Raw genomic sequence first — 63480 nt, forward strand, 5'->3', positions numbered from 1 at the left:
ATTTTCTTACCCTTGTAACCATTCAAGAATGTAAGAAAGCATTGTCAGTTATATTCGCCAAAAATCAAAGATACATACGTCATCAATGCTGTAGTCGACATACATTCGCGTATCTTAAGACAAACTAGCCACCGTCGTTAGGCAGTTTTACATAGCAGACATGTCATATTCTGTATAGATTTGTTACGTCAATTATAATAAAGATAACACAATTAGCATGGAAATTTAAAGCAAACGCCATGACTGTCAAAGTGACGTCAGATTAGGCTGGCGTAGGGCGAAGGGCCGACACGGTATTACTCTTAACAAATATTTCAACGTCAAAAACAGGTGTAATCATAAGGTCACACTAGCTTTAGGAAGCCAATGAATGTCATTATACAAACAAACAAACATTAACAAATATGTGAAAATAGTTTTGTGTAAAATACCACTCAGTGTATTTGTTTTCTGGTTAGACATATATCACAACTGGTAATGAAGTACCTAAAAATAGAAACTTTTAAGAGTTCTTGTGTCGTTACTTTAACTGTAATATGTAACTCGGATCTCATTCCATGGTAGTGTAAGGAGGTGATTTAGGTGTTCCCCGCATTCTTTGTTCGGAAATGTGGAAATTGCATCTGAATACGACCTTGACATAATAAGTTGATTTATATGTGGGATTTGACCTTCATTAAAGTCATTCATTATTGCGCTAGAGTTATGATGCAAATATTCATCATTACAATTCGTTGAAAACACTACTTTAATCGTAAAGACAATAAAATACAACAAGTGTAATCAAAATCGAAAGATTTGATCATTCAAGATTACCATGTGAAAGAGTACGTTTACCATAAACGAAGAAACCAAATAACGGGAGGAAACATGATTAGAAAAAAACACTCCACTAGGAAACCACTAAAATAAGGTAACTAGGGATAAGGGTTGGTTTACAAAAACATTTTGGTAAAAAGAAGCAAAAAAATTGGAAACACTCACATGACGAGACAAAAGTCTTCATTGCAAACCGAATCAGTTATAGTTAGTACTAGGTAAAATAGTAGGTTTTTAGTAACGATTTGGTAAAAAAAATACTATGGGGAACACTCACATGGCCGTTGTCATCCATTAAATTGTTTGTCAACTTTAATTTGTCAAACGACACAATTTGTTTCATCCACTGCGCGCCCTTGGCTGGAGAATCTGGATGCACGTGGATCCTCCCAGGCATGTGTGGGTCTGCCTTCCCTGCCACCACCCAACTGGAACTGTGGAAGGAGTAACGATACCGCTTGTCATCACAAGGAACAAAGTCCATCATCACCATGTACTCAGCCATGGGGTCAAGGCCGTACATCCTAACCTGGAAGGTGGGGAACATTCGCCTGGAAAAAACAATCAACGATGGTGTAATATAACAAAGAAATACATATATCAGTGTCGTAATTACCGAATAATGTGGCACGCACAAACTGCACACTGGATACACTTTCCATTTCCATTATTTACTTACAATAAAGATTACCGCCAGCTTGATCCCAGGAATGCCGTACGAAATCTTATTCATAATTTATATATTGACATTCCAAATTCGTCATAATGGTGTCATATGACAACACATATACTCATAGTAAACCGTTTCGTTCCTTTTTTTATAAAAAAAGTTACACCGTTATCTCAGCCAATCAGAAGCGACGTTACAAACAGCGACGTCATTGTTTTCCTTTATGAGGTGATAAAATAATTTTAAGCCAATGAAAATGATTGTTATAGGCAAAATCGAATTATGAAAACAAAATAAAATTAGTTATCGAGAAATTGAGTAAAGGGACTTGGTAACTGCAATTTTTTATCGTTGTTTGCTTAAAAAAATATGAAATTCAGCTATATATATACATGTATTAAAGGCATACTTTTTATATTCGTTTGTATGTTATTCCATCAACAGTTCTTTATATACATTGTTGTATTTGGACGAAAATTAAGTAAAATGAATACACCTAAATTGTATGATTAGGCAAACACAAAACTCTTTACAAGGCCGAAGTCTGATCCCAATGTAACCCATGTAAACATATTCTTCTAGTAACTTTTTTCTGTATTTCCCAACATTTAAACGTGGTTAGAAAACAAACATGACCTGCTGGTGACCCTTTGCCCTGTGACGATTGAGATGCTATAGTAATCTACAATGCCCAAGACAAGAAGACTTCACTGATCTACCAGTATCTGGACTCTAGATCGCACCTGCAATTGACTTGAATATTTATCAATCCGCTGGCAAAGCACAATGCCAGCGGTATGAACAATTACATGAGCCTATTACTGTATAACGAGTTTTATTACTTAGAATACTAAAAGTTATTGGTGTATCGTTATTGCTACACTTGTCATACATTCATAAACGTTTTTAAAAGACAAATATTAAATTGTCAATTTCCATAGCGCGGGTTATATTTTTCTGTTATCTTTCTACAACAGTTGCCTACAACTACGCCACGGGGCAAAACAGCGAAATAAACCTTCATTATCAACATACACTAAACAGGTAATCTTGCAGTTTGTGGTGCTGTTACTTTATCTCAGGTCCATGTTGATCATATATACAAGTGTTGGTGATATTCTTTGTTTTGTTTCGGAAATGAAGAGGCCTTTAATTGTACAAGTCTGTTTCATTAGAGGTATGTTTTATTGGTAAAGAACACAGTGACACGTGACATCATCTGTAATTCATCAGGATAAAGTACACAAAAACACTTATCTTTACATTATCATTTTAATATGATTTCTTTTATACTCAAAAGATTTTCATTATATTCTATTGACCGTATGACAAAAGCGAATTTTGCAGTTATAGTCTCTATGATAGTTATTCAGTTTTATCTACCCACCAGCAATAGCAATACATGCAGTAGGTTTTAATTACGTTCATTATTTTTGATAATACCTCATATGATTAAACTCGCATTGTTTAATAATATCACCCGAAAAACGAATAAAGAGAGTCTAATATTCAACCCGATTATTATTGATATAAATAACATCACATGTAAACGCTGTTAATGCATGAAAACATATATATTTAGATATACCATATATTAACATTATTACGTCGTTACAATGAATATCACTGTAATGAAATAACTAGGCATTATGCAAAATGATTTTTTCATAATATAAGCTATATCACCGAAAAATGTATCATTACTCAATCAAACATAACTGTAACTCTTAAATAATATCCATTGTGTCATTGTGTTGTCTATCGGAATTTGAAAAAAAATTATTTGGTCTTAATGTTTAGAAATAAAGAAAAAAGGAAAGACAATACACCAATGAACATTGAAAAATATTGCATAGGTTTAGTAAGAAACCCGACTCTGTTCAAATCTACATTAAATTAATATTTATCCTTGGGTGTGTTAAGCTTGGATCTGGTAAAATACATTCCATATAATCGATATGTTTAAAAAAAAGGTATTAGTGCACATAACCCGATGTAACATAAAGCCAACAGCAATCTTTGTGTTATGTTGTGTAGTGTATTGATACCAGATTTCAATATAGAAACATAAAAAACATCTATGACTTTGTTCTCAACACGTCATTTAAATAATATTCAATTCAATTCAATTCAACTTCATTGTTTCCTTATATCCATACAAAAGGTATCTATAGCAAAACATACATGTACATAACATACAGTAGATAAAAACAACAACTTAAAACATTTATCAAGTCAGCTTTCCTCAGTTCAAATAACTTTTAAACAAAGAGTTCTAAATCCTGTAGACGTTTTAGATCATTAGAAGGCAAGAGTCGTATCAAATTTTCAAAATATAATAGATGGACAGTGCTTTATTACATCTTTATGACTATTAAAGAAAATTGTTCTCAATGTAGAGTTAACGGAACACTTAGAAATTAAGTGGATTTCATCCTCAATTTCTTTACAAAATTTGCATAACCGCAGAGGACGGGGAATCTTTTTTACCCTACCCGCCTCGATTTCTAAACTGTGGTTGCTAATTCGGAGTTTTGCAGTTTTGCGAGCTTTCATAGTTTGAAATACACAAAATAACTGGATTATGATTTTTATACAAATGATTCCTATTCGCCTAGTTTGTTTTGTCGAATTACCACAAAATTGTCTAAATGTATTTCTATTTGATAATGTGATACAACCGTTCTGAACGAACTTGTATAACGCTTTAATTTCCGCTATTAAAAAGGAGGCAGGGAAAAATAAATAAATCCGATAAAATGAATGAAGCCAGACTTTTTTGGTAATTTGATAGTAAGTAAGCCATAGAAGAAAAAAACACTAATATTTTTTAAACTTTCAAAGAAGAATGGAGTCTAGTTCCTGTTTATATAAAAACATGGTATATATCAATTGAAAACATACAATAAATGGGAAACCTAAATCACGATGTGTGGACTCCCCTAGACACCACGACACCACTTTTATATACTGAAGTCATAGATTTACGTCTGGCATGTACAATTAGCTACAAAGAACAAGTTAAACGACTATTAAACCTTGCAATAGTAGTATAAATTGGATTGCGGGATGACGTATTGGACGGTTTGACACCTCCACCACCCGTCTTATCGAACCCGTCACGTCCAAGTGTCATCCAGACGTCCGTCTAATGACCATTAATGATACAATTAGTGCGAATTAGCCGACCTGTCGTCTGCGGGGACCCGAGGAGTCACAGAACAGACTCGTTCTTTTATGGTGATGTATCTACATGGTTTATATGCAGGTGCCGAGAAATTGATAAATTGTTGTAAACCAGTTACACTCAGCAGGAAACGCACATTTAGCTTAAATTTCGATTAGATAAATAGGCAATTTGTTGTTTGTTAATCGTAGACACGGCCAAACAAGCGCCCATGACTGAAGGGATATACCAGAAACACAGTCGCCAAGTAGATGTATCATTTAGACTAGTATAATGCACGTGTAGTTAGTGTTATACAAAGTGCTATAATAACTAACCGGGTAGATATATAGTTCGACTTGTATAATGTAGTTAGTGTTATACAAAGTACTATAATAACTGACCGGGTAGACATATATTTAGACTGGTATAATGTAGTTAGTATTATACAAAGTACTATAATAACTGACCGGGTAGACATATATTTAGACTGGTATAATGTAGTTAGTGTTATACAAAGTACTATAATAACTGACTGGGTAGACATATATTTAGACTAGTACTAGTATAATGTAGTTAATGTTATACAAAGTACTATAATAACTGACTGGGTAGACATATATTTAGACTGGTATAATGTAGTTAGTGTTATACAAAGTACTATAATAACTGACTGGGTAGACATATATTTAGACTGGTATAATGTAGTTAGTGTTATACAAAGTACTATAATAACTGACTGGGTAGACATATATTTAAACTGGTATAATGTAGTTAGTATTATACAAAGTACTATAATAACTGACCGGGTAGACATATATTTAGACTGGTGTTGGAATTGATGGCTATGCGGCGTGTAAGTACTGTAACAACGGAAGTATCATCCCATTTGTTTACACCCTGAAAACCACATCACGTTCACTCTACTACGACCCAGGAAGATACAAGTACGGAATTGATTAAACTCATATTCAGTCTCAGAAATACAGCTTAACAAATAAAAAAAAATAATGTAGTTAGTATTATACAAAGTACTATAATAACTGACCGGGTAGACATATATTTAGACTGGTGTTGGAATTGATGGCTATGCGGCGTGTAAGTACTGTAACAACGGAAGTATCATTTCATTTGTTTACACCCTGAAAACCACATCACGTTCACTCTACTACGACCCAGGAAGATACAAGTACGGAATTGATTAAACTCATATTCAGTCTCAGAAAAACAGCTTAACAAATAAAAATATCAGAAGTAGAAGTGGCGATTAATTGAAAGATTAAAATACAAATATATATGCTAAAGATGCTCCACCGCTGACAGAGCATAAATAATATTCATTATTTGAACAAAAAATGATGTTTAATCGTGTATATATTTGTCTTATTAACACAAAAAAATATACAAAATAATTTATTTTGCCTTTGGTACATGAGCAATCAGTACTTCATTCCAAATAGGATATAGTGCCAAGGATTTTTTTTCGGGATGCAATTAATTATTTTTCATATTTTTACCTTGAAGAAAAAATTAGAAGCTCAAGCTTTTCTGTGGTGGTAATGGTGTAAAGTAAGTAACTTTTGTAACTGAAGAAAAATACTAAATCGTCTGTTCTTAGTTTTGATAGTGAAAAAAAAAACATTTGTTGAATTATCAATAAACATTTCATAACATAATCTTGTGTGTTCAATAAATAGTGATAATCATAAGGGTTTCTAGTAAAGAATATAAACATTACACTTTGTTTATGTGTTAATTGTGTTCATAATTACGAAAATTCTATTATGTCAAGATTCAAATCATTTGAATAGACCCGTTTCAAAGTACAAGAATAATTTAGGAATTCATGTTTATGAACCATTATCATTATATCTTACAAGATAATTAAATGTCAAAATTAGTTTTTCTTTCAGTAGGAGAAATATTTCTCAGTATCAATAATGTAGGTTTCGTTATAAAACTCTTTAGACTCTCTTTGTCGACGAAGTTGATAATCATTAACTCAAAAATGTGAGTAAGTGTTCTTAACTCAAAAATGTGAGTAAGTGTTCTGAACATGTATTATAATTTGGGAAGGGTGTTATATGATATTAATGAAGCTAGATTGAACATTAGGCGACTGAGATATCAATTGAAGCATTAAGTGAGATATAAGTAACTCCTTTTATACATACGTTCTTACAATCAAAGTAATAAATCTTATATGTCACGTAGTGGGAGAGAGTTAAGTAGCCTCTGAAGTATTCATTCTCCGTCTGGATTCCCAATCAAGCTTTATCAATAAGCTTCAGTTGAAATGTAACTCCCCGAGGACTGGCCGGTGAGCGAGTAGTGAGGGGATAAAACAAACACATACAGCAGGCCTGTTGGCCTTTAATTGACCATAATGCTCAGATGACACCCAAACCAACAAGTTCCCTTCAGGGACGCAGGGCGTAATACCATAAAGGATGCCCATCGGTGTCATAAATAGCACGTTCATACACACCTACCGAGAGATAAGTTTTTATATTAGACAAGTTGGTTATAATTGTATTTGTTTTTCTCTGATGTCTAGTGTTAGTTATATTATTCCAGTCTGATCCCTATGCGATATCTACCTTTAGCTGTTTTGTTTTTATTTTGATATCTAGGATTTTGTTATGGAATAATATAATGTATATAATTATGAAATTGATGTATATATTTAACAAATATCTAGCATGTTCATTTTTAAACAAAGCCTTTATCACCTTAATGCATACTCATATTTATTTAATTCCCAAATACGTGGATTATGCTGAAACATGATATAAGATGAATTGGTTTGAGTCCTGTGTATTTACATAATATCTAGTTCTATTTATGTATACAATGATAGTCGTAAAATAAACGTAATGTGAATTTATACAATAATATGTGTATAAATAATTTGAAATATCATCAAAACAATACCGTGTATAACACCGGCACGAGAGCAGAACGGGTGTAGGTCATGCTTTTATTGTCTGAACGAACACAATAGACAGAGATGATAATGGAACAATGATAATATTCAACAGGTTCACATTTAAACACTGGGAGAGAAAGCGTAAAACATGTGTCTACTTTCAAATCGATAGTATTATCAGGCACTGAAAGGAAGCATATTATGTCATGACACGGTGAGCATGCACATAGCTCCTTGCTATACGTCCTGAAATGTTCATATATTAGAGCACACATTCCCGTTTTCTTGAGTATAGAATTGACGAATTGAAATATATGTAAATATAACAATGGAAATCTGTGATCTGTATTTCTTCAAACGGAAATTCGTATTTGGAAAAACGTTAGTGCGACTCACAATTTAATGATTTTTTTTCGTGTAAATTTGAAAAAATACGACGCTCTATTATGCCTCATTATACAAATGAATTATCACAAAATTATTAGATATTAAAACTACTAAGTCGATTGATTACATTTTTGCAATATAATATCTAAAACAAAATATCATTGTACTTTCTATCAATTTACGATCTATTTTTTGACAAACCTAAGGATAATAACAAACCAATTTTAGTTTTCATACTAAAAAAGTATTACCTACCTGCCGGCTTTAGTGACAATCATTTCCGTGCCGAGTTCGTCAAATTCGTCCCACAGAGATTTCATCTCTAAATGAGCGGTAACGTTTAACAGTTTGGCATGGAGTGGTTTTTTGGGTGTGTCTGATTTATCCTCGATTCCGGAGTTTTCTGTGTCACAATTGTCTTTTACACATGTCCTATTCTCATCGCAACTCATAGTGGGGCTATTTTTCTCACACACGCCCTCATTGATTCCAGTTGTCCCGGGGGGTCGGGCGGAACTGTCTGGATAGGTGTCAATTCTTGAGGAGTCATAGTAAGGTCTTCCAGTTCCAGCATTTAAAATACATGCTATAAAATAGAAATAAAACCAAATATCATTCACGACTTAGAATAGTTATATGAAATAGTCAGCAGATTAAAATTCAAATTCAAATTAAAGAAACTTTATTTTATCTAATTCTCTTTTTGATATCGAAATCCAATATAACGTTAAAATATGGATCGTAAAAACCACGCATATGTATATTATGCTAATTTACATGTCTGAAGTTGAATTTTGTACGAAAACGAAGACGACGATATATATATAATTCAACGTTGAAGCAGGAATCTGATGCAATAATTCAAATTTCCAACAACTTAATGTATACTTTTTATTTGAAAAGACATTGATTCATTCACTACGTATACATAAAATGTCCATGAATTCAATTTATTTGCGGGAAAAAGGATGTAGAAGTTTGATAAGGAGAAATCTTGGCCATGGCAAAGGAGATTTAATTTAGTTAAATTTCTTTTAAAGTTGAAAAAACACCTTCATGAACCTAAAAAAGGATAAATCAACATTACTACATGATTATTGTTTTAAGGACAGAATCTGGAATTTTCTGCTGAAAATCAAGAAGAAAAATGGCATCCGGCGTAAGAACAAACATTTCTCGGTCGAACTAAAATACCAGCTACATCTGTAAACAGCGGTCCAGATCTGTTGCGCCGGGTTCGGTTTGACAGTTAACACGTTGAAATGATCAAATTCGACGTGTTACATTTCGTTTGTAGTGAGTAGGCGACCTATGGGAAGTCTATCATTAACACCTTAAAGTGTGAAATATTTTAGCACGTGCATATGATACGGATCACGCGCATGTCACCGACGACGTGCACGGTTGACCGCGTGTAGTGAAAATACTAGACTGTTTGTAGAGATGGTCTTATCGGAATGTAAAAATACTTGTCATCGAATTATCCGTGAGTCTTGAATTACTAATGATCATCAAAATATCAAGACTGCGCACTTGTTTTTTCTCAAAGTGTTATAACACTCAATGAAAGCAAGACCGAATAGTTAAATGCCCCCTTCGTATATTCATTTAATAACACACTACTTTCCAAACATTTGCTTTGTTTTTAAAAGACCTTAATATTTTGGTTGTTTTTTAAAACAGACACGAGATGGCATATTTGACTATTTCCAAATATTCGAGTCGAGTCATTGTTAATTTAAGAAACAAAATATCATGATATTTTCACTATATAATGTAGATCAATGCACATATCAATATCAATTGATTAATATCTCGCACTAAAAATTAAATGTTGCCGCTAATGTTTTTGTTAGTAAAATTACATTTGAAAGAAAATTTATAAGTTTCTGTTGATCTCCATGGACCTGGTCCACACTTTGATCTAGAAGTTACGACATATTGTGTAAGGGTACAATGGGTTTTATAATTCAAACAGTCATCAAAGAACAATTTATAATCCATAAATCTAAATGTATGTAGGATAAACATACCAAATAAATTGGAAACAAAAGAGCACAAATTTTTACCATGAAGGACAATGGAAAGATAACTAGAACATAATATATCAACAATAAAACAATCGCTATATTGATTGGAAAAACAAGAAACGCAGATTTGTCATGCATTTAAAAATGCATCGATGTATTCAATTTAAAATGAAAAATTAAAAAAAAAATGCATATATTTTTGAGAAATTCCTCTCGCGCGTAGTATTTGAAAAAAAACCACTTGATATAATACCGTGTATGGGTATTTTAGTAAGTAATCTGTTATCTTTTCACTGTATTCAAGTAAATCTTTTAAGTTCCAATTTTCAGTTGCCTTAATAATAGGGAAACAGATAAACATTCTACACTAATAGTTGGTCTCGTAACGGGTTAAAATTATACAAAATCTCAAATTTACATATAATCAAATCAGACAATAACAATGTAACAAATATCCCAAGTAAACATAGCATAATAATATCCTAACTTCGAATTATTAAGAATCTATTACAAGTAAGATAGAGAAATATTTATCGATAAAGGTTTTTCGATTGGGATTCAAAGACCAGATGATTCAGTAAAACTCGTTATTAGTTTTGACAGGGCACTATATCACAGTAAGGAGTACTTACAGATTCGATTTTATCACGAAACATTAAACATAATGCTTCAGAACCTCTAACAACATTTAATGATAAAAGACGTATAGCAAAAATGTGATATTCTTGTTTATCGACGCAAGCGGCGAGATCGATGGTCAGAATATTTGTAGTTTGTCGGGGGAGCCTCGCCAGACCTCACGCATATCACTGTACAGCCGTTAAAAAGGCATTGCATGGTTCCTTGTAAAGTAGTTAACAAGGATCAAACCTACATTAACTTCTCTAACAGTGACGGCAGGCAGTGCTAAACAACAACTTCGCCAGAAATATTTTTGTTTTTTCGTTTGAAAAGAAATGTTAAAACTGTTGATTGGAATAGCAGAGATTTGACAGGTAGTGTAAATATAAATGAGTTGTATTCTGGTAATTATAAGTGGTTCAACAAGTGATACGTTTAATAAAATAACGTGTTTAAGACAACATAGCAAATGTCAAAAATAATTTTTGTGTTGGAAAAAAACGTTGCATCGAGTTTTGTATCCTAACAATTACAGTCGGTTTTAACAGGCGGGACTAAAAAGGCTGATTTAATATTATCTAAAACTGTCGAATTTAAGTTACAATGTGTTAAGTTATTTGTATTTATTCTGTTTTTAAAGCAATTTTAAAACATCTATTGTTAATATATTTCATAATGCGGTCAACTTGTGCGTTACTTTTGAAATAAACTAATTTCGTACATGCTTTTACTATGATGGCCAATGAAAATGATATCCATTTAGTTGTTAAAAGCAGTTAGATAGCTATCACACAGGGGTAAAAATAATCAAATTAATTATTAATTCTTAATCTAAAAATATTTTATTTTGAATAATTAATATTTTTATTATTCTTAATTTTGATCTTTGCATATTGTTCACGTCAACGCAAGCATATTTTATAAGTATTTACGTATTCGTCACCGCAAGCATATTTTATCAGTATCAAATATGTGTTTTTATTTCTAATCGTGTATTGCGTTTTTTCGTAAAGATATAAATATATCAATGTTCTTGTTACTATTGTGTGTAATCAGTCAATTAAATATAATACACACAATATATATTGTCGGACGTTTCCCCTTTATGTATGTATTGATTTGCTTTTAAATATGTAATGTATCTATATGTTATCATTTGAACAGTGAACAAACCGCACTGTCCATTTAAGTAGCGTTGGTCACATACAACACTTCCAAAGTACGAATTCAACACTAAAAATTGATAATAATGTTTTAGCGTTGCATTTATCTAAATATTATCATATATCAAGTGTCCGTAGACCAGGAGGTGAAAAATGGGATAAATAGTACTGACAAATTGTTCTCCTAATTTTCATGTTAAAGAATATAAAACAGCAAATGAAGTACGAAGATACAAAATAGAGACATGCTATTAATATTGAAATTTAAAAGAAATATAGAAATAAAGTCACAGTAAAAATTACGACTTGAATATATCATGTTATACAGAATTTTGTAGGTAAATTCTTATATGACGTCATTATATTTTAAATTAATCAACAAGTTCCCTTTACCTTCCATTCCTTTGATCCCTACACCGTATCCTCCATTTTGTCCCCATTCGAAGAGACAATCTGTGCTTCTCTGAGGGGGCACCTGCTGGTACCCAAAGGCTCCTCCTAGGGACCCTAGAAAGGAGTCGGCAAACGGACCCGACATAAGCGATGTGATGCTGAAAGCATTAGCTCGGGCCGACAGTGGCCCGTTTATATCCATGGGTCTGCTCGTACTAATGAACGTCACAAGTACCCAATATATAAGTTTTTTACTTACTTTCTACAACAGTGATAAAGCGACAATAAATAAGACGAATGCGATTTTTGCCCGAAGCCAAGCCCCCATATGATATGTCCTTAAGACCTGCTGAGTCCTGATTGGACGATTAAGCGTATAATTGTCTGCCTCTCCCCCAGCACGCTCTGCTATATATCATTAGCTGCTACTCTCCCTCCCCTCAGACACTGTAGCGATATACATCCCTGATGTTTGGTATACATTTCGTACCTTTCTAGAGATTACAAGTGTCCATCGTGTTTATAATTGCCAAACAATATTACACCGTTCCGCTTTCCTCAGAGACAATAATTCCAATAAGCTCCGGGAAGCTGCAGATTCTGGTTAGACTCTCTATTTAGTCGGTTGTATGGTAACTTTGTGAGGAATTCGCGGTACAGGTTTGTGAAGGCATGTATACAGTTTGTGTTAGGGCATATCTAACATTCATTAATCATTGGGAGAGTGTCAGATTCGACAGCCAACAGTGACCATCCTTCTCCTCACCAACAGCACGCGCGATAGTACTGCTCAGTACCCCCAAGTACGCCTAATTACCCTCTCCTTAACTCCATCCTATTTCCACTCATGGATTTCTCACATTTTTATCTCCTTTTTTATCTCAAAATATTCCATCCAATCAGATACTTAGTTGACAGATTTAGTTTGAACCAGATATCCAGAATTTTATACATGCCTGCTGCCTATGTATATCATAATCATTATTGATATCATGATTGTTACTAGTATATATTAATAAAAATTATCTGGAACCACAATGGTAAGTGAAGCAGTTAAAACACGGTGATGCTATGAATATTGTTTACATATTATGTTTAAACATGATAGAATATTAATTTATAGGAAGTATCTAAAACATTTTAGATATGACGAAGACAAATACTACAATAAAGATTACAATTTGATACGTGTATATACCGCATGTAAGAAAGAATGTAAATGTGGTAACAAAGTGTTTGTCAAATTTCTAATTCATTGTACAGGATGATAAGGAAAATCTTTAAACATGAATTATATTAGTCCTTTCTACGTTTTGAGCACAGACACATTTAGACAAAGGTTACCGTATTTTAGGTACTGGATATGAATAAAGATAAAACATGCCTCGCCATCTTCGCTTACATTAGAGTTATAACAATTCATAAGGAGAAATTGGATTCATTTTTCGCTGAAAATATAATATATTATTATATAATATTTCCGTATAAAATTGTTTCTCGAAAAAATATATGATGCCTATAATTTGTCAATTAAAAAAATCCACAAGTACTCTGTTCATGTAACAAACCGCAACACTTGAACTACTTCAGCATATCTTCTGTTGAACTGTTATAATATACACAATATAAAATTCGTTTGCATTTCATTCCATACATATATTTTTAATAAAAAAGGAATTAAAATGAATTAAATTAAATAATTTTGATGAACTGATATGAAATGTGAAAGTACTGCATTTTACATAACCTTGGTGAATTATTGACCTGCATTAATTTCTACCCGCTGATAGTGCATGTCAGATTCACTGTTTTGTTGGTGTGAACCTTTGTTCCAGTGTGGATTTGTCTATTGTTAATAAAATGAATGTATTACACTTTCATGTATTGTAATATTTTGTAATTTCACATAATCCGACATTTGATCAGCGAATTCGCTGATTTTTTACACGTATCACTAGTGTAAAATAATCTGGGAAACTTCCCTTAATTTGTGGTGTGCATTGCGATGTTTGAACCGAAAATGTCAGGACTAAAAGATGGAGTTACAGGATAGATGGATTTCTAGAAAAATAGTAACAAATAACGTAGTCAATATATAACATGTTCCGATTGTAAAATTATCTGTGTAAAAATGTATTTAACCTGTGTATATATCTTAACATGACCTTTGATATGCTTGTTGAGGATCTTAACATAAAATGTATCATAGACTTTTATACCACCTCGTATAAAATAAATGTTCATTTCTATAAATATTATATTTATGCCTTCGTATTGTTTTTTAACATGTTAACGGAATATAAATTCAATAACTTATGAAGAATATAAGTGAGAGTTGCAGTGGGAAGGTTCAATATAGTACACAATTATTGGTCGTATTTTCTTTCCTAAATCTTTAAAGTTTTTCATGAATATATTATGGTGCTATGAAAATATGCAACGAAACGTTTATTTTCAGTAAAATTTGATATCGTTTTTATTTATTCATTTATGTAAATTTCGGATTTACAAAAACTGAATCGTCACAAACAAATTGCCAAATCGCCGTGGTGATAAATAAACACATGTGATGAGAGAGCAGTGTGAAGTGAGAACAATGGCGACTCACCGACAACATGACGGGGTCAGTGTGCAATCTACATTAACACGTAGGACACAGTTTATTTATTCTAAACATTTATTTACCGGAGTGACATTTCCATCAAACACGTAAAAAATAATCTGTATTTCGCACGAATGCCACACATGTCCAATCACCTTTAAATAAGACTTAAATGTTTATCCAAAATAAATCATACATAAACTGCATCTAGATAAAATATGAAGATGTCGAAATCTTGCACTTGTCTTTCCTTCGATGCGGATGGCATCAGTACAGTTTGTCTATAAAACAAAGCAGTGTTAAAATACACACATTTTTGACTGTCTCGAAGTAAATTTTCAAAATAAATTGATCTCAATTACACCTTTCCAGCCTATTTGTCTAAGAAATGTGTTTTAGTTATAAACATTTAGCATTATAAAAAAATAATTTTGAAGGAAAGACGTTTTTGATATTATTTTATTTGGAATCGTGTATGTTATCTGAAGTTTCTGGGGTTAAAAGATGAATGAAGAATGGCCATTGTTGGGGTTGATAAAGTCTTGAACGTAAATGTTGCCAAGATTTGACGATAATTTCAAATATAATAAACACAATTAAGAGCTTATGAATGTGATTTAAGCAGTAAAACCGTATTTGTATATTCCTCGCTTTATTTATTTGTTTAGTCCTTCCATGGATCCGACAATGAAATTGAGAGTGAATAAAATATATTATGATTTATATCACAATACTGAAGGTACAGATGTGCATGATTATTTTCATTTTGTACTACTGTGGGATAAAATATCATTAAAATATTTAATTATGAGAATGCTTATACTTTATGGAAATAGACAAAGGAATATTGCATAAATTCAAAGTTCCAAAAAATGCAAAACCAAACAATGATTAGCAATATTTTTAATGTTGTTTATTGGTCATATTCAAAATATCTTTCTTGGAATTATGACCATCGACCAAATATTGTATCTTAACTATGAGTGGATCTTCTACGTGTTTATGAAAAAGAATGTCCGTCCGTTGTATGATTTCATAAACCCAAAATATATTGAGAATAACGCTTATAATTTAATTTCGATAACCGATCCTGTACTGATTAGGGATAAATTTCATGATTTTACTTACTTTTACAATAAAACAAATAGAGTTGTGGCGCATTGATATCTTATCCAATAGTTTCAGCAATGACTGTGCCGCTTTTAGATATGACGTTCTAATATTTGACGTACAATTTTTCGGTTTATGGAAAAAATAACGTCAAACATCTAACCAATAAAAAATTAACGTAGCATATGAAATTAAATAATGAAATGATACACGACACCATTTTTTTTTTTTCATTTTACGTATGCCATTGTTAGCATAAAGTTTATTTTTGAAAAGTCTTGATTTTCCTCCTGTATCAAGAAGCTAGGAATATCCAGTCAAATCCCTTATGTACAATGGGAAATATTTGAATCAGACAATTATAGAAGAAATGTTTTCTCACGGGAAGAAAACTTTCGCTAATGGTAAGAGAAAATCGTTTTTGCCTATAATGTAACTTTGAATGTGAACCCATTTATACGCGATGTGACACATACAATTCTGCACGTAATCCCAGGAAAATAAGGCTTATTTGACATGAAGTCCTTTTCCTCACCTCGAATTGAAATGGAAATGTTTGGCTAATTTTGTCTTATCGGTGTGATTATTGGTAGTGTCAGTGTTGTGAGTGTTTGTATGGTGGTGTGTTTATATTCTGTGTAAGTATTATATATAAATATATCAGCTTCTCCGAAGCCTGAGTTAATGACGTGATAGGGGTACGTGATTTTTCTTCGGCACAATATAAAATAGGGCACGGACCAGGGCAAACGACACGGGTCAACCAAAAGGGGCACAGACCAAGGCAAAAGGGGAATGGACTATGACAAAAGGGGCACGAACCAGGGTAAAAGGGGCACGGACCAGGGCAAAAGGGGCACGGACCAGGGAAAACACGAACGGACGGACCAAGACAAAAGGTGCACGGACCAGGGCAAAAGACGTACGGAGGGCAAAAGACGTAGGCAAAGGCAAAAGGGGCACGGACCAGGGCAAAAGTGGCACGGACAAAGGCAAAAGGGGCACGGACCATGAAAAAAGGGCACGGACCAGGGCAAAAGGGGCACGGACCATAGCAAAAGGGGCAGTGAAAGGGTGTATAAATAATTATGGAATACTTTTAGATATCGAAAATGTCAGGTAAACTAAACTAACTTGTGTGCTTGACTTTTAAGTATTTTATAAACGATATAAATATATGGTTATGATACTTTGTATTGTGAAACAAAACCACTTTATTTGGTTACAGAGCTCAAAGGCGAATTCAAATATTTTCGCATATAATTGTAGAAATATAAATTATATTTTTTTGTCAGTAAGATAAATATTAATATGTTGAAACTAGCGGAGACGCGAAATATTGTATACGCGACAGTAAAAGTGGTTTACAACATATGGTAATACACTGTTTTACATATCATAGTAGAAAACAACTTAGATATTTAAGAGTACCTTATTATATCTATAATAAGTGAATAAACCACAAAATAAATCAAGAATGGTTTATTTAATTTATTTCATTTTCATATATTTTCCATTCAATTGCACCAATATTCATGAGTAGAACTGCAATGAATTAATCTAAACAATGCAATCCAGCCCATAAAATATAGTTTATTGCTTTGCAATTTCCTTTGTTCAAACGATTTATTGACCTGGAAATATTGTATCGGTAATGATATTGGTCAGAATCAGTATAATAGTGAAAGGAACGGTTAGTCTATGTATTCCTCAATGCCTCCAAGGAAAGTGCATGACAAGGATGAAATCTAGCGTCATTAAAAAGTAACTAGATCTACCGACAGCGGTTTGAGTGGAGATAAAAATGACGGGCACTTCGACGGGAACATCACTATTAATTCACGGGACTCCCATGTAACCAGTGAAATATTCGGACAGGGAAATATTAATCAAAGTATGTAAAAAAAACTTGTGTTTTCATAAATAATGATCGCAATCTTATAGAATGGTAAACGGCAATGTTATCGACTAAAGGGGAACTTGTGTTTCTCTCCCAGATAGGCTTACTCGTTACTGGTGGTGAAAATGGGGAAAAAATATGTATGGTTTTAATGATCGCGAGTAAATATATGAATAATATGTGTATGTATTAATATACGATGTATATATACATGTATATATGACGAAATTTTAATACATGTAATAATTATCCTAAATAAACAATCTCTCAATCCCTGTGTTGTTTATAGAAAATTGATTATGAAACAAATACAGATTTTTCAAACTTATTTTTTCTAATCAGCTACATAAAATTATAGCAAATTTGAATATTTGCATGTGTGTATTAAAACTATCATTTTCGTAGAAACATTACTATATAACCTTACCAGTTGGCAGTCTTCAGATCATTACTACAGGGATTTCAATTTGCAGTTATGAGACGATGAATAACAAATAAATAATGACAGCGGAATACGTTTCTGGGCTAACATTAACATTATTATTCTCAACTTTTAAAATGGAATACATGACTAGGAGAAGGTTTTCTTTCTAAAGGAATTTTATGTATCTGAGGTAACATTTAAGAAATCAATGAAAAACCCAATACTGGTAAACAAGTAGATAAGCATGTCAGAAATATGAAAACCCTAAATAAGAGTGCCGATGGTGAAAGATACAACAAAATATAACAAAAGTTTCTAAATAACATATTTTTTACTCCGAAAGTCGAATAACTTTTGTCATTATTATTTTTTCGTTATCGTTATAGCACGATATTTTTTTCAGCTTTTATTCTCTACGTGATACAATTCAGTTTTACTCAACAGTTGTATATTTTTATTCGTTTGTTGTATGATTTCCCCAAAATACTCCCGTTTGGCTATTTCATAAATGACAAAAAAATATTCAAATAGCAGTAACCCACCAGTAGACAAAGACAACATTGGAATGTGAGCGGTCAGCTGATAGTAAATGATTGGGACCTAATTATCATTACAATCTGTTGTGCGCTGTCTAGCGGTATACTACAATTAAACAGCATGATGAAATGGGCAAGATTTTTTGTACTGCAAAAAGGAACGCCGCGAATATACCACAGCCTCCCAAAATAAGGCCTACAACATTGCATACAGGGGAGACCTTCCTAACATAAACCAACCAAGCTGTTTATAAAGTGTCTTTTATCATTACACTGTATGTGATTCTACTGATCCACTATCAATCTTAAGTCAATCAATTATTTTATTTGAATAAGAAAACAACATAAACAACAACCCAACAAACATAATCCACTTGTTTTCATTTTAAAGCACAGAAACAACAACCCAACAAACATAATCCACTTGTTTTCTTTTTAAAGCACAGAAACAACAACCCAACAAACATAATCCACTTGTTTTCTTTTTAAAGCACAGAAACAACAAAGTATTCTCACATTTTTTATGATAATGTATTATTGAAAAGAAAATATGAAAATATATATGGACATTATTGAAATGTGCGGTGTATAATATAATATCTCATAAATTGCCAAATTTAATGCGCATTGTAATTATTCAACTTCAATTAAAAGAGTGTCATCATTAATTAGGTTTCAAAACAAATAACGCAAATTACTACAAACCAGGACACAAATTACAACACATACAACATAATTATAACAAACGTAATTTAAACTTCCTTTATTAAACAATTGCAAAGTCTGCACATATAGTAAGTAAACTATGTATAAACTGTAAAAGGTACCGGTAGAGTAGAGACAGCTAGGTGTTTGAATTACCTTCGTATGATATGGGCACCAAATCTAAACAATACAACTTGACTTTTCCACAACACCGGTCATCAGACTCTAAATTGTTTACAGATTAATTATAATGATTGAATTATTGTGTGAATCTTGTGATCGGACATGTCGTAGAGAAAACATATCGAGCCACTTTTTAGTGATAAATTGAATATTCTTGAGATTGTGAACTATCTACTTACTACCAAAGACTGACTGATAAATGAGAAACGAGTATTAGCTATAAGGCAAAGACATCAATTCATCAATGTTTATATGTCTATTGCCAATTATATATACATGATACATAACATACATAACACAGATAAATATAAAGGGAAGTTTTCATTAACAGTTTCGTAGGTCTGTGGCTATAAGGAGGACGTTAATACGGTAATACCTTGGAAGACAAAATAATACAATTAGTATTACAAATTCATTTTATCCTGATTCCAAAACTGTTGTTAAAATTATATGTGCCGTAACTGGGCGATAATTTTACATGTTATTTTGTCTGCAGATTGAAAACTACCAGCTTCGATGAATTAAGCTATGAAAAGCATTCAAATGTACTACAGACAGACACATTTATGTTCAATATTATAACATTAGTTACAATAACAGAATTTATGTATTGTAAAATTCTTGTTTTTATGCCATATGTATGTTTAAATGGAAACATAAGTTCATATGTAACTTTGCGACTACTGATGTCACTGTAAAATGTAAAATAGAATTGTAGACCACAACTTGGATTCATGTTCTGAACTGTGCGGCCAGTACTGCAAAAACAAGTAAAACCTATGCACTGTAAGTATTGTAATTCTCAAAATGTTGTAAGGTAAGTTATTAAAAGCGCAAAAAAAACCAATGCCTAATGATATGTGACGTATGATTAAACTGTTAAACACACGTCATAAAAGGTCGGGTAAGCGAGACAGCATGTGTCAGTGGTACGGCTAATCAATTGTCAACGATGGTAACAAGAAACGAAATGCCATTTCTACTTCAACGAGGTTGTCGGCAAATCCAGACTCTACCGACTGAGAGACACGCTCATCGCCCTTCTCATCTCGCTTCAGATCGGTGATAGGTGCGATGGGTGGACGATGATGGGACAATGAAAGCAGGGAAACGAGATAGCTTCAACGTCGTATAGATATGTAAATAAATCCGTGAATATACCAAACTAAATATTGTTCTTCACGTATTGTGTTGTTGATGGGCGGTGAGTCGATGATATGATATCGCTCTGTATGATAGGAGATTGTGCATGGCGATATCAAATAAATACATCTAAATCAATTCGAATAACTAATTATTACACAAGTTACTTGCCATGAAAGTACAATTTTCATGAACCATTCAAGTGGAATATGCCTTGCCTTGCTTTGAAACACTGATTCTTTCGAAGGATTTTAATCACAAGAGTTCCGCTATCACTAGATAACAAAATCGACTATAATTCTAACGAAGGAGCATTTAGGATCATTTGTACATCATATTACACATCTTTCAGTGGTAAAAATATACATTGTTTATACAAGAAATTAAAAATAAATAATAATCCTATTTCTCCATATATTTAACCTAGATTCAGTGTATGTCGTTTTTCACACATTTTTGTATTTTCCTTTCACACAAAACGATGCTATAGCTAATGAATGAATCAAGGAAAACAAAGAATGCATCTTTCAACGAATACGAAACTTTTAGCTAGCGGAAAAACAAAAATGGTAAAACGTATTTCTTTTTTTCTGGAAAGAAATCACTTTTGCATGCATATTTCCCATTCGAATCGCACGCTTAGTTCGTGTAGTATTTATAATAGGGGGCCGAAAACCTCAGTAATTATACGGCTAAAATTTCCCGATAGCAACCACGCGTTGTGCGCATGTCCAGAGGTGCGTTCGATTGGAGCAGCACGCGAACTGTTGACAGATTCACGCTCTCCTGGAACCATTATGAATATAAGAAGTCTAGGAGAGCAATTTTAAGGAGAATTTCACATTTCAAACCGTCACGCTAAATTTCCTAATTACACCCACCTTTCATTTGAACAGGAAACAGACATGTTTAGACCAGAATATTTGTCAAGCCGAAACATAACAAGTCTCACTTTGATGTAGGCAAATGTCACCAAGAACGCAGGGACAGCATGCAAAACGTAGACGCATTATCCAAAATAGTTAAATTACAAGAGAAAAAAAAATAAGGGGAAAATTACGACGACCCCTCCACAAACACAATTCTAACGTGATCGGGTTCATCTTGGTAGTTTGTATGTAACACAACTCGTTTGTAACGTATTAATAAGGTATTATGTAATGTCGGAAAACAAATGGCGGTCACGCATCCCCGGAAAAGGTAATTGGCTGATGTCGACATATTAGCATGACGGTATCTTTATTTACATTGGGATACCATAAGTTAAGTGTAAACAAGATAATCAACGCTGTATATACATTAACGGGATTCGTCTTCTGCTGTTATTTTTTCTGGTGTTTGATTTACACTTTTATATTTAATTGTCATATTAAACATGTTCTTCCTATCACATACTAAGTTAGAACGATTTGAGTTCTTTTTTCACATATCTAAATATAATTTACAAACGTTATTATATTATCTTTCATGTATATGAATCCATGCTTGCTTCATTCAGAAATTAGGAAATGTCGCATGTTATAAAAAAACCCATTTCTGTCGAGATAATTTGCTTTTATAATTTATGTTTGAGTTAATACTAGCTGATAGACATCGTTCACAAGTAAACCTCCATGGCTTCTTTCTCTTTTTTATAAATTTACATACGAGATTTGCCCCACCAAACCTACTGCTTTCATCCTATTTATTATTGTGGTCAGATGATCTCATATTTTCGACAGAATACTTTTGAATATATTAGTCGCTTTTTACACATCTAGTAACTATAATCACAATACAGTAATTATAATAAAACTTTGAAAAAAAGCTTAAATAAGTATTTTAATCTTGTTGAATAAATGATAGCACCTGATTTGTATATCCCCAATTATATGTTATCCTAATATTACAATATTAAGTTTTAGTTTCAGTTAGCTGTGGTACTTGGTTTGATTTTTTTCAAGGTACCGGACCAGAACTAAATGTTTTGCGTTGAAATGCATATCTTTAATTGTTGAAGCCTATGTAAATGACAGACATTGAGCAGAGAATGGCTTAATTTGATTTTAATAAAGTACATGAAATCTCATTATTAGCAAGGGTTATTAGAATAATACTTATGTATTATACTTATGCTATATTATACCTGTGTTATATTATACTTATGTTATATTATGCATGTACTTATGTTATATAAAACTCATATTATATTATACTTGTGTTATATTATACTTATGAGTAACTGATGATAAAACTAAATTTAAAAAATGTCTTATGAGATCGCTAGTTTAATGTAATGTTGTGGAAATGTTGTGAGAATATTTTGGTGAGAGAATTTAAAAACCAATTGTAAATACTATATACACTGTTGCTCATCTCTTGTGAATTGATAAGTGATAATTACTATACATTGTTTTTTAAAACTTATATGCTTTATTGTATTTGGTAAAAAGTACCATGAGATATCCCTCTACACTACGTATGGTGTGAGTGTATTGTTTGTGTACTATTATTATTTCCTGCTTTCTCTATATATCTATATCTTGTACCACTGATGACCCATGTGGTTCCAAGTAATATAAAACTGAACCGAAGTGTCTTACATTTAAACTGTGATATTAGATGATCATTTTATTTCAAATTTAGGTCAGGTCAAAGAATATATTTCCAATGAAGAAGGGCCTTATGGAGAGTAAAACGTATTATTTCAAGTTAAAATTATGCACATGGCGAAAAGTAGATATCGATGACTTCGAGAATGTTTACAGTATGTATCGGAATGTAAATGACTCCGAGATTTTTTTAACTTAAAATTCTTGTTAGAAATATTATTCGATCATCAAATCACATTTTCAGAAATAAATTGCAGTTAAAAAAAACCAAATGAAATCAAGGCAGTGACAGTGGAGTCTTTTATAAGAACATTCTGAACATCTAAAACTTCGATGCACTGTGAATGAAATTTATTGAAATGAGAAATATAAAGAATATATACCCATGCTGATAACTCTTTGCAAAGATAATCAGATAAGTTTCGCCCCTGACATATACTGGCACCAGTAATATATATTTTTCTCGAGGTTGCGTAGTATTCTCTTTTGGTTTTGTCTTTTTACGCAATTTGTAGCTTTGTTGGTTAAATTGGAAACGATCAATCACATATGAACCGTAATGAACGCCATAACACCAACCAACTACATATATCTAAAACTATATCCTAAAAAAAAGGAAATGTATAAATGTTTTTGTGTTTGACGACACAGAGTATAAACATCTTAATATCAATGTCCTTTAAAATGTGTTGTTGTTTTCACATCGATATATTATTTTCAGTTTCGGTGGTCTTATGGCCCTCTACGTACACCTTCTTACACTCAAAATAGACACCGACTGAACCTTGATTTCTTATCAAATTATGGCCATCAAACCTCAATATTTATAAACAATTATACAATACAATATAATACATTTTATTTGCATTTTTACATCCATATACAAGGGTTGATAGCAAATTAGAATTAGATAAAACTTGATGGTAGGCAAAAGGCACCAACAAAATTTCAACACTCATACATGTAAACGACCAATGTTTCCCACATTCAGTTATATTTAATTGATATTCCCGGGAGAATTATATCAAAATACTATTCAAAAATATATCAGGGATATCATTATCAAATTATGGATTGAATCGAGGTTATGAACAGATAAGGATGAATTGGATACTGTTAATAGATTGAGAGATATGGACACGTGACTGGACGAGTCGGAGGAGTCCCGTTGTAATTTACAGTACTATAACTGACATTTGCCCATACATAAACTACTCCCTCCCCAAACCCTCCCTGGAATATCATTATAACGTGGCCATTGAGGCATTCTTCGCGGTACTGGCATCCCTGGGGTAAAGAACTGCGGCCTATTTACTATTACTTATACCGTAAACCTCGGGCTACCTGTCAGCACGTCACATGGTCTCCCCACCCTCGTGTCCGACCTCTTGTGGAGGGTTTCATGTTTTATCCTAAATTCGGATATTTACGCACTGTGTAAACCATGAGCAGACATACGTACTTTCACGTTCACTGGAATCAAATAATAATAGTTATCAAGTAAAACCATTGTAATCACATTTTCTTTTTGTATTTTGTTTGTTTTTTCCTCTTTTTTTCTATCTAATCTATTTTATAGAATATAGATATCGAATATAATGAAGCAAGCATGTGTCTTATGCTGAATACTATCTTCATATACATGAGTCTATGTGTGTGACTTCAAAATTGATATTAAAGAGTAATAAAAAATGAGTGGCAGAAAGCATTCATAGAACTAAGATAAAGTAAGATAATGTAAGTGGATTGCACTATTAAATAAGTACTAAAAGCAAAGTAAGTAACAACGACTGAGAAATAAACAGAAATGGTAGCTCTTACCTGAAAATTTCGAATCTATATAACTTTTTCTGTGGAGAAGGAGAATGATTAGAAATGTCGTCATTTGTGAAGAAATTTAAAGTTAATCAAGTTTGTTTTCCATATTTGTGAATAATTGACGACTTGAGAAGAGAAAATTTAAGTGATAGTTTAATAATATTATAAAAAGTCATAATTATATGATTTTAAAGAAGGGATGGGTGGTCTCAGTTACATCATTTCCCGAAAGCAAAAAATCGGGTATAAACATGATGGAATTTATATGCAAATTAAATACACAAAGAGAAATATATATATAATGAATTTTTCTATTGTAATTTCTATGCTGCAAATTCCTCACAAAAGAATTCGGTCTATTTTCCATGCAGTCTCATTTTATAATTGTCAACTTGTCGTTTAAGCATGCGGCGCGGTGCCTGATGGGATAGTGACGACTGATACTCCTGGTACCGTTGCTATGAAACTGACATCTCACATGACCTCTGACCTCTCTCGCGCAATCACTTCGGTATCAGTTTACCGCAATTCATCAATGGCGTGACCTCGTGGAGAGGGGTCACTTGTCTCCCTATCAGCGAATTACACGCGTGTTATTACGTAACTTACACGACTCAGTATTTAGAGAGGTCGACGTGAACCTCATATAAATTACCTCCACGGAAAAAATAGCTAATCTAATATCATGTATTTATGTTATAATTTCTCAAAACGTCACTTAGCAAACCTAGAATTGACAGAATGTTTATGGTAAAATTTGAATGATTAAAGTGCCACCTAAGGGTCAAAGAGGTTTTTAACAAATGGCATGTAAAATATGTGTCCAAATTTTATTAATTTAGGTCATATGGCACGTGAAACGATGAACGCTGTTGTAATATCAAATATTTTTTATATATATTATATTTGTTCTACCTTACTCAAGATACCAATGACCGCGAATAATGTAACAGGGCTTTATTATATGTTTCGCTGTCGATCTTGTATCTGTAGTACATTAAAGGAGATCGATAGACATTCAATGATGAGTCGAGTTAGTCAGTGGTTTAGCTTAAGGTTTTCAGCTTATTCTTCATATTGATTTGAATTGTGGCACGGATAGGAATAAAGTGTAAAATATACTGAACGTTCGCATTGATCAAATTTGAATTGTTTTGTTGTTTTAAGGTAATATTTTTATCTATTTCAGATCTTACAAACTGAAGTATACCTGATTCCATGCTGATATGGCTTAGAATAACACATAAAATGCTGTATAGTTTATCTTATCTTATAGATTTATTGTTATTATTATTATTTTATTGATATTTGTTTTTACTTTTGTGAATTTATTTGATTTATTTCATGTTTAGTCTGCAAACCAAATCTTAGCAGCGATATCCGGGTTGTCATCTCTAAATCTTCCTACAAAATTCAGACTCCGCCATGAAGATGAAGATCTACTTCTTCTTGTAGAAGTTTTTTCTTAAATATAATATGAATAGAGTTTTGTCTTCTAATTGCGAGTGATTTAACTATGTAATAGTAATTTTGATTAAATGTGCTTAACAAGCCAAAATGTATGTGCATATAATCCAATGATCAATGTTGCTTTATTTTTCTAATTAAATGTTGATGTATCTATTTGTACAGTAACAATCGTGTGTCTTTCTGAAAGAGCATTATATCGTGTTTTTGGTATACATATATTAAATATATTCGTTTTATTTAAGTATTATCATACAATTCCATTTCAGTAATTACCAGTATAGTTAAAGTTCAGATGACAAACAACTAATATAGCAATAAAACTTTTTAGTTTACATATATTTTCTATTATCCTTTCATGTACTTATTTCTTACCTTAATCTGTCTAGTGCTTGGTAGTTATCTGTGAACCAATTTTATTACGAAAGAAAAGCGGAACTATAATAAAGATGTTATAATGCAATGAAAAGTTGTGTAATGTAAATGTAAATCCTTGATATGATCTTCATTTTCCAACTATATATCTGTCTCTCTATATTTCCTTTTTATCATATCAAGAAGGTCTATCAAAAGCAAGTTTCTTGCCTTACTCCTGTTATAAGATGACAAAATAAATTAGGAATGCCGTCTAGAAAACGTGTGTAGGATGAGAAGCTTCTGTTGCTGTGATTGCTGGCTGTTAAAAGATTAAGTGACCAACTCAATGGGAAAATGAAATAATAAATTAACACAAATGTTCCGGGGTATTTACGGCGATGTGTTGAAAGCCATGCAACACCAACAACGGTGTTAGAGGAAATTATAGCTCCTGTCGTACTGCCACCATCATTTGAAGTCGTTTCTACAAAAATAAGTCTCTTTCAAATAAGGACGCCTGAAGTTTGGTTTAAGGAGAGTTAGTATTCTTAGTAGTATAATTAGAAAATTGTGGTCAACACTAATTATGCTTAAGTTTACTGTGTATGACTTCATTGTTTTTATTCTATTCCGACAGGATAATTAAAAATTCAATTTCATCTATTTTGGAGTATTGTATTACTTAGTTTGATCGTATGTCCGTATAATGTAATATAACACGTCATCTTGGCAATAGTATGATATGTAAAGAAATGCCAAAATAAGGTGAAATTTGAACTGTAATTTTTATTTTTGATCATTCACAAGAATGATTTGATCATTCACAAGAATGATCACCAACAAAATATAGTATTTCTTTATATTTGTTAATTTTTTACGATTATGTATTCAAAAAGAAATTTCGTCAATAATATATTGATGTTTGTGAGCGCAGCAAAATACACAAAGGGAGTATATAGGGTACATTGTATAAGTTCATCACTAGGTTTGATGAATTAATCTGTGAAATTCATTCAAATGGATAAACATACATGTGAGATGCCCTTTAAACGTTAGTTACAACACGAGATTTATGCTCTGTACAAATCCTGTTTTATACCATATGTATATTTAGATGGAGTATAGTATTGTAGACTAGACCTTGGCTTCATGGTCTGACCTATTTGGCCATTTCACTGCATTGTAGATGTAATTATAATTTTCAGTGCTGTTATTTTATTATATACATAAATACAGGCATAAAATAAATGCATATTTAATATCAAATTGGTTTGCGTACTTTATTTTTTTTAATTAAATGTTATGAAAGTAAGAAGGTCCCGTAAATGAGCTACGTTACAGGATAAATGACTTTGAAAATAAGACGAGCTTGAAAATAGGCCGCTCCTGAAAATAGGTCCTGGAAATAGGCCGCTCCTGAAAATAGGTCCTGAAAATAGGCCGCTTCTGAAAATAAGCCTTTGATTTCCTACCAAAAAAAAAGAATATAAGCCGCGGCGTATTATCGAGATTTTAGGGTACATACAAATTTTAAACTGCTAAGTAAAACAGTGTATTAGTAAGTTACAAAACTACCATAGCCTGTTCTGAAAGAAAAGGTATCTTCCCTCTTTCCAATAGATGATTTTTTTAATCTTTCTTCTGACACCTGCTCAATCAAAAAACATTTTTACATATTAACTATTTCACGCATAAGAAAATATAGAATACCATTTATTGTGTACATAATCTATAGTGTATATCATTCCTTTATCATTCAGAGTTTAAAAAAGCGTATCTATCATAAATTTGTTTTCAACAAACTCATCAACAAATGTAGTTTTATTAGAGCTTAATGTAAGAGAATGCGAAGTGCGATTTTAACAAAACCTTCATCATATCTTTAATTTTCCAGAAAATAGTCTATTTGACTAATGTTCAGATGTCACTGACTGACAAGTTTGGCGTGACCCATAGAAAAGCAGCAGGGTGCCCTATGGGACAGGCGTCGTACCAAGGCGATAAATAGCTGTTCGGACCAGTAAAGTCTAACCGCTCTTTCCTTTGCCGAGGCAGAGCGGCAGTTTTCTTTATTCGAAATTGCACGCCTCACTGCACTCAAGTTAATCTCAATGTTCCAGAACTTGTCAGAGCTTGTAGATTTCGTAGATAAACCGCAAGTTTTTCTGCTAACTTTGCATAACATGGATTTTTTAATAATTCAAAAAATATAATTAGAAAACCACCGAGTGATATTTGGTATTTTAATGAGTTCCTTTCCTGGTGATGTAGAAAAATTGTGTTTATAAAAGCTAGATTTTTTGGCTTTGGAAAAAAGTTTGTTTGGAAATTCTCATGAGAAACACTGTTTCTGTAAACAAATGACATTCACAAACATGTGTTTACAAAATAAAAAAAAAGTATTTACTTTGAAAAAAATCCGTCAGAAAGTCTCCTAAACCTGAGAATAATCATATGTTAGGTCATGTGTTGGCTGTCATTTCATTAGACTTTCACACAGTCTGTAACAATATATACAAAATATCTTATTCTAATTGTAGCTTTAATTTAATCCAATAGGCTTAAAAATAACTAATGATTGGTAATTAATGATTATTTTATTTAGTGAATATTTTATATCTTTCTCGAGAAGGCGTAAGACGAGTTGCTACGCTCAACATGCAGTCATTAATTTAAGTCAATTCTTGTTATTATAACTTGTTGTTTAAGATAATAGTTTGAGCAATACCTGAACTGTTGGCGGCGTAATTATTAATCATATGAATATTTCTCCACTATCACATTCAGGATATCACAAAACTGTTTGTTCCTTTACTATTTTACTCAATTTCTTCATTAATTTATTTACCTGTTTGAATATTCATTAATTATTCTATTTTGAAAAATTTAAAATAACGATATTTCCTTAAATGAAAAAAAAATGATAAATTTAGTTGCAATTAGGATACTGTGATTTAATTCAAATGCATGCTCAATTCAAGTACAGAGAAATTAAAATTACTCAAATGACAAACAAAATTTCGATAACGTAAATTTCCAATGCCACTTTTTGTCCTTTTATCTTAATCTATCTAATCTGATCAATTTGAATGCGTTAACAATTTTCTATTTGAGGTTTGTATACCAAATGTAGATTAATAGGATCTTCCCCAACCTAACCCGAGGGTTAGACTGTAATGAGCCTCATCCCAGTTAAAATCAACAAATACGCGATTAAAAAAAGAATAATCAATAAATCAACATGGAGATTGCCATTTTACTTTGTCAAAAACTTTGTTAAATCTTGACAAACAAGAATCTAAATGATTTTGAAATATTCACAACCAAACAAAATCTTATAAGACTTTTTCATATGTGGATAAGAAGGATAGGGATATTCTACACGAGGGTCATAAAATGTTTCAACATTTTGTGATACCAAGGGTAGAATATCCCTATCCTTCATATCCACTTATGAAAGAATATTTTTCTTTCAAATCTCGACGTTTTATTGCAAATTTACAACAAAAATATCCGACATTTTTAAATAGATTCTAATAAAACAAGGACTGCAAGACGATTTTCCATAAATGCAAAATGACATGAAATTTTTAACACCAATCCTGGTAATTACATCTTTTATAGTAATACTAGTCAAGTTTGTTTTTCGTATAGCTAACTGACATTACTGGCCAACATTGTCGCTTGCTGCTTATGTCCTAATTGTTTTCTTGTGTGTGTGTGTATGTATGTTATTGTTATTTTTTCTTTGTTTATTTATTTATTTATTTATTTATTTTGTTCTCCCATGTATGTATGTTTGTTTTTCAAATATTATCTGTTTGTCATAGAGGTATATACAGATATACTGTGCTTGTTTAGATTGCCATTGATATAATATCTCACATAAATGCATTTAAAACATGGCTGTGATGTCATATATTGTTATAGCTTGTGGTATAGTCGGAGCAAAGTCTATTATTATCACCTAATACTGTGGAATAGTTACCTTTTGCTGTGGAATAGTTTGTGAACTATTCCACGGGAAAAGTTAACTATTCCACAGTTGAAGGTGAATATAGTGACTTTTTATTTGCATATGACGTTTTATAACTTCCAGTTTATCACGCGAATATGTTCTATTCGTGCAAGCATTTGCACTGGGTAAGACAGAGAAATCCTACTCCACAGCGGAAGTTCAGATATCTCTGTCCGATGGGGTAGAATATATCTTTTTCTTTGGATGAATGTCCAGGACACTGTTATTCCGTCTTAGAATATTAAAATGTTCCCTCCCTTACGGGTAGGTATTCATTGTGACGTCATCATTTTGTGAAAAGGGTGCCACAAGTACACAAAAAAGTCAAAGTATACGAGTTGTCTTGACATAAAAGCATATATCTAAAACAATACAACTTAAAACATATGGGATGTGCCATAAAACCGGTATCAAAGCATATTATAACTTTTAAAATATTACCATTTTATAATGTTTTGATTTAACATTTAGGGAACGTTACCAATGAATAATTGGCTATTGGCACTTTCCAAAGAACTCATAGTAAAATAACAATATGGTCGCTGTCTTACTTAAAATTGATAATCAGAACGATTTAAAGAGAGACAACTCGAGTTGTTATCAATGTCAATGTACATTTTAAACGCAAAACGACAGAAATAAGGATTTTATCGAAGCGCTAAATATTTAATAGCTTTTTTCAATGAAATGTTGTCAAATGTTATTTTTCGTTGTATTGTTATAAAAAAAGTATCGTCTGGTACCATATTAATGTAATCGTATTGTAAACATCAAAAGCCGAATAGTTCCACGTAATAGATTTTTTTTAATGATTTTTTCTCGCAATTAAGTATTATACGATAGTTTTCTCGTATTTACGACATCATTCTGTCATAATTTTGAAATGGTTATCTCGTAATTATGAGGGTAAAAATTCAGTTCTTATTTTTTACGTTATAAAATTCGAATTTCCTACATGCAGTAAACACATTACAGTGTATAGCAAATAAGAAGAAAGAAAACAAGGCTAGTTAACCCCTTCATTCTGCTCCAAAGAAGTTCATCATGAGCTAATTTTAAAGTAAAAGTCACCACGAGGTCATCGCACCCGAAAACATACACTATAAACATATAGTCGATAATACAGGAGTCATTTCACGGACGTCAGAGGTTTGCGTAAAGGATCAAGCTAAAGTGGTAGGATGTAGAGTGTTGACAAAACAATTCTTTTGAACCTAGTGTGTCATAAGTGAACTTGTAGACATTTCTGATTTGTAGTTAGACAGATCAAATACACAGACTATTTATTCTCTTAAATGCTCAGCACCGAAGAGATATTTTGTATTTTAAATTGTTAATAGAACGCTATAGCGTCATTGAAGATTATAATTTTACAAAGGTATGTTGTGGTCGAATGTTTCTACTTATACATGTACTAAGTTAACCTCCAGAAATGATCATATTCTCCTATATTTACACTTGCTAGGCTTGGTCACTTTACGCTAATACTAGCCGATTTTGTTTACCATAACTGCATGGTAACATTGAACTTTGAACTTGCGTAAGGAAATGTTCTGTGCAACGTAAAAGGACTACTTTTAAAAAAAAAAGAAACACATGGCTTTGTTTACATTTTGACGCAACATTACGTGTATATTGTTGTTTTTCATAGAATTTTGGAAAAATGTAAACAATATATACATGTTTTATATTTATATATGATTCAAACAATTTTTAAATTAACAATTGAATAAAGAAATGGAAAAATATCCCGACCGGGGCGACGTGCTTTCATTTTTGTTAATAATGATGGGTGTCAAATGTAAACATTACCTCTGTGCCTATGTTCGTCCTACGATCGAGCCTTTGGGTTGGACGGGTGTGAGACCCTCTGATAGAGGTCAGTTATAAATATATCCTCTTGTCTTTGTTCTTTGAGTATTTAATCATGTGTATTATAAAACATGCACCGCTAATAATCCACTTGTTGACAGTTCCGCGTCACCACAAATACATTGTATCCATCGAACACAAGTGAATTTGTTTCATCTATCGATGGTGATATGGATCTAAGCGTAGATAATATAATCACATGGCTCCCAAGGATGTAATATCGTCAAGTCAGACGACATCTCAAACACATTGAGCTACTTGAAAATCGGTGCTTTAACAACTTCGTCAAACTAAAGTGTGTAAGCGTGCGTCAGCTTCGTCTCGCTGCACAATAACGGTCACCGAGTTCGCACATGTGGCCGTGTACAAATTCTTTATGTTATTACGCTATATATTAACTTTTAGCAAAATTGAATATATATTTAAAGTTCTGATCTGATTAAATAAAATTATCTCTGAAATTTACTTTGTTTGTCATGTTTATTTTACACTAAAATATTAAACTTTTTTTGTCGTCGCGGATGAATAATTCTACCTTACGTGAAGCGTCATCATTCGCTGTTCAATTGAGTAAGCTCCTCCCACTTTTGACCGACTTTTATTGAATAATTACGTCACTTTCAAATGACGATTTTATTGCATAAAATATAAATAAAAAGTCGTGTGAGTGTAAATATAGGGATTGGATTTCGTTTTTATGTTAACCATGCTTGTATGGAGCAATTCCTCTAAGAATATATTCAATATGGGGCGCTAACGCGCCCCATAGAATATATTCTTAGAGGAATTGCTCCATACAAGCATGGTTAACATAAAAACGAAATCCAATCCCTATGTGAGTGTAGTATGTGGATTTCAGTATGGCAATGTAAAACTGAACAATACCTGTAGATTAGAACAAACTAAACAATGACCTCCTATATGGAACACGTTCCACTATTCCATTGTTTTAAACGCTGAGTGGTGCGAGAAATAGTGTGGTGGCTGATTTGTGCCATTTTCGCTTTTTCGCTTTTTGGCGTTGGGAAAAAACATAAAAAAAGCAAAAAAGCAAAAAAAAAACACGAAAAAGCGACGGAATGGATTTTCGCTTTATCGCCTTTTCTTTTTTCGTTTTTTGGCTTTTTCGCTTTGCTAATTTTTGCTTTTTCGCGTTTGAAAAAGTGTGAAAAAGCACAAAGTAACGTCGGATTTTCACTTTTTCGCGATTTTACCAACGAGAAAAAGCGCAAATGGCACAAATCAGCAATCATAGAAGGGCTGTCATTGACAAATGGTAATTGCAAAATTAAGTTCGAATTGAGCAGAGAATATCGAATCTAAGATTTCTTTATATAGTTATTTAAATTCGGTAATGCGTAAATATATCGCCTTTTTAAACGGAAACATTATTGCAATTCTTTGTATATGACATTACAGGTAATCTTATTTTTAAATAAAATTATCTTTTTTAACCTTTAAACATAATGTCCTTGGGTTAAATGGTTACAATACTAGCCATACACTTGCCATTCCTCCCTGATTTGGCGTTATAAACCTTCACACAATATTTGTATTGGCAGATAAATACTGAAAATAATAGCTTTTATTCTCAATAAACTTAAGAGAACTATTATTTTAAATGTTTTGAAATTAGATAATTATTTTCATGGTTAGCTGTGATTACGAGAATTCCGTATGTTTAAGTACATTTCGTATCGAGGGGATTTAATCCCTACCCACCTGTCCGAGCTCTAAAACCTTACACCAATAAATCGGTTAGGCCTGCATGTCTTCTAGGTCTCTAGTACCAAATAGATATTTCCATAATCAGATGTACTACTGAAACTTCAAAGAATGGTAACCTATTATAAGTCAGTGTTAGAAAAAGGAAATTACAATTATCATATATCAATGAATTATCAAATGTTAAAGTTATATGTGCCTAAAGTGGGTGAAAATTGTTACATGTAAATTTTCTTCAATACTCTATATAATTCCATCATGTATGAAATTCATTCAAATGGGCAGAAAAACATGTATGATGCCTTATAAACATTAGGTACAACATAGAATCAGAATTTATGCCCTGTAAAATCCTGTTTTATGCCTTTTGCATGCTTACATGCAGTAAACACTTCACAATTACAAATAACTCTGTAAATATGTGTATTGAAATTGTAGACCACAACTTGGCTTTATTGTATGACCGTATGTACTCATTTAATGTGCTGTATATGTACATATAACAACTTGGCAGTACTGTGATAAATCATTTTCAGCTTTTATTTGTACTTCTAAATTTAAAACCTATGCAATATTAAAAGCTCTTCTTGGTTCGCGAGTATGAAAGTTACGGCACATATAACTTGAAGGTCGAAACACATATACTAATATAGCGTTTGTGTTATAGATAATGTCCTTAGTTGACATCAACACTAAATTCAAAAGAAAATTGTTTTATTTTTACCAAGGAACATGAAGCATACCAAACATACACATTGTACAAAAACAAAATTGATTTGCATCATAATATACGTATTTTGAATTACAAATTCTCGCAGCATTGCCAATATATCACTATGTTGTGATTATACAAAGATACGGTTTGTTGTCAAATATGACGTGTTGGATGAAATGTCATAAAGACTTATCACGAAAAAATAATATATATGCAATTAAATAATTATCTTTTACTATCAACTCATATTATACCCAATTACATGTATATGATATTTGCTAAATTGAAAATGATCATTTAAACCAGATTTGTAAACATTGTGTAAATAACCATTAGACCCAAAACGACAGAAATCCCGAGAATGAAACAAACGCGATCATAAATATTTGCGACAGTTTTCCAGGTGAATTCCTCTTCTTTGTCATCATTATCTACTTCCTTCACTTCCGGATCCGGTTCGGCGGGGGCAGGTAGAACTCTTCTATCGCGTGACATATGTAAATGGTTTGCCTTCGATTTCGATCTAGGCGTCATCTCAGGACTTCTGCTGTTTCTGTCCGATGATGCCGTCTGAACGACCACGTGTATATCATCTGTTGATGAATGATGATCTGAGTGATGGTTGTCCTTGATGTCATTTCCGGTGGCTTCCCGAACTTTGGTGACATGTCGTGGGTTTTTTTGTGAACCACAAACCTTACACGTGAAACAGTCCGTGATGCGTTTCACCCATTTGGGCACTGGCTTTGTTACATCTTTGTGATGAAGAGTTAGACCTAATATAGTGAAAATACAGATCGAAGTGGACACCACAAAGTCACACATTAGGAAAAAGGTCAGAACGGATACCGGATTGGAAGCTTTTGGTAGGGTATCCGACACTATAGTCAAGAATACTGACACAGCCAGGAGACACGTGACACTGTATCCGACACGCTCACCCGAATCAGCAGGCAACAGAAACACCATATTACTCAACAGGGTCAGCATTATCACTGGGATGAATACATTAACGATGAAAAACGTGTATCGTCTCTCCATCGTCACCTCAAACACGATAAAGGCGTGGTCACGCGATGAAACTCCGTATCCATTTGTTTTTGTTATAAGCCATTCGACATTCTCCGAAAATTGTGAGAAATCAATATTGTCTTGTGCTGCCTGAAATGTCAGTTGACTTGAGGTGTAGCCCCATGCAGCAAATTCGAGTTTACATGTCTGTTTGTCGAACGGGAAATACGTCACATCAACGTCACAAGTCGTGTCCATTACCTCACCGACCATCCATCTTGCCGTTGAATTTGAAAAATATAATATTGGAAGATCGTCGAACCCCACTGTCCGTATATATTGGTATGCATTCACTAGAGTGAGCTCCGGTTTCCATACCAAACTTTGTGGAATGTAAAGCTTCTCCAAGTTGTCATAGTTTGCAGGGGTCCACGCCATCCTTGGGTCGCTCCAGAACAAATAGAAGTAACCAACCACGGAGAATTTTCCTGTAACCTCGTCAAAGTCTTTTACACTCAACATGAAAAAGTTCACACTGACCACTGTAGCTTCAGACTGGTTTTCATTTGGTCGGACAAATCGGTTGTAGTTTGTTAAAACGGTTTCATAGAGACTTTCAGTATAGCTCCTGTTCTGTCCAAAAACCATTCCAGCGGATAAAAATATAAAAGTAATATACCATCCAATATGTAACCGACTCATTTCCTTTGTTATGTTAAATAAAAACAATATTACTCAAACTTAATAGAAATTACTTGGAAATGAAATCCAGTTACTTGAAATGAATCAGATGTTTTTTTCTTCTGATAAACCTTGCAAATCCATTCTTTTGTGAAAATTATTTAAAATATTCTTTGAAATGTAATCCAACTAAAACGTTTCCTCTTAAGTGATTTATGTGAATCATGCACCACCTTTAAAGTACTCCTCAATCTGTTGAGGTGACGTAAAACCATTCCGCCACCATGTCGTGGGTGAGTTGCTCTGATGGAATGGTGGAATTATATGTCAAGTAAATAATAATGATATTAGTACGTAGGTAACTGGATTAAACCCGTCCTAAACTCAATTGTAAATCTGAGCAAATACACCATCTAAATACGAGATCTGACAGCCCATGGCTGACACCTGTGGACAATCCGTGGAATACACAGAGAATGGAAACTTCCTGCAGGTCAACAAGGCACAGTTACCTTTAAATCTCAGTTCAAGTATATCATATAGAAAACAGTATTTTATCAATAGCTGGCTTGTTTTTTCACGTTCTGATTTTTATAAATAAAACACTTGACCCATTTAATTATACTGTAACTTATTTTTAACTGCTGAAATATTTAATTCAAATTTTACTTTGTCGTATACCTGCTCCTATTTTGTTTCTTTATCATTTACTAAATAGATGTTGGAATTCGAAGTACATGGTAAATGTGCTACGGATTACCCTATATGTGTGGTCGTATCAGGTACAGAGAAAATATTTCTACTTTACAACACCGTCAGTATCTCGTCAACTATGTTTATTTATATTAATGCGGTGGTATAAATGGATCGACATTTCATGTTATTAATACTGACATTGTATTTTTTTTTCTTAAATTCCGTAAGTTGACAAAGTCTTCGAATGTGCTATATTAAAACAAATAGCACAGGGCATATTGTACTGAAATATACAAAAGCACATAATTCATATGTCCCTTTGCCACGTACGTTCTCCTGTATTATTTTATTCATTGACAAATAATTTAATCTTCCTTGAACCGTACGTGTAGTTGATTTTACTCTGCATTATCATCCTATAAAGAACAAAAATGTATCTTGTGAAAAAAATATTATTCAAATAAAAAGAATATTATTCAAAAAAGAGTAGTATACAAATAAAAAGAATATGATTTAAATAAAAAGAATATCAAATGAATAAAACGAATATTATTAAAATAAAAAAGAACATTATTCAAAAATAATATTATAATCTACCAAGCAACGTAATTCTAATTGTAAATATTATGCAATGGTAAACTTCACCAAAAGTAAGCTGAATCTTTAACTCATTTTGTTATTAACGTTATTATATTATTATGGTACACTGAATTCCATAGCATGTTTGCTAGTGACGTTAGTGATGTTTGCTAGTGACGTTAGTGATGTTGTTGCTTGGACAAAATTAACCAAATTTACGGATGAAAGCCAAGGTTCAGCTATGCGTCTTTATAGCCCCAAGAGGAATTAACTACTTTTTAAAATGACCTTAAATCACTTTTAATCATAGTATTTGCCCTTATAAAGGACATTTGATAATAAAATATGCGTCTTAACTGGACCTGAACTCGATGCCATTGTACTGACCTTTATTAGCTTTTTTGTGGATATACCATACCTAAAACTTGTATGGAGTTAACGAGGAACAGTGTGAATATCAAATTACCTAATGTTGGCGACACTAGACAAAATTGGTGTATTTGCTTGAAAGTAGGTCAAGGTGGGAGAGACTGTTATGATGTCTTGTCACGTACCTGACAAATTCTAACATAAGGCTTTCTTACACTTTTATGAAATTGAAATAGGAGCAATTACTGATTTTTTTCATTTATAAATAAAATGGAGTGTTCTTGAAATATCTCTTGAAATGCCAAATAGGTCTAAAAGGGTTTTTTCCGTCTCATAACAATCTAATGTCAATGAAATCCCTAAGTTCAGTTGATAATTAATAAAAACTCCCTTTGAAAATAGCATTTATAGTGGCCTCGATTCAAAATGCGTCCACAGAGCAATCATGATTGTAGCCTAGTGATATTTCTTGTTGTTATAATCATCTGCTCAGGGTCGACAATCATTATAAAAACAACAACAAATGGTACTCTTTTATAGACCCCCATTTGATTTTTAAACTTCGATATAGTGCGTGAAACAATAATTGACGGTGTTTCCTATCGAATTTAGTAATAAACAGCTATTTGATCTACAAAGCGCTCGTTGCATTAAATTGTACAGCTAGACATCTAAAACTAATCTGAAGTTGAGGACAAAGTAAATAACCTCATCATACAACAGAAAAACGAACTAGAAATATCTCAGAGAATTCGTCAGGCAAGTAAGTGCCAATATCATAATTGGAATTTGTATTTTGTTTATCAGTTACAAAGAAACTTTATCACGAACGCTCAATATTCACATATTTCAATTTTCGTCCACAAGAGCCGTTTAACTGGTGCGTGTTGTTGTAAAAGATCACAGTGGCAAATATCCAACGAAGTCATAAACAAAATAACAATCTCTATGTATACACCATATATATTTTCTTTAAAGATAAGAGATTCCAGCAAGTTCTATTTACATAGAAAAAACACCATTTGACGTCATAAGTTGAAAAATAAATTATCTGATTTATCCTTCTCTAAATTACGTCCGATTGATTACGTTTATGCTAAACCGTAGGAAAAACAACTATAGTGCGAATAGTGTAGCTAGAAATAAAGGCACATACTAAATGCAATATATATTGTTATCAACCAAGTACAACAACCACGTTAAGTTCTCACGATGTGACAGGTTTAAACTTCATATTTCAGGTGTTTTCGCTGTAGGTGTAAGCAGGGGCGTAAGAAGTGTGGGCGGGACAAAGATGTCTTTTTGCCCCTCCCCCCCCCCTACATTTTCGCCCCCCCCCCCCCCCCCCCCCCTACATTTTCGCCGAGTGAAATGTTTTAAAAATGTACATTTGAAAGAAAAAAAGGTCCTCCTGCACATTTTCGTACTTCATGTTAAAAAAATTTCCACTGCACGGCATGTTTTCTAAAACGTTCAAGCACGATATGTTCAAACCATTAATAATGAAAAAGTAATACACACGAACTAGATTAAAAATGTCCATCAAGGGATTATACTTTTTCAAAAAATGTCTCTTAAAAGATTATTTTTTTAATGTTTTAGAAAGACAATTAATTCGTTATTATTTCGAGTTACACAACAATGCACCGATGGTGTGAATCCGGTATGTCCAGATCGAGCAGGGTTGCATACTTGTATGACGACATTCACAATTATCATTTCTAAATGCAGGTAACTTTAAACCGAAAAATAACCGTGTTAAGAACGCTTTAAAATATAAAAGTGTAATAAGTATCTCATGTGGGTGGGGCACCAGTGGGAGAGAAGTTACGAAATATTGAGGAACTCCAGCCCCCCTCCCCCCCCCATTATTTTTCTTCTTTTTCCTACTGGGTGTAAGTCATAGTTAGTCTATCACGACCTTTTATTATGAAGCAAAAAATATTGCCGAATTTCGAAGTCAATCTGCTCCTTTATGTGTTCATTGTTTGTGTTTTTAAGAGTATGGATGACCGTCATCAAGATGTAATTTTATTCGTTCGTTTTGCATCATGATAAAGGGGCAGATAGCCTTGAACATTAGACAATATTTTGTGCACATTGTTGGGATTACTTCTTTGCCCTATATTAATCGTACCTTTAGACATATTTTTGTAAGGATCTAGTGGAAAACAATCGTTGATAATACTTTGTTTGCCCTAAGATACAGACTCTAAAGCGTGGATAAAACCATCGCGATTCTATACAGTTTTGCAAAGTCATATCTCCTTGCGAAGTCGAGTGTTACTGTTCAACTTCTGGCAGCAATACCTATATAGCATATAATTTTGATAAGAAAAATAATTAAAAAAAAAACCAATTAACGTATAAAGGCTCAGTTTGATAATTCTATCATCACTAGCATTGTGTATAAAATACGTGATGGCTAAATGAAGATGACAACTAATAACTTCGTCAACAACAAATTTATTGAATTACCATTGAGCACAATTATTCACACTTAAGCAAAATTGAACATAAAACACACGCAACTATGTCAAGTAGTTGGTCCGTTATTTTAAGACTTGTTATGTTGGCATAGGGTTGTAGCAGAACACTCATTTTAAAATACACTCGATACAATGCAAAATGAATATCCTATGACGATGTTGAGCATCAAAATTCGGTCGATATCAAATTAAAGTTTGAATTTGTTGAAAAATATGCTCGTAACTAAACCTGGAAACAAATTAGCCATGACACAGATGTCCACTATATGATTATATAACCAGAAGTTCTGAGAAAGTTAACGTTTCATTGACAACACTCAACATTCCAGGCCGAATTCGGGTTCGGCATCGTCGGAGACCCACGGGTGATCGCGCTTCAGTACGCTATACTAGTTTTTATCATCCGTAGATAAGTGTAGCGTAATGTAATGCGATCGTCCGTGGGTCTCCGAGGATGCGAGTTCAGTTACAAACTCACGACAGTTGAGAAAATGGTTCCATAGACTTATTAACAAAATACGACTTCATCGAGGAAATAGAATAACAAAAACGCAATAAAAGACAGGCCGGTGAACTGTAGTTACTTGTGTAGTAGGAACAACAGGCGGACACAAGTACACAACAAGATGGCCGAATATCATAGAGCAACTGAGTTTTTATGTCATTTTTTCAAGTATATGATATGGTCAGGTTCAAACTCATTTCTATCTTTAAGTCCTAAACGATATTTGTGTACATAAGATAAATCACCAAAAGTGCAACACATGCTCCAATGCTTAGGACGAAGCAGAATATGTCAAACATCCGGGCAATAGTTCTCCAAGTGACCTCCTCTTCTCCCGTCTGTTCCTCTGTTGTCTGTGTCTTGACTGATGCTGCGTTCCTCTGTGTGCGTCCATTACATTTTATTGCAGCTATTTTCTTTAACAAAACAGGTATTTCATTATCCTTTCCGTCCTTGTGATAAAGTTGCAGTCCTAATATAGTTAAAACACAAAGACATGTCGATAGTACGAAATCACACATGAGGAAGAAGCTTAGGACAGAAATCGGGCTGGACGATCGTGGAAGATTCTCAGACACAATTGTCAGGAAGACGGCAATAGCCAGCAGACATGTGATACTGAAGCTTACGCGCTCCCCGCTATCGGCCGGAAGAAGAAACACAAGCGGACATAGACCCGTCAAAAGTACCACAGGAATGTAAATACTAATGATGAAGAAAGTAGATTTTCTCTCAAGATGAAACTTATAGACAATGTACGGAGTATCACTGACAACGACTTCATTTTCAGTTTTCATAACATCCCATTCAGAATTCTCTACGTAATACGAAAAGCCTACGCCATTAGTTGAAGGTGTTAGTTTGATATCGCTTCCTTCGTATCCCCAAATACGGAAATAAAGCGGACAAACCTGTTTATCGAATGGGTAATACGTTACATCTACGTCACATATTGCCTGCATGACGTCACCGACGGACCATGTGGCGTTTCCGCTGTGTTTGTAACGTACGAGGTTATCATCAGATCCGAGAGCCTTCAGTCGTAAAAACGGGTTCGATAAAGTCAATGAAGGTTTCCACACATCACTTTGAGGTAGTTCAATTTCTGCAATGTTTCTCATATACGATGTTGCCGTCCAAGACAGTCTTTCGTCGACCCAGTTGATATCTAGGAAAGCCACAACTGTGAACCGACCTGTCATCTCTTCGAGCTCATTGATGCTGGTCACATGCATGTTCACAGTGACAGTAGTTGCATTCCCATGGTCCAATCCCGGACGGATGTTTTTGTAGTAGGATGAACCATTTGACAGAAGTTCTGTATACAACGATTCAGTCTCGGAACGGTTCGCATACCCATGACAACGTCTTAAAATTACACTTACAAATATAACCAACAATGGGGAAATCGCCATAGCTATATTATCCTTTGTTCACAAGTGATAGTGTCTTAACCTTCTACTGCACGGAACCTGTTTTGATGGCGGCTTGAATTGTACTTTCTCCAGTCTTGTTTAAATGTACACCTACAATCTGTGAGTCGATCAGTTCACAATTGCTTTAGGTTTTTTTTAATTTTCTATCCTTGTGTATTCAATGTGTCTGTACGTATAGTTGGGTACCTTGTATTGGAGGTCCGTCACGGTTCAGTAAGGACACTTGTTGGTAATGATTTCCCTTTAAATATCTGTGAAGCCATTACGGTGTCTCTCAATGTTTTAAATCTATAAAAAAAATCGCGACTCTTTCTCGGCGTGAATTATTTTATCTTCATTCAGAAAACACGTCATGCTTTGCAGTTTTGGTTCTATGACATGAACTTCAGATAATTTAAAGATACTCCACCGCTGACAAATGGTATTTTTTCACTATCAAAAACAGGAACGAATGATTTAGTATTTTTCTTCAATTACAAAAGTTAGTTTCTTTACACCATTACCTCCATTGAAACGTTTGAGCTTCTAATTTTACTTCAATTTGAAAATATAAAAAAAATAATTAATTGTATCCCGAAAAAAATCCGTGGCACTATATTTATATGGAATGAAGTACTGATTGCGCATGCACCAAAGCAAAATAAATAGATTTTATTTCATTTTTTTTGTGTTAATTACATACATATACACGATTAAACGACCATTATATTGTTAAAATAATGAGGATCATTTATGCTCTGTTGGCGGTGGAGCATCTTTTAAGTTAGTGCAATCCTGATAAACAGTTACTAATTATGTTTACCTTCAAACTAAAGACGGATTTAGTAGTATATTTTCAACCTATGTTTCATTGATAATCTGTATGTTAGAATTTTGTAGTACCTATAAAACTAAAACCAATGTGCCATACCATCTTAAACATGAACAGAAACACAATTATTGATCGATTAACTGTAAGGTTAATATCCATCGATTCTAAAGGATTAGTGTTGAAGTAAGTTACGTAATTACATTGTAAAGCTTCGAACTTGTCGTTAATTCATTCTAAATGAGACATTTATTAAAATATAAGCAACACTTAGGCATAAATAATTAAATACATTGGTTTTTCTTTTCCAAATGTTTCAATAGTATAGTGAATTACTTTCTATTTATCTAGTTGTATTGCGAGTTAAAATGTTATCTAATTCCGCTTTAAATCATTGCCCTAATTACCACTAAAAACCGTTTACGTATTTTGTATGTTCCTATCTCAGTTTCAGTCGCTATTTCCATGCATGTATTCAGTCATTTTTAGTCTAAATGTGACAATCGATTGTCCTTTTAAGGGGGAAGACAATAAAAGCTAGTATAGGCCAACTATTGTAGTGTAGGTCTTGTTATAACTTTGTAAATTTTGAAAGTAATATGAGAACTGTTTCCTATTTTGTATCAATCTACCTTGGTTAATTTGAACCACTGTCTTAATTAGAACAGGAAGATGTGACCGATGGGATTTTAAATGGCTTATTTCGTCAAGCTTCCTAGTTGTCTCTTCTTTTCGTTTGTTTTAAATATACAGTCCTATTTGTAATTTTAAGAAGATATACGGGTCATCCTAGTTCTTGCATTGTTACATTCCATCTGGTAATAAGCATGGTAAGTGAGAAACAACACGGAGAATACTAAGAAAACATTGATATTTACTGATACAGCTTATCACCACTGACACTCGACACATGGAAGACCACCTCAAGGTGATGTTAATAATAATTGGTTCTGTTTGAGCCTTCTGTTCAGAAATATTAGTAATAACTGGCAAGCATCTACACAACAAAATGTACAGCGCATGTAGGTTTACATTTGGATAAATAAAACATGTATTAAACTTACGTATACTACATACGTTTTACATGTGCGATCTTCAACATGCGTTTTACATAAGTTTCGTAACGTACGTTTAACGCATGTTTTACGCATGTACAGTGTAACTTTTACTGTGTATTTGTATTAATAACATTCAAATTAACACCACTATACGTAAGCAGCACAACAAGCCAATCCAATCAGCTGTTATGTATTGGTGACATATATCAACAAACCAATCGAATCAGCTGTTATATATTGGAGAGATATGTCAACAACCAATCAAATCAGCTGTTACATATTGGAGAGATATGTCAACAAACCAATCAAATCAGCTGTTATATATTGGTGACATAGACCAACAAACCAATCAAATCAGCTGTTATATATCGGTGACATATATCAACAAACCAATCGAATTAGCTGTTATATATTGGAGAGATATGTCAACAACCAATCAAATCAGTTGTTATATATTGGTGACATAGACCAACAAACCAATCAAATCCGTTGTTATATATTGGTGACATAGACCAACAAACCAATCAAATCAGTTGTTATATATTGGTGACATAGACCAACAAACCAATCAAATCCGTTGTTATATATTGGTAAGATATATCAACACACCAACTGAATCAGCTGTTCTATATATTGGTGACATACATATTATACCAACAAATATGTAGTTGAAGCTTTTATATTTACATGTTCATGCCACATGGAAAAGATATTACTTGCACAATAAATGTTAGATGAGTTATCATTTAAAGGATTAAGAAGATATTTAGTAATATTTTGCGAGCCTATGAATTAATTCTCAGTTGATTGAAAGGTTATCAGATACCTGTCAAAAACATTTACTTACTACAAGCACGTAAAGACGAGAAATCGGGTCTAGATGTTTTTTATCATCATTAATTACATGGCTTGTGGTTAAACTGATTTTGGCTTGCAAAATATTACCGTATTTTCTCAGGTCATTAACCTTAAAGGGTTGAACGTATTGTATCTGATCACTGCATCAATTAATATAGATATTATGGTTAAAATTGACATAACAAATCAGCACAGATCAAACAATACCACACAAACTAGACAATCACACAGCTTTGTACAAAACGTTATAAAAATATTTATGAAAAAAACCCAGATTCTAATGATATTCTAAGATCACTATATACTAACGACGCTACCAATGGTGAGTAGTTATATCTATCAAAATAAACAATGGGTATCGGTTATCACGTCGTGTAGCGCTATTTGATAATATCTTAAACTGACCATGAGGAAATGATACCGGATTTATTTGTTGCTAGTAAAGTAAAACAATATAGTTATTCCATAGAAATATCCAAGACGGTAATGTACGGAGATCGCATTATATTGAATTATTTTATCGGTTCAAACACTCAGATGTCCAAAATAAATATGTGAACATATACCGAAGATACATTTTGTGGACAAATGAATGCAGTATATTTGGGTAAGCCAAACACTCATTAGATAAATCAAGACAAAGAATAGCCTTAAACGTCAGATATTTTGTGATCATTGATCTAGTCTATTTACTGTCTTTTATGACAAGAAGGCAATGCTGAGCCGCTTGCTTTTAACTCCCGTATGAGGTGACAGGAAAAATTTTACTTCCTTTTCTCGCCATCCATTTGTTCTCAGTTAAATAAGAACAAAATAAAAATTTGCTAATAAGACATTTGAAATAAATATCGTTGAACGTTCTTATGATAATAACTTTCTGCTTTCGACTTAAGCGAAAATGCATAAAAACTTGTTTAAAAAATAACCCAATATGCACTTATGTCATAAAGTATGGTTTAGTTTTCATATTTTAACAAAATGTTCACAATTTCAAAATACTATTAAAAAAGTCAATTGCTTTAAATCTTGTAAAGATACTATATATTAAAAATCGTCACATCTGTTGACAAAAATTCCATTAATACACGGTAACATGACTTTAAAAAATAGCTAGGATTTTTGTATTCATGGTAAAGACATGAACGAACAGTCATGTAATAAGAGAGAGTTAAAAATAATTAACAGTGGATTTAATGTTTGTGTTTCTTTACCTTATCAGTATATTATAAACGTAACCAATCAATAGAAAAATAGATACAACATAATTACGTCATATACAGATATAACATTATATTCCTACATCAAACAATTCACGAATAAACGGACTTACTAACAGACATTTCGGGATAAATTCTATTTGCCTAATATAGAACTCAGGTACAACCATTTGCACAAAAATAGAAATAGGGAAGAGAGAGAAAGCGGTTTAGTAAGTACAGTTATAAAAATAAATGTATCTAATTAATAAAAATGATACTCCCTTGTTTACATACATGTACTCTCTTGTTATATGTTACAGGTTGTTAGCACTTTTTACCGACAGCCACAGTGATACAAATGGTAATGTATATATTCATAAAAAGTTAATGCTGTTTTACCACCGGATAGACACATCTCGTGTTAAGTGAATGTCATGGAAACTTACCACTATACCTAACCATACAACAGAAATCATGTGGGTATTTCTTGATAATATCGAATCATCATTTTCTTGCATCATATTCAAATTGACTAAAGTAAATTGTTCATTAACTTTTTTTTGTGGTACAGACCGTCACACAATCAAATGAAATACCAACATTTCTAAATGGACTCTTTTTGTCCAAGAATTACTAAGGCTATTGTGTAAGCCAACCAGAAGCATCGTTACAAACAGCGAGATTATTCGGACAATAATTCCATGCCAATGGAAATGTTCTTTACAAGCAATATTCAGTGATAATTATTTTCATAAATAGTTAAAATTAAAAAAAAAATATAATAATCATTTATTCCACGTAGCTCTCTAACTTCTTAAACATTTTATTAAAGTTTTGAGAGAGTGAGACCTGCAACATACGTTTCAATGCCATGGATGGATATCACAACAGATTAGAATTTTTGCAATCAAAAATAATCCTATCTGACATCAGAGAAGACGTATACAAACCTACTAATCTGTTCCATTCCAACACGTAAGTGTGAAAGATCTCTTGTAATTGCTGATTTTAAATAAACAAAACAATCAAGCTAAAAGCAAATAAAGATTTTCTGATTCACATTTTAATATTTAACCAACTTACAGGGGTATAATAAGCACAAAGCTTGTGGTGAACAGATCAGCGTACTTCAGGAAATGTTATAAAAATATACCTTTGATAGGTAAAAGCTTTGTAAAAACACAAACATGTTTTACACGTCTGTAATAAAAACATTGAAGATAGTAACAAAGCCACGGAAACTATTGGCAACATCTTGAAAAAAAATCAATATTGATGGAGGATAAGTATACAAGTTAACGCTGAATGAGGTTTTATATCCCAAAGGATTCTTAACTTCCTCACCCAAGTCTAAGTATGTGGATCCTAAACATTCATTATTTACCACATAGGAAATAATTTTCTATATTCTAAGAATTGATTAATGTGCCCTTAGTCGAATTGATTAATTACTAGCTATAGCCTGGGCAAGAAAATTTCCATTACATTTTACAATAATGTTTTCAAAAGATTTTGATTTTTTGTATTTCTTAAGAGGGGATAGGGGGGGGGGGGTAAATATAGTACGAATAATATGTGGTCAATGATCTACTCTCTATTTATCTCTTGTAATAATTTCACACAATAAAAATCAATTAACCAAAGTATAAATATGATTGTGTGATACTCATTAAAAAATTAAATTATTTCTCTTCAATGACAGAAAACAGATGTGATTGATGGACAACTGATTGGTCCATTTATCAATTACAATATTCATCAAAAAGTAATACTAAACTGACAATCTGTAGAGTACATTGGATCATAAATGTGGGAAATGCATACATTTTGGCAATATGGTTGGCTTAACATAGGCAAACTTGTCTATTTGTACATTATTAGATTATGCCCAAACTTAAACACCTGAAGCACGTTATATATATGATTTTTATCTAAAAAATGTGGCACATGCCTTCATTCCAATCGGCTTTGTTAAAAGGAAATGAATAATGGTCAGAAATATATTTTTCGTGCGCCGCTTAGATTTAATTATTATGGATATATGCTTAACTTTACTAGAAAAGATAAACGATTCACCGGGTATCTAATCAAAGACCCCATGAAACATAACAATTAATACCTGAGCTCACTTTTGATTTATTAAATCTTACATTATGCTTCGACAAGGAATTTATCATATCTTATGTTTGATTCATTTTACGAAGGTAGGATTCATGAAAATAATTATAGCGAGTTCCTTTCTACTTAAAATAGAAAAAGGATATGAATATCACCAGTTGTTGAGAATTTAATTATTCCAGACATAGCTGGAACCCACAGGAGGTAACTACCGACCTTTCATCTTTTATTTGAAAATCAATGTCTTTAACAGTATGTATTGATGATCCCGGTATTACTTACACAGGTAGGATATCAAATGTCTCTGTATTTTTATCTATTTATTTGTCATTAAATGAAGAATCAATCAGACAAATTGGATTTGATTTATACATATCCATACCAATAGACATACATGAAAGACTAATCTAACAGATAATGGAATTATAGGAGAAATCTGATTACTTAATAAATCAGCAAGGCCAAACTTTATTGGTTTACATTAAACTCAATCAATCTATTAAGTGATAAGGCATTTTTATTTTACTACTCTGACAAGGCAAAATTTGATTTGTTGTCTCGCATGTTTTACAATGAAACAATGAAGAAGGTCACATCTTGATCAAATGAACTTCTGACTGAGATTTCTGTTGAGAAAACCTTGTTCATAGGCTAAAACTAATCCCTAAAGGAAATTATAAAAAAAAATAATCAAAAACTCAAGGTAACAAACGTAAATGATAAATATAAATTAACAGCATTTTCTTTTATATTTGAAGAGGATGTCATAATTGTGCAGTCACAAAAAAAACAGTCATCTTATGTGTACTTGATAAAATATATTATACATCTTATATATACTAAATATATAATACATTCCTTAAAAATAATTTATTTCAAAACCTATAACTGGACAATTTTTTTTATCCAATTATGATAATTACATGCAATCTGTCACGAGAAACCTAATTTACAAGGATTTTTGTTCCATTTTTTTCCTGTTCAGTATACAATGAAAACTATGATTACCCCTTTAATTAGTTTAATTATCATCTGAAATATGAACAAATATTAAATGCATTAGTACATACCTAATTGTCCATCTAATTTCAGTAACCTGGCACAAAAATATTTTACAATGAAAATTATTTCCTTATATATGTACTACATGTAAGTGTCAAAAAAGGAATATTTTTTCATCAAATGGTACATCTCTTCGAATCTAACACAAAAAAAAGATATGATTGAAAGTATAATGGAGTGTGATTTCTCAGGTTTACAAAACATGTCACAGAAAAATGGTTTGTTATACATGAATCTTAAATAACAATGAAAATATGGTTATTAGCAGATGATCAACAAAGACATTAATAAAGCACGCATATTTATATATATAATATATAGCAATATATAATTTACTGGTAAGTTTGTACAAAAAGATTTAGTTAAATAGATACAATAAGTTTCATTCTCTAATTCTACATCAATAGAACACATATGACTATATCTTTACATCTAGAAAATAGATCTATTATAGGAGAAATCTGATTAGTTAATAAATCAGCAAGGCCAAACTTTATTGGTTTACATTAAACTCAATCAATCTATTAAGTGATAAGGCATTTTTATTTTACTACTCTGACAAGGCAAAATTTGATTTGTTGTCTTGCATGTTTTACAATGAAACAATGTAGAAGGTCACATCTTGATCAAATGAACTTCTGACTGAGATTTCTGTTGAGAAAACCTTGTTTCATAGGCTAAAACTAATCCCTAAAGGAAATTATAAAAAAAAATAATCAAAAACTCAAGGTAACAAACGTAAATGATAAATATAAATTAACAGCATTTTCTTTTATATTTCAAGAGGATGTCATAATTGTGCAGTCACAAAAAAAACAGTCATCTTATGTGTACTTGATAAAATATATTATACATCTTATATATACTAAATATATAATACATTCCTTAAAAATAATTTATTTCAAAACCTATAACTGGACAATTTTTTTTATCCAATTATGATAATTACATGCAATCTGTCACGAGAAACCTAATTTACAAGGATTTTTGTTCCATTTTTTTTCCTGTTCAGTATACAATGAAAACTATGATTACCCCTTTAATTAGTTTAATTATCATCTGAAATATGAACAAATATTAAATGCATTAGTACATACCTAATTGTCCATCTAATTTCAGTAACCTGGCACAAAAATATTTTACAATGAAAATTATTTCCTTATATATATGTACTACATGTAAGTGTCAAAAAAGGAATATTTTTTCATCAAATGGTACATCTCTTCGAATCTAACACAAAAAAAAGATATGATTGAAAGTATAATGGAGTGTGATTTCTCAGGTTTACAAAACATGTCACAGAAAAATGGTTTGTTATACATGAATCTTAAATAACAATGAAAATATGGTTATTAGCAGATGATCAACAAAGACATTAATAAAGCACGCATATTTATATATATAATATATAGCAATATATAATTTACTGGTAAGTTTGTACAAAAAGATTTAGTTAAATAGATACAATAAGTTTCATTCTCTAATTCTACATCAATAGAACACATATGACTATATCTTTACATCTAGAAAATAGATCTATCAACAACTGTAAATCAGAATACAAAAAAAATACTTATTTCTTAAACATTCACTACATTCAGGACACTATAATTATATACCAACAACACTATACAGCTAGCTCTCACAGGACTGCACCCTTATTTACAGTTAACTCTCACTTCAACAGGTCTGGACACTCCATCTGCCCAAATGATTCAACTGATGCCATCCAAGTATTTACTACGTCCCTGATGCAATTGGTAGAATTGTGATGTACAGATATACTTACCATGACAACTACCCTAAATGTATGCATCAATTATACAAATATGAAAATAATGTCAGTATATACTGTTTTCATCTAGACATCATATGCATACATATCTTTTATCAAATAGAAGGTTTGCTCAAGAATATGGTTTATTGTGAAAAAAACAATAAAAAATGTTGAATTTGATCTTATTTCTTTTCAAATTTATATATCAATGTGTATTTTCAATGATTACTATGACAAACGTTTAATTTTGATAACAAAGAAACTACATTACAAACATATCAGACTTGCTTTTAATATTTCAAATACAATGTTTTTAAATTTCTAAACACCTAATTAAATTAAAAAGTATTGAATTTGGGGTTCAAGACCATACATATATAGTCCTTTTGTTTTCATTCCAATCTTTCATTTTCAAATATCAACATGCCAATAAATAGTGACAATCGAGACAAGTTTAGTCCTTAATGATACTTGTATGTTTGTCCAGTAATCAAAGACTGGGTTTTGCATCAAACAACGACAACACAAGTCAATCTTATAAACCAGACAATAACTCGGTGTTGTTCAGATGTTTACAATCAACCAACATATATACAACAAATCGTATTCAAAAATTTCAATGTTTGTAAATAGAAAGAAATAAAATATGATGTTAACAGTGCCTCAAACATACTAACCCTATGATTGATCACAGAACAGGGACAGTATCAACTCAAATGAGATATCTATCCTCACTGTCCATGTCTTCGCATAAAATGTCAAAGAAATCCAAAACACATCTTTATGTTATATGCAGGAGCTCAAAATAATTACAGGCAACAAATATATATGCAAAGCCGATTCCAGGAAAAAAATTCAGTGTTTACATTTGTTTACTCTCTATACTACAATAAACTACAAATGTATTAGTAGTACAGCTATGAGGATTAGTTTAGCTTATTTCAATTATTGTCTTTAAAATTGAAGGAAATTGGGTACATGTTATACAACTTTTACCCTTAATTTTATCTAAGTCATTACCTAATAAACTTGCTTTCACTAATACACAGTTACCTTGATTAATAAACCTGCTTTCACCAACTGGTTAATAATAAAGTGTACTGTGTTTCCTCATAAAATTCCTGCATGTATTATACTGTAAAATCAAAGACCTTTGTACATTCAGCTGTTCCTTCTTGGTTTTAAATAGTCTGAGAAAAGTAAATCAATCAAAGCTGATATCACCAGAAACATGTATACATATTGTAATATATGCTTCTGTTATCACCAAATGATTTAACTTCAAGATTCCTCAACTACTTGTACTTTTTATTTTATTTCAATTATTCAATATTTTCCAAAAATAAAATAATCAAAGGTTTTAAGCAAGTCTTTTATGTTTGATAAGCCTGGTGTCTTTTTTGTAGACTCATTACTCAAATAATTAACGCTGTCTAAGAAACGACATTATGGTTAAGGGGAGATAAATCTCATCTCAATTCTGTACAAAAAGGGCAAATAACTAAAGTTTCATGTCAAATATATCAAACAGCATTATATAACGATTGCTTCTTTGTATTAAACTTAATTATATACTTATCAATATACAAGTGTGAATTCAACACAACTATTATAATAAAAATTATGCAAATAGAAATCAGACCCATTCCAAAGTGAATTGGGGTGGTAATGATTTACTTATGGCTGACAACAGTAGATTGGTAATAACAAAATATTGTCATGGTTTTGAATGTAATGTACAACAAATGAAAGACATAGCAGGATAAATTGCCACAGAAAAGAATTTCTTTTATAAGATCTTGTGTAAAGGAATTTTTTAACATAATGAAACTAAAATAATTTTGGTGCTACAAGAAATCACTCTTATATTGACAGCGAAAATAATCCTTGGAATATCAAGAATGTATTTAAGCATGTATATTAATCCTCTGATTTAGTAGTATTAAATTCTACTGACTTTAAATTTATCTCGACCTTGTTACAATTACAAGTGTAATTCATATTACAGTAAAAAATCTATTAAAACACACATAAAAACATAGCCTTTTAAACTAAATTAACTCTACTCTACTTTATCTTAAACTTTTTCAAATCCTGCATTTTTTATTACAAATGATTGACTTTAGATTCCTGTACAAAAATCATAAAATTATGACAACCTATATTGTATTCTTAATTCTGAAAGTTTACATTGACAAGAAAACAACTGAAACACTTGGTTATCAATCTAACAAAGAAAATTACATCTTTCTCCTTTACACATATTTTATACTTGAATCTTTGATATCTCCAAGTATCTAATCATTCTTTTTATTCCTTATATATCTTGTTCTGGTATTGGAAAATTGGTTATTACATGATATTAATACTACTTTGTTCAGACGTAAAATCACAGCAAACAATGACAACAATGGTTGATAATACAAATCTCAATTCATCCTCGATACTCCAAAGGTTGCTATTAAGTAGTATAGGGAGGGATGTAACATCAGTGATAGAAACCTCTAGAGTATCGAGGATGATCTCAATTATGTCTGGTGTTTTCGTAAATCTTTTGTTATACTGGAACAATTGCAAGTAGACCTCTTCGTTTACTTAACATAACTTACTGACACTAAATTTACATAAAATACTTCAAAATCTTCAATGCCTCATATTCACTCGTAACTTTAATCACAGATCTGCACATTTAAATTCTACTCCTTAAATTGAAATTTCTACATTATTCTATTTTCGTATGTGTCATGTGACGATCACCGTTCATATTTCTCTCTGCATTGATTGGTTTGACATTTGAGTTTCCTGTTTGTTTTACACGTTTACGGAGAAAGTCACTTTTCAATAACCTCCAAAATAGAACCACATTAATAAGAGTCATACAAATCATGGACATTGTCAGACCTATGTAATACGACGTTGGGACTCTGTTGATATCCATGTACATTCCAAGCAAGATTCTTCCGTTAGAATAGCCGCGAAATATCATAAAGGACACAATATTTAGGATACACACCAGTTTATAGAAAGCAGAATTATAATCTATTCTCAACATCTGTACTAACTTCCGTGAATGCAGGAAGAAGCTATTTATCTCTGCCGTTAGTGCCACAATATTATAGGCAACACAAATCTTCTCGTGGAAATTATACCAAAACATGGAAGCCACCTGAAAAACACACAAATCTTTATTACAAACAAATGGTTTCTACTCTATATATAAACAGACACATTTTTTAATCTTATCGTCACTTGCAACTAGACTGAATATATAAAAGACACATTTTACAGAAAAGACTGATTTTCACAAAAGAAATACTATCACATTTTATCTAACTCAAATTTCCAAATAAGAGAACCCAGAGGGATCTTGGCGCCCACCAAAGAATGATCTATATCTGACAATGGGAAGAGGGATCTTTTCCCTGCTTTTTAAACTTTTTCAAACATCCTACATATGAAATTTAAGACAGATCCCTTCATAACTTTCTGAGAAACAGTGGTGAAATCCAAGATGGCGGCCGCTTGGCCATCTTGTTGACAGATTAGTCCCAAAGGTACTATCCCTTCAGTAATTTCTGACAAATAGCGGTAACTATCAAAATCCAAGATGGCGGCCAGGTGGCCATCTTGTTGATCGATAAGTCCCAAAATGTAATATACACAACTAGGGCCCTAGGGGAAGCTACATACGAAATTTGAGACAGATCCCTTCAGTACTTTCTGAGAAGTAGCAGTAACAAACTTTAATTATCTAAATCCAAGATGGCGGACTGTCAGCCATCCTGTTGACCTATCAGTCTCAAAATGCATTATGCACAACTAGGGCCCAAGGGGAACCTATGTATGGAATTTGAGAGAGATCCCTTCAATACTTTCTGAGAAATAGTGGTAACAAACTTCAACTACCAAAATCCAAGATGGCCGCCGGTCGGCAATCTTGTTACCAGATCGGTCCCAAAATGAAATATGCACAACTAGGGTCCTAGGGGAACTTACATGTGAAATTTGAGAAAGATCCCTTCAGTAATTTCTGACGAATAGGGGTTACTATCAAAATCCAAGATGGCGGCCAGGTGGCCATCTTGTTGACCGATATGTCCCAAAATGCAATATACACAACTAGGGCCCTAGGGGAACCTACATATGAAATTTGAGAGAGATCCCTTCAGTACTTTCTGAGAAATAGCGGTAACATTAATTATCTAAATCCAAGATGGCCGACCAGCCGCCATCTTGTTGACCGATCAGTCTCAAATTTCAATATGCACAACTAGAGCCCAAGGGGAACCTATATATGGAATTTGAGAGAGATCCCTTCAACACTTTCTGAGAAATAGTGGTAACAAACTTCAACTACCAAAATCCAAGATCCAAAATGAAATATGCACAACTAGGGTCCTAGGGCAACCTACATGTGAAATTTGAGAAAGATCCCTTCAGTACTTTCTGAGAAATAGCGGTAACAAACTTTAGCTATCAAAATCAAAGATGGCCGCCTGGTGGTCATCTTGTTGACCGATCGGTCCCAAAATGCAATATGCACAACTAGGGTCCTAGGGGAACCTACATATGAAATTTGAAAAGATTCCTTTAGTACTTTCTGAGAAATAGCGGTACCAAGAATTGCTAACGGACGGACGAAGGACCACGGACGAAAGGCGATTTGAATAGCCCACCATCTGATGATGGTGGGCTAAAAATGAGTTAGTTCACTTATATTTGGATATTCATAAATTACCTCCCTTGTCTATCATTATGCAGTGTTACTGGCAAATCACAAGGCCACTGTGGCTACCACTTGTTACCCAGAGCATCCTCAAAACTTAGCCTAGGGGTTACGATCATTTGCTCATATTACTCTAACTCTCTTTATATACATCAAAGGCTCGAACTATCTGTCTCATCTGTTGTCGCTCAGAGACTACAGCCTTCAGTCTCCCTATGTCTAATGATATAGTCTAGGGTGGCTATAATGACAGTGATAGTAACCCCTGGAATATCAGGAATGGATCCAATTAGGGGACTAGTATGTTATACCATATAAAGAATGGCACAAGGGAGGTAATCTTTACAGTTGTCTACATTGGTATACATTAATACTTACAGCTATATGATGCACAGTCACCTCCCAGTTTTGTCGTAATTTCTTGTTGATCAGCATATCTATGCTATCATAAAAGAAATACCCTGAAAAATAGAAAACCCGAGATACTTAAAATAATTACATGTATTTAATTATTCAGACAATTATCTAAAAATTACAGCTAAACATATTTAAGACGATAGATATCTATTTCACATGAAATTTCATCATAACTATGAAATGAAACAGAACCTTCATATCATGTTTCTGTCAGATTTGTTTTTAGAAATGTTAAGAGACAAAATTTATTTTGTTAAATTAAAAAATGAAAAAATTCTAAATTCCTTTTAAAGCCTGATAATTTTCACCAGATCATCAACAAACAGGTTATAAGAATATATTTAAATCAAAATAAATGATAAAAATAGTTTTTAAAAGGTGAACATTTAGAATTGCTGAACTCTTACCTGTTGAAAATGGAATCATGAGAAAGGAGAAGTAATTTATATTAACAACCAGGTCATCTAGTAGTTCTGGATACAACACTATACTGAAACATAAACAACACAAAAACACTCAGGTTATATCTTTACAACACTATACACTGAAACATAAACACAAAAACTCTCAGGTTATATCTTTATTACAACACTATACTGAAACATAAACACAAAAACACTCAGGTTATATCTTTATACAACACTATACTGAAACATATAAACACAAAAACTCTCAGGTTATATCTTATATCATGGTTATATCATACAACACTACACTGAAACAAAACACAAAAACTCTCAGGTTATATCTGGATACAACACTATACTGAAACATAAACACAAAAAACTCTCAGGTTATATCTGGATACAACACTACACTGAAACATAAACACAAAAACTCTCAGGTTATATCTTTATACAACACTATACTGAAACATAAACACAAAAACTCTCAGGTTATATCTGGATACAACACTACACTGAAACATAAACACAAAAACTCTCAGGTTATATCTTTATACAACACTATACTGAAACACAAACACAAAAACTCTCAGTTTATATCTGGATACAACACTACACTGAAACATAAAAACACACTCAGGGTACATAAAAACTCTCAGTTTGTATCTGGATACAACACTACACTGAAACATAAACACAAAAACTCTCAGGTTATATCTGGATACAACACTACACTGAAACATAAACACAAAAACTCTCAGGTTATATCTGGATACAACACTACACTGAAACATAAACACAAAAACTCTCAGGTTATATCTGGATACGAAACTACACTGAAATATTGCTACTGGACATACATAGGATAATGTTTTTTGGAGGGTCAAAGAACAACACTTCTTTGGATGCCCTTCCTTGACTGAAATAATGTCAATTAAACTTATTTAGTTCAAAGCGTGTATTCAAGCGACAATCATTGATTTCATATCAGTCCGAAAAATAACAAAATTAACACTTGGTTGGGACAATGATAGGATCAATTCACTCAAACTTCAGCTAAAATGCAATAATAGAACTTGAGATTTTGAATCAACCTGGGATCAAATTTGAAATGTGAAAAGTGTGAAAAATTGGTAAGATTTTACTGTCAGACGGCACATGGGGACGACGAAGCACAATGGTTGAAGGTCATCCTTACCTTTTACAAGTTGGTGGACCCAAAAAGATAGTTTCACAAGTATAAAAAAGTGTATAGTAACAAGAATTCATAAGTGAGAAGGATTTGTCTCTCTGGGTTTTGGACGAATACAGTGCAAGAGCTTTTGTGTTTGTGCACTGACTGTGATATGAGGTGACGGCTGATTTTCCTTTGATATCCACAGGCGCAACCTTTGATGCAAGCTAGGCTTATCATCTTACTTTCTGATGCGGACTGTCATTTTATGAGCTGTCATATTTTTGAAGCGAAAATTGAAGACATTTCTTCTAAATATTCCGTCCTTAAAGCAAGTACTAAACATTGTGAAATTTCATAAACTTAACATAGGTGTTTCTTTTGACTCAATAAGACAAGTATTTGTTGAGAAAAATGGTTTCTATTCCCGGTTCATAGGCGTCTCACTTGGTGTTTAGTAGTGTAAAGAGACAATGACAAATCCTTATCGCTTATAAATCCTTGATAATAACTATTATTTCTCAATATGTGTCCCTGCAAATTGGAGACAAAGCATGTATATGCAGAATCTATTTTATTCAATGCCTCTAATAGGGATAAAAGCTTAAACCCCGTCCCGGAACCTCTGGATTATTTATCATGACATTGAGCCAATTCAGTTGAAGATATATGCATAACTGAGTGGTAATGGTTATAGTATTAAACTATTTACTGGAACCCAACCAGTAGTCGTGACGGAACAGTAGTCATGATTTAATATATGCATGTTCTACGTGTGTCCAGATTTACGAATGTCTGGAGCTGCTGACGAATACTTCATGATTGTGTTGTTTTGTTTACGTGGAAGTAATGTTATTCATGACATGAGATGCAAACAATTTTTTTTTCCCTCCAAATCACGACTACTGTTCCTTCATGACTACTGGTAGCATATGTATCAGGTCAGGAAAAACCACGAACTTGCATATTATACGCAAACTAGAGTATTATACCCCAATACGGTATTTCGAGATCCCAAAACGACGTGGGTAAAGAGAACTATTTACCGTCTATTAGTCCCACATTCCTTTTCCCAAATACTTTCACAAATCGCATTTATTTAACAATGAAACAGTACACAAATGCAAATTTCAGATTCATTTGCATGTCAGAAAGTCTTGAAAATAGATGCATTACTTTGAGAAAAGTTGCATCAAGTTCCTAACTGTTGCACAAATTTTAGTAAATTGCACTTTAAAGTTTATCTTGGCATGTATTAATGCGATTTTTTTTGAAAAGTATAACAAAAGTAGAGATGTCAGAGATTTAGGCTATTTTTAGTAACAAAATCATACTCCAATTGGGTAAAATACTGTAGTTTGCGTATAATACGCAAGTTAGTGGTTTTCCCCGACCTGTTTATATTTGGTGTGCAATAGGCCTAATTTTTCTTTTCATCTATTTTTCTTTTCATCTATTGAATCCAAGTAGTTTTCAAGGCAATGCATACATTATTCTAATTATAGCTCAAAATAGATACCTATTAATTGAAGTGTTAGTTTTAACAAGGCTATAATATCTTATAAGAAATATTTATGATAAATGCTAAATAACCATTTTTGTTTGATATAAGCGACATAGGTTTTCCAAACACCTACATGATGAATCATGTCTAATTTCATCTTCTTGTCGGGGACAACACACAAACATAACATAAAGCACAGCACCAAATATATCACATTTACCATGAAATATCCCATATACTGCAAAATAGCGCATGCATCCAGGAAATAACGATGTTCTTCCATCGCCACGGGTCTTCGCGAACTCGCTTTGGGGTACCAAGTTTAGTTATGGCGATATTAATTCCTATAAAGAAAATCACCGTAGTCAGCATCACATAGTAGCCATGTATCTGTTCTATGTCATCCACATTGGTAATATTCCACGACGGGGGCACCATGTTTAGCGGAATTAACGGCAAGCTGCCGGGTGCTGTGTTCTAGCCGGTGCACTCCTCTGCCCTGTAGTAAGTCACGTGACCGTACAAAAAAGCCGCTTAAGCAAGAGAAAAAATAAACAGAGCCTTCCTTGTTGCTATGTTTATTATGGAAGTGGTCAATGGTAGACTGTGTCCCGTAATAAGATTAAATAGCAGAAAGCTCAACATGAATAGTAATTAGAAATAAAGTCGCCGGATAGAGTAAGGTAGGCCTAATATGCTAAATGAACGTTATGGTTAGTGTTGCCTAACAGTTGATTAAATTATTACATTCAATGATATTTTATTGTTGACACGTAATATGTAGAGATGAATTCGCATATGACTTTAAATGACATCTCTAAAACGCATTAATCATAACATAATACAAGATATGCACGTGTAAATGTCTTGTAGATCTATTATGGGAATAACGAACTGTAATGATACATCAAACTCTTTCATGCAAATTCTAACCAAAAAGATTTATATAAGTTTTCCTTTCCCCAACAAACTATCTGTAATTGGAACTGCCTACCACAGACTACCATCTCTTCAGAGATCGCGGTCTCCTTCAAATCTACATACATGTATGTTCCATGTATCCCGGTCACGTATATATATCTAACAGTTAGCACTCACATTCCACCAAAACAACTTAAAAAAAATAACAGCGCATGACATATAAACTTCATCTTGAATGTTTGTCATTATCACCGAAGAAGAAGATAATTATAACTAGATAAACATTAAAATATACATAGGTTGTTTACTCCGAATACCTATCATTTTGATACCATCATTGTTTCTCTCCTTTTCCCCATATGCATATACAGTTGGGAGCAAACTAAACTTGGTATCTAGTGCACTTTGTAGTGCACACGTAGTGAACAACGTAGTGCACTAGACTAAACATTGTAGTGCACTAGAGTGCACTGCGATGTGAACTCCAGTTCACTACAGTGTTAACTCTAGTGCACTACAATGTTAACTCTAGTGCACTACAATGTTAACTCTAGTGCACTACGTAGTGCACTTCAGTTTTACAGTGCCTATACGTGATACACACATGTTCCAGTATAATCTTACAAATACAAGTATATTCAAATGTGGTATAACTTATATTCATTTTGAAATAAATAAATGAATGAATTTTCCGGATACTATATGGATCCTTACAATTACTAACATTGAATTGTAATATGGGGGATGAAAGTAATGCCAAGAGTGTGCATGGACAATTAAAATTGTCAATTAAATAATTTGTGTTTTTTAGATACAGTGTTCATAAAGCTACATTTTTTCTAGCTAGTTTATAGGTTTTACCAGAAATTTATACAATATATTATCTAAATATCTGATTTTACACGTTCATTCACGTAATCACATCCTTTTCTTGGACTAGTATGTATGATGGTCGTATATGTATAACTGAGCCAGCATGTTAGTTAAATTTCAGGTAAAACAATGTCCATAGGGCAGAATAAGTGTCAGAGTTGCGAAATACATATACAATATACATGTAGCTAGGTAGGTTTGGGGTGGGGCTGGGGTGTAAAGGAGCCCAAGGGGTATTGTCTCGAAGCATGTTTGGAATACACATATATACATGTTCATGTCCATGTCCATGTACATGTAGTATAAATTTAACTAATTAGTACATAATTAATAAACCCCTCTCCATCTCCTCAAAAAATATAAATAAAATAAAAACAAGATACAAAACAATGTGAATACATTACCTTCATTTTGAGGGGAAAAAAACAATATTATAACAATTATTCTCAATTAAAAGAATAGGCGTATTTTGATAAAAAGTAGCTGTAAGTTTATTATTATTATTATTATTACAAGCTAACCGATACTTACATTATATATATCATTGGCTTCTTAGGTAAAACATGTGTTTTCGTTTAAATATCACATACAGTGTATATAACAATAATGACAATAAAAAGCTCACCGAATTTTATAACATATATAGTTTACACGTGGATATCAAAAGGTCTCCAATACTTTTAAATGACATACATATCAATTTACTAGTAAACGTTTCTGTCATAATTTGCGTGCCCCTGTGGCTGAGGTGACCAAGATTGCATTAACGGTCTCGGAATAGCAGTTGAGACTGCTTGTTTTACACATGTTCATAGAAATTTAACTGTCGAAAACAGATAAATCTAGATTTAATATCCCATGAAAATTTACATAATATAAGACCACGGTCGAGGAGCATCGCTTGGGTAGCATCCTCGATACTACAGGGGTGTCCTTACGCACACGCCAGCTTACGATCTCTATCACACCACTGGGGGACTATTCTCATAGTGAAATTTGAAGGCAGCTACAGACCGGGGAAAAAAAACATTTCGATGGCCAGCAAGATTCCCTTTTGAAGACTACTGAGCCGCCACGCCCCCCCCTTGTGGGGCACGCATATGCCAAGATATACAGAGACTCAGACTCACCAGGCGCTAATCCGTAGACGCTTGCCACAGCACATGAGTTTTGATGTGTATCGGACTGGATCTTTATAACGACTAACTTACCTGTTATATTCCTGATTGACTTACACGACTTTCGAGATATAGTCCAGGGGGTGTAGAGGGGGGGCATCGTAAGTGATCGGAACCCCTGGAATATCGAGGATGCGTGGGTAGCGATAGGCCAAGGACGTCGCCTTGGAAGCGATGTGTGGGATTTGCAAATTATTTAGTCTAGATGAAATAAATGATTATTCTAATTACTGGTGTATGTAAATAATGAATGTACTTGCAATATTTCCAACGTTGGACATTTTCATTTTGCT

At 32.7% G+C, this 63480-nt stretch overlaps 4 protein-coding genes across 4 annotated transcripts in view; all 4 read right to left on the reverse strand.

Moving 5' to 3' along the window:
• Positions 1-12571, reverse strand: part of LOC138332088 (T-box transcription factor TBX10-like) — an 18325-nt gene extending 5754 nt beyond the window's left edge. Inside the window, exons 1-3 of the mRNA XM_069280037.1 lie at positions 12179-12571; positions 8227-8557; positions 1097-1370 (exon numbers count right to left, since the gene is read on the reverse strand). Of these exons, the coding sequence (XP_069136138.1) occupies positions 1097-1370; positions 8227-8557; positions 12179-12380 (807 nt within the window). The 5' untranslated portion in view covers positions 12381-12571. The remainder of the gene's footprint in view (positions 1-1096; positions 1371-8226; positions 8558-12178) is intronic.
• Positions 12572-35326: 22755 nt separating this feature from the next.
• Positions 35327-37487, reverse strand: LOC138330938 (acetylcholine receptor subunit alpha-1-B-like). The gene has a single exon (XM_069278415.1). The coding sequence runs from the start codon at positions 37055-37057 to the stop codon at positions 35642-35644; it is 1416 nt and encodes a 471-aa protein (XP_069134516.1). The 5' UTR covers positions 37058-37487; the 3' UTR covers positions 35327-35641.
• Positions 37488-41130: 3643 nt separating this feature from the next.
• On the reverse strand, positions 41131-43574 carry LOC138330939 (ligand-gated ion channel 4-like). Its single transcript, XM_069278416.1, has one exon. The coding sequence runs from the start codon at positions 43087-43089 to the stop codon at positions 41887-41889; it is 1203 nt and encodes a 400-aa protein (XP_069134517.1). The 5' UTR covers positions 43090-43574; the 3' UTR covers positions 41131-41886.
• Positions 43575-51387: 7813 nt separating this feature from the next.
• LOC138332089 (TLC domain-containing protein 2-like) lies at positions 51388-60723 on the reverse strand. The gene is made up of 4 exons (XM_069280038.1): positions 60436-60723; positions 57541-57623; positions 57095-57177; positions 51388-55156 (listed from the first exon to the last, which is right to left on the reverse strand). The coding sequence occupies exons 1-4, from the start codon at positions 60651-60653 to the stop codon at positions 54713-54715; spliced, it is 828 nt and encodes a 275-aa protein (XP_069136139.1). The 5' UTR covers positions 60654-60723; the 3' UTR covers positions 51388-54712.
• Positions 60724-63480: the final 2757 nt, after the last annotated feature.

The sequence above is a fragment of the Argopecten irradians genome, chromosome 9, assembly GCF_041381155.1.
Source record: "Argopecten irradians isolate NY chromosome 9, Ai_NY, whole genome shotgun sequence".
NCBI lineage: Eukaryota > Metazoa > Mollusca > Bivalvia > Pectinida > Pectinidae > Argopecten > Argopecten irradians.

What these genes read in the sequence shown, in the direction of transcription:
- LOC138330938 (XM_069278415.1), bottom strand. Translation starts at nt 37,057, where the DNA reads ATGAGTCGGTTACATATTGGATGGTATATTACTTTTATATTTTTATCC.
- LOC138330939 (XM_069278416.1), bottom strand. Translation starts at nt 43,089, where the DNA reads ATGGCGATTTCCCCATTGTTGGTTATATTTGTAAGTGTAATTTTAAGA.
- LOC138332089 (XM_069280038.1), bottom strand. Translation starts at nt 60,653, where the DNA reads ATGGTGCCCCCGTCGTGGAATATTACCAATGTGGATGACATAGAACAG. An exon ending in AGTATATGGGATATTTCATG is followed by an intron (nt 57,624 to 60,435) that starts GTAAATGTGATA and finishes TTTATGTTTCAG; the next exon opens with TATAGTGTTGTATCCAGAAC. An exon ending in TGACTGTGCATCATATAGCT is followed by an intron (nt 55,157 to 57,094) that starts GTAAGTATTAAT and finishes TGTGTTTTTCAG; the next exon opens with GTGGCTTCCATGTTTTGGTA.